Source organism: Apodemus sylvaticus, chromosome 4 (genome assembly GCF_947179515.1).
Source record: "Apodemus sylvaticus chromosome 4, mApoSyl1.1, whole genome shotgun sequence".
Lineage (NCBI taxonomy): Eukaryota > Metazoa > Chordata > Mammalia > Rodentia > Muridae > Apodemus > Apodemus sylvaticus.
The window spans coordinates 34,743,762-34,815,316 of record NC_067475.1 but is presented as its reverse complement, the minus strand read 5'-3'; the positions used below and the strand labels follow the sequence as shown (position 1 = coordinate 34,815,316).

Genomic DNA, 71,555 nt, shown 5'->3' with positions numbered 1-71,555 from the left:
GTAAAGAAAATGTCAATAAGACCAAGAGTGTCATATATTTATCAAATTCTCCAGAAAGCTTCCATGTGCTAAAATCCTGGGATGGTTCTGACCACTCTCCAAGGTCTTAGTTTCTGTTTTCTCCCTTCTCTCCTGACAGCTGATGGAGCTGACCACTCTACCTCATAAATGTGGTTTTGCTTCTCAAGCTCTCTCGGTGTCTCCTGTGCCAGGCTCTGCCTATCCCCAGGGTGGACCATTAATGTCCACGCTGGCCTTCTTACCATCTCTCCCAGCTCCTCCAGCACATCCTTCACACGTTGTCAGGTAGCTTCTTGTAAAAAAAGAAACCGCTACTTTGCTACTTAAAAGAAGCATGTGTTGCCTACCAAACGAATTCCAAACTTCTCAACTCCAATCAGCTGGGTTTAGCATGACCTGCCTGCCATTTGTGTGGATTCTGCCGTATTGAACTTGACCCGAATGCCTTGGAAATGTGTCCTTGATACGTGTTTTCAAGTAGGAGTAGGAGTAGTAATAGTAGTAGTATAAATAAATGGGCTTTAGCGTGATATTTCGTAAACTTTTAAAAAATTTATTTATTCATGAGTGCTCTGTCTGCATGTACGCCTGCGTGCCAGAGGAGGACATCAAATCCCTTTTATAGATGGTCATGAGCCACTTTGCAGCTGCTGGGAATTGAACTGGGGACCTCTGGAAGAACAGTTAGTACTCTTAACCACTGAGCCATCTCACCAGCCCCTAGCATGACATTTCTTACACCTGTCATTGTACCTTGCACATATTTACCCCACCCACCCCCCTTGCCCGTTTGCTTTCTATGGTTTGCTTCCAACTGTGTGACAGGATTTGACCCCACCTTCTTCTCCATCTACCCGCCTCCCAGGAGACAGCGCCTCCTGCTGGTGAAGCAGCATGCTACAGGTTCTCTTCAGTATCTCCAAGTCTGATAATCTGACCAGCTCTGAAGAAGCTCAGTGCAGGGCTGCGAGTAGATAAATGGGTGGAGTATCTTCCCTACATCTTAATCTCGTGAAACCAGCAGCTTTTCTCTCAGCCGTGTCATTGCCTCGAATAGGGGGAAATCTGTGGCCAAATATGACATATGTGTTCACTTTACAGTAATATGAGAAGAGCAGACAGCAGACCCCCGAGGGCTGACAGCAGACAGCCTCGATCTTGTCCCCTGTCCTTGCCACTAACTGTGTCACAGTCTGTGAGATGATCCGATTTTCTGCAGTGACCTTTAATTGCATCAATATCTATTTATTATATATTGTTAAATTTAGACATTTATTTGGTGGTGCTAAGGACTGAACCTAAGTATCAGGATTGCTAGGCAAGTATTGTGCCACTAAAGCTAAACCCTAACCCTAACCCTAACCCTAACCCTGACCCTGACCCTAACCCTAACCTAACCCTGGCCCTGGCCCTGGCCCTAACCCTAACCCTGACCCTGACCCTGACCCTGACCCTGACCCTGACCCTGACCCTAACTCTAACCCTAACCCTAACCCTAACCCTAACCCTGGCCCTGACCCTGACCCTGACCCTGACCCTGACCCTGACTCTAACCCTAACCCTAACCCTAACCCTAACCCTAACCCTAACCCTGGCCCTGGCCCTGGCCCCGACCCTGACACTGACCCTAAACCCTAACCTAACCCTAACCCTAGTCTCCCAAGTCTAGTTTTGTCAATGTCTAAATGGAACTAACACTACTTCTCTCTCAATTCATACAAAAACTACAAATAAGAGAGAAAATTCATGACACATTTAGACGTGCATTCAATTTTAGAATTACTTAGTATTTATTTCCCCCAAAAGCAAAGACTCTGTGGAATACATGTTCTCCAGGTATAAAAACCACAGTAAATACTTGTTGAATAAGTAAATAAATTCTAGAATTGCTGTAGTTACTCAAACTTAATATAGGTCTATCCTTCAATAAAACTCTTGGATTCTTTCCTTTGAAGCATAAATTCTGTACTCTACAACTGACATGTCACCAGTCTGGTTTCTCTCGTGCAGCATCCAAAGTCTACAAAGACCATGTGATTTGAAATAAAATATCTACAAGCCTTTCACTGTCCGTCCACTTGTATACTGCTCTGTGCTTAAACATTGAAAAACATGCTTTTGTATTTTTGTTTAATGGTATACATATGTAGTGAATATAATAGTAAACATAATGTAAGATATTATAAATATATATGTAAATATATAGTAAACAAAAATGTCTTCATATATGGTGAAAGCAGCTACTTTTTAAAAAGTAAATGAAAGGGAGGAAGAAGGAACTAAAATGTGTATCATGATAGATGTTATGAAAACGACACAGCCAAACTCATCCCTTTGTATGTTAACTTAAATCTAAAACATTAAAAAATTAATTGAAGGCCATCAATACTCTTGTGAAATTAAAAAATCCAGCGAAACACATAGAAAGCGAAGCATCCCTGAATGAACAGCTAAAAGAAGGATAAAATTAGAAAACGCAGACTTCCTGATTTTAACACTTGCTATAGAGGCTGGCCAGATGACCGAGGGGTGAGAGCCCTGGCTACTCCTTCAGATGTCCTGGGTCCGTCCCCAGCACGTGCCCACACGGCTGCTCAGTCTGCAACTCTGGTTGCAGAGGACCTGACATCCTTTTCTGGCCTCCTGGGGGCAACTGCATGCATTTGGTGCCCAGTCATACATGTGTGCAAAACATTCATACACATAAAATAATAAAATAAATAAAACTTACCACAAAGCCACCACAATCAAAAATTCATACTATACAAATGTTCAGACCAAGGAGAGGCTGCAGAGCAGGCCATCATATCTGTGGTTAAGCCATTTCAGCAAGCATGTTGCAAACACTTAGGGAGAGAAGAACAATTCTTTTTCTGTAAATGATGTTGGGGTAACTAGATGACCACAGGGTGAAAAAAATGTAGTTAGGCCTTTACCTTATGCAAAAGTTACCTCAAAATGATGCAGAGGCTCAAATGTAGGAACTAAAATTACAAAACTCTTAGATAAAAAAAAATACATAGGAGTGGAGCTTCATGACCTTGGAGAAAATCATTACATGTCAGGGACATCAAAAGCACGAGCAATAGTGGAAAAAGAAAATTTCAAAATACCATTAGCAGATGCTATCAACAGAATGGAGACTTATAAAATGGGAAAGATGTTTATAAGTCTCTGCTGAGGAGTCAATATCCATAATATATAAAGAGTAGCTACTATTCAATAATACACAAGAAACAATCTAATTTTACAATACTGGTTAAGTCTTTAAATAGACATGGAAGATACATAAATGAACAAGAACACACACAAAAAAGATCCTCATTGCCATTAACCATTACAGAAATCCAAACCCAAACCATGACAAGCTATCATCTCACACCTGTTAGGATATCCACCATGAGGAGAAAAATCACAAGTGTTGGGGAGGAATTGGAGAAGTTAGAACCCTTATGTTCCTTAAGAAAATTAAAAGTAGAATTATTATCTGATCTAACAACCCCACTTGTGAATATGCACCCCCAAAGAATTGGAAGCAGTGTCTCAAAGACAGTGCTGTATAATCATGCTCACAACAATGGTTGCAATTAGCCAAAAGGTGGAAGCAAAGTGTTAACCATGGATCAGCAGCAGATAGCAAAAATCTGTACATGCATACATACATACATACATACATGCATGCATGCACACATGCATACATACATGCATACATACAGTGAAAAGGAAGGACTCATGCTACAGCACTGGCAAGCATAGATGCCACATACTGAGTGAAAGAAAGAAATCCCAAAGGGACAGTGGCTGTCTAAGCCCACTTCTTTGAGGTTCTTTGAACAATCAGAATCATCAAGAAGTGGGACAGTGATGAGCAGGGCCTCAGAGAAGGAAAACGATGTCAGCATAAGTGGGAGCTGAGGTGCAGACAGAAGGGGCTCTGTGAGATGATGTTTACTAACATCAGACCCATGCACTTAACTTGGTCAGGATGACACATTGTAACTTGGTTAGGATAACTCATTGTAACTTGGTCAGGATGACTGACACATTGTAACTTGGTCAGGATGACACATTATAACTTGGTCAGGATGACACATTGTAACTTGGTCAGGATGACTCATTGTAACTTGGTCAGGATGACACATTGTAACTTGGTCAAGATGACACACTGTAACTTGGTCAGGATGATGTTCCCTAAGTGATCTTACTGTTTTTCTGTCACTCAGGAATGATCCAGAGAAAACACAACACAACCTTAGCAGTCTTTAGCTCTAAGCAGTGTTTGAGGATAACTTCCTTCTTTTTATTTATTCTATTATAGCTACTTTAAAAAAATATGGTCTCACTTTGTAGCACTGGTTGCCCTATGTTTTTCAGGCTGGCCTCAAACTCACAAATATCCTCCTGCCTCTGCCTCTCAAGTGCTTGGATTAAAGTCATACACCACTGTTCCTACCCTATAACTACATATTTTAAGCTTGTTGACAACTTCTGATTCCCATGTCCAGTCCAAACCCCTCTCTCTCTCTCTCTCTCTCTCTCTCTCTCTCTCTCAAACACCATAGATTTATTTTCTTTGGTATTTATATTAGCGATATATAAGTATTTTGTCTGCATATGTAGTTTACGTGTTTGTATATCAGAAGGTCCAAGAGCCCCTGGACTGGATGGTTGTAAGCCCCCATGTGGGTACTGAGAACTGAACTCAGCCTTCCAGAAGGGCAGCCAGTGCCTCTTAATCACCGAGCAGTCTCACCATCCCCAAGCATGACATCCTTAAAATGTTCACATTGGACTCCTTTGGAGGCCGCAGTCAATGACTCCATGCTTCCTGTTCATGGATGCAGCAGCTGCTGCTCTAAGGAGTAGATGCACACACCTGAAGGAGCACACCTTGTGCAAAGAGCTCGGCTGGAAATTCTTGCATGCTCTGCTGCTCCTTCTCAACAAACACATCTCAATGAACAATGGGTTCGCAGCAACCTTCTCCTTCACAGTTTGATACTTTGTTTCATGAATGTGCAGTTCCCATTAGAAAGACTTTTTCTTACCTGCTGTTATTGAGGAATAGCTGTGTTAAGACACTGTGGAACTTCTGCCACGTGTTGCATAATAGTTACACTTTTCCCCTCTTGTCTTTTACTCTGACTTCCAGTTTCACATACTGTAGCTACCTGGAAAGAGAACACACTGAATGATCCCAAATTTCTGAGAGGGAAATAAGTCAAAAAGGTCTTCAAGAGTCATAATGATCCTTGGGTTTTTGGGGGGTTTTTTGTTTGTTTTTGTTTTTTGTTTTGTTTTTTGTTTTTTTTAACTATAGAATTTTAAAACATTGTATTCTCAGACTGGAGAGATGACTGTGTGGTTAGGAGCACCTGCTGCTCTTTCAGAGTCTTTATGTTCAGTTCCCAGCGCCCACACAACAGCTCATAATCATCTATAACTGCAATAGCAGGGATCCAAAGGCCTTTTCTGAAATCCTTCAGTCCTAGGCACACGTGTGACTCACACGCATGTGTGCAGGCAAATATCTATACCCATAAAAATAAAATAAACAAGTCTAAACAAATTGAAAATATGGTATTCTTAGGAAAACAAAAACTATTATCATGAAAAGTTTGGCATAAAAGATGAAAATAAGAACTAATTATGATTCCACCAACGAATATGTCACAAATCTTCTATATCCTTCTCTCTCCGCATAGCTATAATAGTTACAGTGAGATTTTATAAAGTATACGTTTGATGTAATACTCCCTGGTTGAGGGTACCCAAGCAGTCTGATTTAAAACACTCTGGTGCATTTAGAAATGATGCGTTGCATTTGGCTGGGACTTCTTCTCATTTGTGTCTTTTTTGAGGACTTAGATGACTTTGGCATGCACCAACTTCTATCTCTCTTCAAATTATCTTTAAAACTTGTCATCTCTCCCCCGACACACACACACACACACACACACACACATACACACACACACACACACACACACACACACACACACACACACACACACACACACAAAACCTGGCTCCAGAACAGATCCTTTGCATCTTAATCCAGACCCTGCATGGCTGCTGGTGGCGGGGTGGATGTGAGTGCTAGGACCAGTATTAGAAGGGGAAAGCAGCCTCCCATCCTGGGAAATGCCGTCTGGAGGGCATGCCAGCTCTGATAGAGCAAATGCAGGCAACTGACAAAGCGGTGGCAAGTGGCTGGGCTTGCAGATGGAGTACACAACCTGAGGAGGAAGAACGGAGTGATGCCGGTATGGAGGAAGGCATAGCAATTGCTTCCGGTTCTTGAGCAAGCACTACTACTAAGATTGCCTGACTCATAAAATTAAGTTAGTATTGAACAAGATAAAGTGTGTGCAATGTGTAGGAGAAAGTCTGACCCACAGGACACAGTCAACACATATGTTTATGTCACAGTGGACGATGGGTTCTACTTACCGTGATCACAGCAATAATCATTCACAGTTTGATATTTTTTCCTCTGTTTCTCAAATTAAGCAGTCAACTGTGGTTCAACAATAGTCAATGGAAACTTCCAGAAAGAAGTGGCAAAGTATTTTAATGACATGCTGTCATGAGTAACGCAGTGAAATCTGTGCTTCTTTGTCCTGCTTGGGGACATTGAATCACTCCATTCACCAGTGGGCAGCGGTAGAGTAGGAAACCTGAATTCTACCTCTGCCCTCCACCGGTGCATGTATGAATGTTTGCAGACACGTGCACACAAGCATGTACACACTCACACATACGTGCACACATGTATGCATGCATGCACACACTCAAAGCATTAGTTGACTGATATTAGTAGGGGTATAGCATTAATTACAATTTTTGTAAATTTAACATTTATTAAACCCTTCTGAAAAGTTGGCTAGAACCTAGAGGTCTTATCAGACATAACACCAAACAAATCACAATGAACAGGAAGGTTTTTATATATTTATGGATATGAAAGAGTAAAATTGAGAGCTACAGTGTATCTTGGTAACTGCCAGCTCCAGCATCTGACTCAGAAAGTACATGGGGTTAGGGATGAAGAAACATTCTGGAGTAGAAAAAGCTCAAGACCCAAAGGAAATATTGTCTACAGAGACAAGGGAAAAGAGTAGGGGTAGATTGGGGAAGTGATGCTCGCATCAGTACCTAAAGTTGGTACTGAGAACAGCTGCCTGGGCCTAGCATGACGAATGCTCATATTATTGAGTGGAAATACATTGAGAGAGGCGCTCTCAGAAAGTTAGACCTGAGGTGCCCAGTCTCCTCCATAGACAGAGGCTGTCACCCACATAGCCCACAGTAAGAATGTCGAGGGTTTCCCTCATGGCTGCTGAGAGGCCCTGGCAAGCTACCCCCATGGCACTACATCCTCATGCCTACCTCTCTTGCCCACCAGGGAAGGAGACGGGATAGAAAACCTGGGCACAGAGGAATTCTTGAAATCACCAGCAACTCACATAGAACTAGTCATCAAGCCTGCGCATCACTACCCACCCACAGTGTCTCCTTTATAATTATTGGAGGACATGAGTCAAGGAAGAAAACGTCCCTTGATATGATTACCTTGGAAGATGACAACCTGCACTGTCTGAACTTTAAATACAGGCTATGTTAACGGAACAACACAAGGAAGAAAAAGAAACCATGCTAAATTTCTAAAATGGTGTGTGTGTGTGTGTGTGTGTATGTGTGTGTGTGTGTGTGTGTGAGAGAGAGAGAGAGAGAGAGAGAGAGAGAGAGAGAGAGAGGAAGAATGGTGAGCTGACAGGATTTTCTTGCAGTTTGACAGATGCTGGATGCTCATGTATCAATGGGTGCCTCTACAGTAAACAGACAAACTGGCTTAGGGGACATTCCAAGCAGGGCTTCCAAGGCACACTCTGAGATGCAAGATATGACAATTAAACAGAGACACAATATTAACACTCACAAATGAGTGTGTCCAGGTTACGGAGGTCTATAGGGACGAAGAGTCTGACTAGGCAGAGACTAGAACATTGTCTAGACAAATGACTAGATGAGTCTGTTGGCACACACAGCAGGCAAAGTTTCCATTTCTCCCCTTCTTCCCTTGTCTACAAACTAGTGCTAAGTAGACTTCAGTGAAAACTATGAAGGGATCGATGTGCAGACAGCCAGACAGCCAGACAGCCAGACAGCCAGACAGCCAGACAGCCAGACAGCCAGACACAAGAAACGTCAACTACAGATTGAAGGTTCCCAACTTGAGAATCTGAAATCCAAAAAGATCCAAAATTTTAAAGCTTTCTAAGTCCTGACATAATGTCACAAGTACAAAACTCCATACCTGACCTCATGGTATATACGGGTCTATAAAATTACCTTCGGGTTATGTGTACATACGGAAGAAATGTAAGTGGATTTTGTTAGTTGACCATCTTTGCCAAAAATATTTTATTCTGTATATGTAAGTCCAAACTGCAAAATACTTCAAGTACAAGTATGTCAAATCAGGGACATTCAGTGTGTGGCAGTGTTTTTCAGCTGCCCCTCCCCCGCCCTTCACAGCCCACATGGAGGTCAGAGGACATGTGACAATTGTATCTCTCCGATCCTATGCTGGACCCGGGGACTGAACCCAGGTCATCAGCCTTGATAGCAAGCACCTTTTCCCGCAGAGCCATATCTCCAGAACTAATCATAGCATGTATAATGAATGCTAAACTAAGAATGTAATCTAATGCTTTAGTGGTAAGGGTTTCACAGGTGTCATGTAAAATAGCAGCACGGGTATTATACTTTGGGGACAGTGCGACTCAGGTTTGCAGCTTCTACAGTCACGAATGCCCTCAAATGTTCAGGAACATTGAGGACAGAGTAAGGCACAAGGAGACATGTGTAGACTTAAATAGAAGCAACAAACAGACACAGAAAACTTTGAAATATTTTTTTAGCTATAAGGTCTCAGCCTGGCAAAGGTCAGTGTTTGTCGTTTTTAGGAGTGTTAACAGCACAACGTCTGTTTTTTTTTTTTTGTTGTTTTTTTTTTTTGTTTTGTTTTGTTTTGTTTTTTTCAAATGCCAAGAAGCAAGTGTTAGGAAGATGACATTGTGTTGTGACATAAAATTCACTCATCTGCTCTGGCCTTGGTGCTGGTACCAACTGTAAATACAACTTCAGAGCTTTTAATTTGTGGCTTTCTGGGCTAGAGTACTACTTTCAAATGTTGAAAATGTTTAATGAAAGGATCATTTTCCCTAAACATGAATTTACTTCTTTTAGGCGTGCTTTCTTTTTAACCAAATCTTTCCCATACCCAGAATTTCCACCCCTACTTCCCAAGTGCATGTAAAGTGACGTTCGTGCAGCTGTGTCCTGGAGAAATTACTGGCTCCATCATACAGGGGTGGCTTCTACGATGGCTTCCTCTGTGCTCCAACCCCAGTTTCAAACAAGTAATCCCCGCAATCCTTTAATGCCCTCATCAGACACTGATTTTGTGAGGAATAAGGTTAGCAGGTCTGGCAAGTTCTGTGACTAAGTACATTGCTATCAATCCTTATTTTTTTTTTAAAGCTTCATAATTTTCACTTCTTCACAACAACTGAAGCCTACTATTTTGTGGGTAGCCTTTCCTCTGCCCTCTTCTCCCCCTGTCCCTTCTGAGGAACTTCGAGAAGTGCAACCCCCTTTTAGGGATCCAGAGCTACTTAAAGGCAACAGAGACACAGGTGGCACCAGCAGAGTCCACCACAATCACCTTTGAGGAAACTCTGCCGCCCCCATCCTGCGAGCATCCGCACCTCAACTCCTACAAGTTCTCATTTGAAAGCTGATACTCACTTTTGCGACAGAGAAGCGGAGACGTAAGAGCAGCAGCCTGACTTGGGAGATCTTTAATTCCGGTACAGCCTCCCGGAAAACACAGCGTTTCGTTTCTGCTCAACAGCTTCTGTTACAGGAAACGGGAAATCCAAAAAAAAAAAAAAAAAAAAAAGCCCTTTCTTGCTCAGACGTGCTTGTGTAACGCCACCGAGAGACACACCCCGTTATGGACTGCGGCGGGGGAAAGGTATTCTGGGAGTTGTGTTACTGAGTCTGGCAAGGTCCACCAGGAAACCCCAGCTGGTTTCCAGTGCAGATAAACATGTAGATACTCTTGCCTCTGCTGACATCCAGTTCTTGTCTGCGCTCTAATACTGAGACCGACCACCGAAAGGAGACAAGGAGAGCTTGTCTTTTGATGACATCAGAACAGTGCCATCATGTTCCTGATTTCTCATTGGCGGATCTCTTCTTTCACTTTTGGATGACTCCATTCTGCCCTAGTCCAAATAAGGAGCTTCCCTGCACTTTCACAAGAAAAGGAACTTGTCTAAAGACTGGTTTGCCTTTCAACAGAACGAAGCAAATGAAATCTTAGACTCGAGCTTTGACAAAAAGCGTGTCAAAAGTACACGAAAAGACGTTCAAATGTTGATCAAAAAACTATTTTTATTGGAAAAGTTTCAAGAGGTTAACAATATTTTAACTTTCTCAAACATGTGCTGAAGACTTTTAGAAAGACTAGGAATGTCTTTTCTTTTCTTTTTAAGGTTTCTTTTTACTATTTTATGTGTATGAGTGTTTTGTCTTCATGTGTGTCTGTGCACCACATGTACTAGTGCTTGAGGAGGCGGTGAGCCTCCATGTGGGTGCTAGGAATCTAACCTGGGCCCTTTACAAAGGCAACAGCAGCAAGTGCTCTTAACCACTGAGCCAACGCTCCAGTGCAGGAATGGGTACATTAATACCAACAGGATGCGTTTGGATAAAGCCTTTAGCACACGACTCAGAGAACACAAATAGCTCCACACCTGGGCTACGAATGCATTAGCCAGTTGGGTAAATTCCAGTTCAGCTTCCCAACAAAGCAGAAGGAACGAACCAAACAGGCAAAAGCTAGATTGCCTAAAAACTAATTTACGATGGCGGTAATTCTTCATCTATGACTTTAGAAGTTGTTCAGCCAGCCAGAGTAATGGTGTGCTCTTTTAATCCCAGTAGTTAGGAGGTAGAGACAGGTAGATCTCTGTGAGTTTGAGGCCAGCCTGGTCTAATTAATGAGTTCCAGGACAGCTAGCACTACACAGAGAAACCCTGTCTTGAAAAAGAAAAAGCAAACAGGAAAAAAAAATGTTGTTCAAGTAAGAACATAGAATTGTTATAACAAAACTTTCCATTTACTTACATAACCAGCTTTTCATATGTGCACTTTCTTGGAATGTTGCCTCATTGTACCTATAGATAATGTGTATCTATTAACTAATTTCTAAATACCATAAGTCTCACTGAGAAACACACTTTGAAATAGCACTCTTATTTAATATTCATCAAATATGTAACTTTATATTTATCTCTTAAATCAATTACAAATTAAAAATACATGTATTGTAAACATTGTATATGTCAGTCTTTAGCATGTTTATTCAATAGTGTCTATAGCAAAGAAGAGAAATAATTTTAATACATACACTTTTATTATATACAAATGAGGAAAACTTAAAGATATAAGAGTGAGTTTTGTACTATAAGAAAAGTCTATGAAGGAAATGAAATGGAAACAAAAACTTAGAAGAAGAATATAAAATTTCCAATTGTTAAAAAAAATATTTCATGCTTTTATAGAGAGATGTCAAGGAAAGCCAAGTTATTTGGCATATAATTTTGCTTGGCCTTTAAAAGAATATGTGCTGGGCAGTGGTGGCACATGCCTTTAATCCCAGTACTTGGAAGGCAGAGGCAGGTGGATTTCTGAGTTTGAGGCCAGCCTGATCTACATAGTGAGTTCCAGGACAACCAGGGCTATGCAGAGAAACCCTGTCTCGAAAATCCAAAAAATAAAAAATTTAAAATATGCACGGGCCTTGTGGCACACACCATTAATCATAGCACTTGGGGGGGAGGGTCGGATGCAAGTGATTGTCTGTGAGTTCAAGGCCAGTCTGGCTTACAAAGTGAGTCCCAAAAGGCTACATAGTGAGATCTGGTTCCAAGAAGGGGAAGGAAGGAAGGAAGGAAGGAAGGAAGGAAGGAAAGAAGGAAGGAAGGAAGGAAGGAAGGAAGGAAGGAAGGAAGGAAGGAAGGAAGGAAGGAAGGAAGGAAGGAGAATATGTAGAGCTTTGTTTAGGAAAACCACACAGAGATCTTTTGTAATTATTCAAAGTTATAATAAAAAAATCAACTTCAATATACATGTGACTTTTTTTTTAAAGACTCCTGTTTGGAAGCAGGCAAGTAAAGGAAGTGTTAGAAATTATTTGAGTCTGATGGAAGAATAGGAAGAAGGATTTCAGGGAGGTGGGGGCAAAAGGGATAGGAATTCCACAGGAAAACCAACAGAGTCAACTAACCTGGACCCTTGAGGCTCTCAGAGTCTGAACCATCAACCAAAGAACACACACAGGCTGGACCTAGGCCTCCCCATTCATGTAGCAGATGTGCAGCTTGGTCTTCATGTGGGTCCTGTACAACTGGAGCAGGGCCAATCCCAAAAGCTGTTACCTGTACGTGGGATGTGTTCTTCTAGCTGGGCTGCCTTGTCTGACCTCCGTGGGAGTGGATGTTCCTAGCCTTGAAGAGACTTAAAGTGCTAGGCTGGTGGGGATACCCCGGGAAGCCCACCCACAGAGGACAAGGGGAGTGGGGAGGGGAAGAATTGTGGGAGGGGGTGACAATGAGCAGGATGTAAAGTGAATAAGTAAAAACATAAAGTTAAATTTTAAAAAAAGAAATTATTTGAGGAGAAGGAGTGATATTTTAGTGCCTAAAAGAAGGCAGTGGAAATATGAGAAGACATTGAGAAGAAAGCAGTGTGTGAGTCGTTTATCTTCATAGAGTCTGGACAATAGCCACGTCTGTCTGTGATAAGTGCTCCTGGCAAAATTCCCAGAGCCATAGAAACATGAGGATGTGATGTTTCATTTTCAATCACAACGTTGAGTCCCGGAAGGTTTCCCAAGATAACAGTCCCTTGTAGACATTTACAAGCAAAAGCTTCACTGACTGGAAATGTCGGAGGTGCACACTGTAAAGGCAGCTCACATGGCACACTTAGAAAAACTGCCGCCCTACCACATTTATTCTGATTATCTAGGTTTTATCATTTTGAATATAAAATGTGAAGCAAGCTTCTATCACTTATTCATTTGTGTAAACATGACAGAAGTGTCTGGCTTGTGCCAAGTGCTGCCTTGGTGCAGTGGGTACTGATAGTGCATACAAGCCACGCCCTCAAGCCCCTCCCCCCACGTGGCAGGCAGGCAGGGGGATGAAGAGGGGGCCCAGAGTTAGTTGGGCATGTGGGCAGGAGTCAGCACAGACAGTGGGTGCTCTGTGCTTCACTGACAGCATGCACTTCTGCCCACCACACGCTGGCAGGTCCTGGAAAACCTTAAGGGATATGATTTAAAAAAAAAAAAAAGCATACATTTTAGAAAGAAAACTTACAGTAGGAAGTTCAGATTGAGGAAAGTGGTCGGATTAGTAACAGAATTTCAAAGCGATGGCGGAGCTCAATTAGTCTTGATAACAGTGAAAATAAACAGGCCTGGGTGAGAGATACACAAAATGGGAATAAATGATTTAGAGGTGATTGAAATAAGCAAACTGTAGGTAGAGACAAGCAGAGGGCTGGGGTGGATGGAAGAGGACACTCAGTAATATAAATATACTAGACTTATGTCCCGACCCGCAGGACAGTCAACAGGGTCCCAGAACTACCTAAGAGAAAGGCGAGAGACAAGAGACATGAGACACGAGAAGACAAACAGCAAGTCAGTATTCTGATCAAGCTGTCAATTTTTATTTTTTACACAAGCCAATTTAAAGGGAAATGTATAGGTGTAGGGAGGGGTTAAGGGGGAACAATCTCAGAGGGCTGGCATCATTTCTAAGAAACAGTTTCTCAGAATTTCTGGGAAAGGCTAGTTATTGCTGCTGGAATCTTGGCATGATAAGAAGGGGGGTCATAAGGAGGTGAAGTGGAAAAGGGTTGCTATAGTAACCTATCCACAGATGAGCTTCAAAAGGAGGGGGTTTTGAGATCTACGTAAGAATGGCTCTGGCATGGAGATCTAAGTGAGAATGATTCCTTCTCCCTCTCTCCCCCTCCCCCTTCCCCTCCCTCTCTCCCCCTCCCCCTTCCCCTCCCTCTCTCCCCCTCCCTCTTTCCTCTCCCTCTCTCCCTTCCCCTCCCTCTGCCCCTCCCTCCTCTCTCTTTCAGGCTGGCCCCACACTGGGTCTGCTGCTCTCCTCAGCAGGCCTCTCTTTGGGTCTTTTAACACAACCCAGGCTTGCCCTTCACAGGTTCACACAACAGCCTCTCTGGGCTTCTGTTCACGACACCCAGACATACAGCTGGCCTCAGTGGCTTTCCTTAGTGGCAGAGGGAGATTGCATAACCCCTTTCTTATTATGTTCTTGACCCTAAAATCAGAACCACCTGGCTGAAGCTGCCACATAACTTAACCGTGGTAATGAAAAATTGTGTGCAACCCATACCATGGTGATTGACAACAATGATGGGAGTGAGAGGGGTGACAGATCCAGTGAGACAATATCAATGGAATAGGAGACAAACTTTTGACAAACTTTTACCTAATTTTTAAACAGGAGTGGAACTTGTATATTTCCCATTGTTGAAGGATTGATAGAAATGTGCTGAGTTGTGGGCTTTTGATATTATTTTCACATTAAACGCTAAGTCACTCAACATAATGATGGGAAACCCCTTCTTTTTGTATTAAGAACATTGATGATAGTGCTAAGCTTTGACTTAGTAAACAATTCAGGCTTAGCTCTTGGAGTCTCCACTTCCCTAAAGAGCTCAGCTCAATCTCCGAGTACTTCCTATGAACCCACCCCACCCAGAGCCTTTGGCTCAGTCAAGGGAGGCTAAGTGAGGGTAAAAGCCAGTTGAGGTCTTCAGTAAAGCCACTGGAAAGGAGAGTCTGGCAGCCATGAGCAGCTCCTAGTGCAAAGAGCCTCAGTCCTTGAGGTCATCTTGACAGAAAGATGGATTTGTAGGCTTGAGAAATGACTCACAACCAAAGGAAAAAGGAAAAAGAAAAAAAAGGAAAACCACAGAACAGAACTGGCACAGTAGCATTGGGTAGACCATGGCAGGAAGAACATGAATTTTAGACCAAGCTGGGCTATACAGGGAGAGGGGTTTTCTGTTTTTTTTTTTTTTCCTTTAAGGGAACTATAGAAGATAAAGAAGTAGAGAGGAGAAAGAAGGAGGAAAAAAGAAATAAAACATACATTCCAACAGTCATGCTCCTAGCATATTAAAATTTTATTTTGGGTGCTGGAGAGATGGCTCAGTGGTTAAGAACACTGGCTGTTCTTCTGAAGGTCCTGAGTTCAAATCCCAGCAACCACATGGTGGCTCACAACCATCTGTAATGAAATCTGATGCCATCTTCCAGGATGTCTGAAGATATCGACAGTGTACTTACATATATAATAAATAAATAAATCTTTAAAAAATTATTTTGGAGACTTTGATAAAGGTTGTTTGTTGTTGTTGACTTTGAATTTAAAAAAAAATGAAGCAAGATCTGAAGTAACTTTGTGAAATAATCTCATTTAAAACTGCTTTACATGATCTCATAGGAATGGACAGCAATCAGGCCCAGTTAGAAAACATGGCCTAATTTAGGAATGAGTGATTTCAGATCCTTTATTTCATGCATATCCTCTGGGGATCTTCAGAAGACTCAACAACATGAAATTATAGAAACAAGCAGGCACGTTTCTGTTTGTCTTTTGCCCAAGTCGAGGCGTTCTGGGCCTTCTGTCACTTGTTAAGAAGTGTAGCTAGCAGAGATCGCTGGATCGATACTGTAGCTATTTAAACCGAGATAAGCAAAGGCCAGGAGAGGCAGTTCCAGCCAAGTATCCGTCAGCCAAGGGCCCTGAGGCAGCAGGACTCTGAGGCGCACACTCCTGCCTGATTCTTGGTGGCCACAGGCTCATCTTCTGCTTCAAGATCCATTATTTTGAACTAGTTGTCAGGATTCGGCAACTGTGACTGAGATTAGAGTCTAATGTCGACCTACATGCTTACTTAAAGTCTCCTTCTGGATCAATCAAGCCCGACAGTTCTGGGGAACGAAGAGACTGCTGTCTAGCACCCTGGATTTTAACCTGCATCTTCTCTGTCAGTGTTACAAATAGTCCCTACTTGCATATTACTGGTATAAAGTAAAGGTCTCTGTGTTATTTCTTTGTGTTAATGCATTTTGGCCATCTTCACCGCTTTATTACTCCCTTACTCTTCATATTTTTGCCACGTGTTCTTCAACTTTGAAGATTAGAGTTCAGAATGATGGAGCAGGATCATGCTGCTAGTATTCACAGAACGCAGAAAGATCTTGACTTGGAAGCTAGCCTGAGCTACTTGACAAAACCTTGTCCAAAAATAAAACCGTAACAACAAAGAGATTCACGAGCAGAAACTCCAATGTTTACATTGTTTTATTGCATGGGTTTATTTGTCACACTCAATTAATTGGCAGCGTCTTATCTTCCACCTGCTTTGATACTGCTCAATCGAAAGAAGATACCGTGGCTGGCTGTCTCTTCTTCCAAGAAGGAACAATAAACATTGATCGTTAACCAACGAAATTGGATCCCTTACTGGAATCTGCCTCGCTAAACGCAGACGCAGACGTGCCAGGCCTTAGTTTCCCAGCAGAATTTAAAACAAACAAAAAACAGCCCGGCGGGCGGTGGTGGTGCACGCCTATAATCCCAGCACTCTGGGAGGCAAAGGCAGGTGGATTTCTGAGTCTCTGGATTTCTGAGGCCAGCCTGGTCTACAAAGTGAGTTCCAGGAAGGCCAGGGCTATACAGAGAAACCCTGTCTCAAAAAAAAAAAAAAAAAAATCCAAAAAAACAAACAAACAAGCACAAAAACAAAAAAACCCAAGCCCTCTAGTAGACTGGCAACAGTGCGGAAGCCACAAGAGTCTACATCATTTTATTGTCACAGAAGAAGACCTTCCTCCTCTGAAATTCAGGACAGAGTCCAGACAAATAAACGGTTTCCATAGAATGACTGTGAGAATTGATATGCAGGAACCCAGCAGGGAGAACAGCTAGGAGATCCTTGGCAACATCTCCAGCCACTCTGGCTGTCTTCCCTCTGCTCTCCAGCACTCTTCTCCCTACACAGAATCCCTCTCTACCTATCTCCACACCCGTCTCCTGTATTTCCATCCCAGCCTCCTTGAACTTCGGAAACTAGTGTCTGGGTATCAGCTGGGTTCTCTGAAAGACCCCCGCGCCCCCCCCCCACACGAGGCTGTTGCCCCTGTGGTGGTGACCCAGCACTAGGTGTTGGGCAAAGAACAGATGGTTAGCCCCGGAAGTGACAGGTGAGGAGGCTTCTGGATGCCTTGTGCGCAGGATGGCAACATCACGAGGCAAGTTCCAATCCTATTTGGCTATGGCTGTACTTTCTTTCATCCACTCCCTGCACCTCGGGTTGAGCATCTGCAGAGTAGCCACTGTCTCCTGAGGCCTGAGAGCAGGCGTGCATCCTTATGGTCCCCAAGGAGTCCAACTAACTCCCTGCTGGTCTGCCACCCCACAGCAGCTCTGAATCTGGAACCGACCCAGTTCCCTTCTTGTCAAAGCCCAGCTTCCCGGTCACATACTATCTAGAGCTGTCTCTTGTTGGAGAAGGTGCAGTCGCCCCCGGGTGCCCGGCGACTCAGATCGGGTCAATCAGGAGACCTCAGAAAGGCGACAGGGGGCAGGGCTTCGGGAAAGGGCCGGAGGGAGGCGGCTCTGCGGGGCTTTCCGCCCAGCGAGGGCTTTGCTGAGGTCACTCGCGCGAGGCCACTCTTGGCGCGCCTGTGGGAGGCTCGGTGGCGCGGGAGGACCGGCGACCTGCGGGTTCGGAGAGCTCGCACGGCGCTGACAGCCACGGTCCCCCACCGAGGCCGCGCCCGCCGCTTCCACCAGAAGGCTCCGCAAGGCTCACGGACCTCCAAGTCCCCAGGTACCTAATGGTCACTGTTTAGCTTGAAAGTGGTTACTGTGCTTCCTTCCGTCCTCCTTCTCTCTCTCTCTCTCTCTCTCTCTCTCTCTCTCTCTCTCTCTCTCTCTCTCTCTCTCTCTCTCTCTCTCTCTCTCTCTCTCTCTCTCTCTCCATGGTTTGGTTTACAGGGAGTCGTACACTATATACTAAGGAAATGTTGAAAAAAAAATAGTCAGCACGATCCCAGGTTTATGAAATACATGACCTTTATAAAGTAAGGGAGGAACCGAACAATATTGGGGGAAGGGTCTTTTCTTTCCTATTCTTGCAAACTTTTCATCTAACCGGAAACCAGAAGGATGCCGTCTGTGTATTCTGGCTCAGGAGCCGTCGTACTGGTTCCCCGCGGTCACACGCTGTTATTATTGAACTTGGGAGACTTTCCGGGTCCGGGCTGCACGAGGCTCTTCCAGACCCATCTCCCATCTGCAGCCCGGTCCCAGGAAAGCCCAAAGTCATCGTGATCCGGGATTTTCCAAATTTCCTGAGCATTCAGATCCGGTTGCAGCGAGAGGCTCCGCGGGGGGCGGGGGGGGGGGAGGAGGGGGCGAGGTGCGCCTCGAAGGGGAGTGGGGGTGGGGTGGGATTAGAACTGAAGGGTGGGCAGAGCGAGACCGAGAATCGCTGTCGCTGCAAAGCGCTGAGCTCTCCTGACTCTCCTCTCCGTACTTGGTTGCCCTCACTCTCTCTCTCTCTGAAAGACAGGGAACCCAAAAGACTGCTGACGCCTGCAGACCAGGTCTGGTCTGGCATAAAACCCGCGGACAGATGTCTTTCTTCTAAGTCACTCCATGGGGCCATGGCAACTGAGGGAGTTGGGCAAGAGGATAAATTTGTCTTCTGTTTCTTCCAAGTTTCTCTTCCCCTTCTACTAACTCGGTGTCGAGTGTTTGTCAAGGAGAGAAGTTTTATTGCAAAAATAGAAACTTCCTTCTTGCAATCACAATCTCTCTTAGAGGCTAAGAGCTGGAGCAGAGGGAGCTGAAGGTAACCGTTTTTAGAGGGGAACTTTGCCTAGCTCATCTGATTCGGAGGAACCTCCATTACAGCAGCACGGGTTTAAACAAAAATTCTCAAAGCGTGAGAAACCTTAAAGGCATACGTGACCCCGCCCCCACTCGGGGCGGGGTTTCTGGGGGGGGGGCGGAGGGAGCCGAGCAAACTTCGCTTGAAACCGTTTGAACACCTGGCTCATTTTAGTAAAAACATCCCTGTACGGCTTCCCCTCTATGGCATTTGCAATCAATCAGCCTTGTGCCAAAACAAAGCTCGGTAGCCCTTCACTAGTTTCCCTGTAGCCCTTCACTAGTTTCTTTGGACACAGGGTCCCGTGTTTGCAACTGGGGTGTCAATGTTGCTGTGTTCCTAACACACCTACACAGACCCCTCTATTTTCTTTTTTTATCCCCCAGGAGAAGAGACAAGGCTCCGGATTCCTGATCTAGCTTTGGCCACCGGAAGGCTCTCGGTGAGTGTGTGCATCTTGGACTCCAGCATGCAAAGGGTTAAGCCTGGAGTAGAGGGTGGAAGGTTTGGGGGTGGGGGTGGAAGAGCTCTGCCTTTGGCTCCTGTCTGTTAGCAGAACTTGTTTTTCATTTCATTTCTCTCCTGGTTGTACAATAGTTTCTTTGTTAACAGATTATTACTGTTGGCCAGATGTTCGTGTTTGACAACTTTGTGATGTCAGATAGCAGAGTAATATACTGTGTAACACACGCATTAACAATGATACTTTACTATCTCTAATTCTATTTTATTCCACACAAATAGGATGGTTTATGGGTTTTGTAAAGAAAAAAATTGTTAGATATTTAGTGTGCCTGGTGTCAAAATCCAAAGATTAACGGTGTGCCCTGAGATATCTCTCTTCTTCCCCGGTCCTTGGTCCCCTTCCCAAGACAAACATTGTTACTACTCTATAGTCTGTTGGCCTTCTGTGTATTTAAAAATAGCAGAGTTAAAAAACTTTTGTCCAGCCTCTACACACCAGAGGCTTAAAACCAAACCAAACAAACAAACAAAAATAACTACTACTCTTACATTTGTTATGTTGATTGTTCATTTCTGTCTTTTCTACTGAATACCGGAGTTCCAAGGGTCAAGCTACTCTGTAGAAGGTCCTTGTGCCTCTGGAAATTAATGAACAGTGGTTTATTAGCCTTCTTCACTCTCCGACCGACCAGCAGAGTTGCCAATGCACGGCAGCCTGCACTCCCGTGCAGGAGTAAGGGCGATCAGCTTTTGCGGTAAGCCACCGCTTTGGTTCACATCCTCTTATGAGGCAGCTGAACTTCCCTCCTGAACAACGGTGTGGTATCCAGGTTCATAGCTCGCTGGCTGCAGCGTGTGCTTCTGAGCCCCTCTTCCCTTAACTCCTATAGTTTGCAAAGTGTAACAGTGACCCCTGGAAGGGAGGCGGTTTGTGGAGTCCTAAGAGAAGGTGGGTCTCTTCTCTTGGGTCTGGACTTTGGCACCTTGTTTTGGAGCGGAACCCACTCTTTAAAATTCTACACAACTCCATCTCTCTCACCTGTAAAGGGGTAGGTAGTTCATGGAGCTCTTTTGAAGATAAGCTGAGATCGTGTGCCGAGCACATGAAAGGCGTGCTGTAAGCAGAAACCTTTCTAAAGTCACAAGCTTGTCACCATGTCATCCTCCTGAGAAGTGAACGCATTTCTCAGCCTAGAATGGAGTAACACATAGCATAGCCTCAGGAATCGCAGGGACTCACCTCTGCCACTCTGACACTAAGCAGTGGTTCTTTAAGGGGCTGCTGTTCTGGCCAGGGAGGTGACCGCAATGAAGGAAGGCGAAACTATGCAGTGGCTTTTGAGTCGTTTGCTTGGCAATAAGCATCTGCATAGCTTCCACACATATGCTTGTGTTGACATGGTTATTAGAGAACAGAACTGGAAACTCGCGGGTTCTGTAGAGCATCCAAAACAATACTTAGCTGTCAACCAAAACACCATATTTGGAAAAACTCTTTTAATATAGTTCTTATGGAACTGTCAAAACCCAAGGATGAGCTGGCGCTGAACCATTTCCTAGACAAAATGGAGGTGGTTCCTGCTCTTCAGTTTTAAGCTCTTTGCTTCTTATTTAAAAAGTGTGTGTGTGTGTGTGTGTGTGTGTGTGTGTGTGTGCTCACACACGTGTATGCATGCAGAGGTCACAGACTAGGGTAAGGTGTCATTTCTTAGTCATCTACTACTCTCTTTGGGACAAGGCCTCTCACTGGCCTACATTTTGCAAAGCAGGCTAGGCTAGCTGGCCTGTGAGCCCCCAGGGACCTGCATGTCACTCCCTTTCCAGCCCTGGGATTTCAGGTATGCGGCATGCTCCTCTGTTTTATGTGGATCCTGGGGATCTAGGCCCAGGCCTCCCACTGGCAAGGCAAATGCTTTACCAACAGAGCCATCTTCCAAGTCCATCCTTTTATTCTGATGTTTTCACTTGCACATGTAATGCAGTTTTGTTGTACACATCTTTTAAACAAACAGGGAAAATAGATGGAAAGTGGATGTTACCCAATATTCACAACACGAATTCTTTTTATCAATTGCTAATTGTATCATTGCATAACAGCGTAATTATTCTCATTCAAGCTGTCTGCTTCGTGAATACTGAGACTCGATTATCATAATGAAAGTGTATTCAAATGACAGCATGAACTGGTTTAATCAGTTCCACCCATTGCATGGTAGTTAATGCTCGCTGGATTTTGTTTCAATTATTTTTTACCATGTTTGGCCCAAGACTTTGAGTATTACTTTTGCTGTTTTTTTTTTGTACCCTGGAGGATCTCTTACCTTGCTAGGCAGTTCAGTATGCTGCAATAAAGTCCAAGAGATAGGGATGCAAAATTAAAATTAAACATTAATGTCTAAGTTAATGAAAGACATTTTGCTTGGCTGTCTGTGGGATAAAGACATACAGCTTGGTTTTAGCACCACAGCTTTGTCAAAGAGAGAAAAATATCTGAAAAGCAGACAGCCCTGGTCCCGGGGGAAGAATAAAGTGGCCTAGATATTGAGACTTGGTCGTAGTTAATTTCTGTTGCTAGGATGTGACACCATGACCTAGGCTTCCATATACAGGAGAGAGTTTATCTGGAGATTGCAGTCTCAGAGGGCTAGAGTTCATGCCCTCACGGTGAGGACCATGGTAGCAGGTAAGGAGGCGTGGCAAGGCACCTCACATTGAAACACAACTGCCAGGCAGCAAGAATTAACTGGGAACAGAGTAAACTTTTGAAACCTCAAAACCCTCCATCTCTAGCTCTCCTCTAACAAGGGCACACCCACAATCAGTTCTATACATTTTCACCAACTGGAGACCAGATATTGAAACATTTGAGTCTATGGGGCCATTCCCATTCGAATCACCATAGACCCTGTCAAGAAAAACAACACAGGAAGAGGCAGGGATAGAAGGGTCATGAAAGCAGTCCCGGTTTTTGTTTTCAAATTATGATAGTTTTGATACCAGTGTCTAAGATAGATGGTAGTTTCATACTAACCTCTTTGTGCTTTGTTATAAACAACGACAACAAAAACAGTACAACTATAAATGTCATTTAATTATAAAACCTTATAGATGGGGGCTGGAGAGATGGCTCAGTGGTTAAGACCACTGGTTACTTTTCCAGAGGACCTGGGCTCAATTCTCAGCACCAACATGATAACTTACAACTGTCTATAACTCCAGTTTCAGGGGATCCTTATCTGCAGGCAAAACATCAATGCACATAAGCTAAAAATAACTTAACTTAAAAAATACTTATTAAAGATTATGCTTCCCAAGCTCCAAATCAACAGCATCAGAAAAAAACCAACTGTACAAGTGAGGGTCATTCAGAGGCCTCAGTGAACAGTCGGCAGCTATTGAGAGTAGTGCCTTCACCACACTCGGTGGAAGGAGTCGTGTGACTGTGGCAAAAAGCCACCAATAGGTATTGAGCAATGCAGGGACAGAACAAAATATAGTGTGTTTCTATTTGTATGAGAGACATTACTCTCTGTAGAGAAAGGTGTGCTTGTGTGTGTGTGCTCACATAATTATGCTTGTGTGGAGAATCTGTTTCTAAAGTTAAAGGCAGCTTTATAGTAGTTGATTCTAGAACAGAAAGATAAAAGATTGGGATTGGGAGACTTGTTTCTAAAAGCTTTTTGGTTTTTGTCCTTTTAAGTGATGTGTGCACGTGGTTTTAAAACTGTTAATTTTTTTTAATGGTAGTCCTGTATCAAAAAATTTAGGAAATGAAATGTTCTTTTCTGTTGTACTCCTGTAACCAGCATCCCTTCCGCTTGCACTATAGGCCCGGTGTATAGGGAGGTCTTGGTGGGGACCTCAGGCCTTGGGCTCCAAGGATGCCAGTAGGAGCCAGATGGAAGTGTTGTGCTTAATGCCTCCTTTCCAAGCCATTTACAAAAGACCAAGGACACAAGTAACTCCGGTACCAGTGAAGGCTATGGTACTGAGTGGCCTTACCGGAGTTGTTAAAAATGTAATGTCAAAGCTAAACTACTAGAAATTCAAGACTTAATTTAATGATATAATGTGGTGAAGTAGCAATTACTTATTTACAATTTTAACCTTTTAGAATTTTTTCTTTATTTTTTGTGTATGGATGTTTTGCTTGTGTGTTTATATGTCTGTGTACCATGTATATGCAGTACTCAAGGAGACCAGAAGAGGGCATCACATTCCCTGGAATTGGAATTACAGAAGGTTGTGAGCCACCATGTAGGTGCTGGGAATCTCACCAGGCTCTTCCTCTGGAAGAGCAACCTCTTAATAGCTGCTCCATCTCTCCAGCCCTCTGCCAATAACCTTTAAGTTTCTTATCTTAAAAAGAGTTCACAATTAATACTAATCGTGTTAGCATTAATAGCCTGTAGGTTTTATTTGTGTATAGCTCCTCTGAGAATATTAAAACCAAAACCAGTTTGTTTTTAATAGTCTCACTAGGTAGCCCAGGCTGGACTTGAATTAATAATCTTTCTGCCTTAACCTTCTCACTATGACATGCCTGATTTTACTTTTTAATGACAATCATCATATTTTTTGGTTTGCATCACTAAACAAATGCATTGTAAGCATTCTCATAACCGTTCACATTATAAGAACGGGCAAAGGAGAAATGAAACAAAGCAAGAGGAAGGGGCTAGTATTGTTCTTAGTGTAGGATCCCCAACCGCATTTTGAGCATACTCTTAGAGGGCAGGCAGTACGGGCTGAACTAACCCGATGCTTTGACTGTCACAGGCTGGGGAGCATCATGTCCACCTTTGAAGACGCTGATACGGAAGAGACCGTCACTTGTCTCCAGATGACCATTTACCATCCTGGCCAGCTGCAAAGTGGGATATTTAAATCAATAAGGTTTTGCAACAAAGAGAAATTTCCTTCTATCGAAGTGGTGAAATTTGGACGGAATTCAAACATGTGCCAGTATACGTTTCAGGACAAACAGGTTTCCCGAGTTCAGTTTGTTTTACAGCCGTTTAAACAGTTCAACAGCTCGGTTCTCTCCTTTGAAATAAAAAACATGAGCAAGAAGACCAGTTTGATGGTGGATAACCAGGAACTCCGCTACCTCAATAAAATGGACCTGCCTTACAAGTGCATGCTCAGGTTTGGAGAGTATCAGTTCCTGTTGGAGAAGGAAGACGGAGAGTCGGTGGAATCTTTTGAGACTCAATTTATCTTTTCTTCAAGACCACTCTTACAAGAAAACAATTGGCCAACCCAAAATCCCATACCGGAGGATGGGGTGTTTTCTTCCTATTTCACCCACAGATGTTTTCCTTCAGAAATGGATGAAAATGAGCTGTGAAGAGGGAGAGGGTCCAACCGGAGACACATGAGGGATGAGGACATGTGGCTAGACAGACACTCGAGACATCCAAGCTTGTGAGCTTAGTGCAGCACGGATGTCCGCATGCTGACTTTTGTTTTGGTCATAGCATTTGGAAGTCTCTAGACTGTGTTAGTCATCAACTTAGTCAACTGTTTGAGTTTCGGCTCTACAAAGAATTAAGTGTACATCTGTAAGGGTTGGTGCGGAAGACATGTCGTCTGTGTAATCATGACGTCATCCCCATGCTTTGTCTTGGTAGCAGCCATCTCTTGGCCTGGTCGCATCATTTCATTGCAGCCTTTGTTTATCATCGAGTTTAGAGCTCGGGCAGATGGTTCTCTGGTGTCTGCGGCGTGTTCCTGCTTGTAGAGCCAGAATCCTGGAATGTGCTCTAGAGTGCTGAGTCACAGTGCCACCATTATGGAAAGACTTGAGAAAGAGCCCCTTGGTCTTCTTTCTGTGGAACTGTGACGTTTATTTCTATGCTTTCCCATACGTAGGCCCTGCAACTAGCATTTAAAGAACACTGAGATTAAATTTGCTTTCTTTCAAAATTGAAAGCGTATTCTATGTAGTTACCAGTTTAAAAATGGCAGAAATCGAACCGTTTAACAGCTTCTTTGCATATGATTAAGTCGGAGCTCTGTCCCTCAGTTGCCGCTTTGAAACTTCTTAAAGGAAAAATCTGTTCTTCAGCTGCTCTGTAGAAGTCAGTACATGTGAATATTTATAATAAACGCTTAAAGATTTCTAAACTTTTAGTTTCGCATGAAGTTGTATTTATTTAAAAGATTCCCATTCACTTCATTTTAGCTAGATTAAGATGAATGTTAGTGAACATTATGTAAAAGAAAATGGCAGCCATCAAGTTAAGGTAAACTCTAGCATTACCAGTAAGTAAGGCTCCCTGTATAACATCCTCTGTAAGTGAAATTTCGTGCTGTAACAGGTACAGGATTTTGGGTGGGGGGAGGGGTCAGGTGGAGGAAAGCTAGCCACATACCTATTTTATTTTTGTTATTTCAATAATAGCTTGCTTTGAAGCTCAGGCTGGCTTTGAACTTGTGATCCTCACGCATCAGCCCCCTGAATGCTAGTTTTAATGTAACTAAATTTCTGAATTTGAAGCGATTTCCAATAAACTGTTTAGCCTGGTACGTTATGAAGGTTATCTGCAGTATGCCTCTTGCTGCAGATCTCCAGCCAGTCACCCCTCGCCTGTAAAATAAGACATCAGCTGCTGCCCCAGTCCAAGGATTGTGGCATAGGAACCACTTCATGTCTACGTGCTAAGTGCCCAGGTGACTATTTCATTTCTTGCCTGATTCTCCGGCTGACTCCTGTGGTAAGCTGTTGTGTGTAGTTTTTCGCTACCCTCTCTGTGCTCTGGGAATCAGACTGCACTACCAGCCCCACTCCCAACTTCCCTTGAATCCATGGATAAAAGACACACACACACAGTTGTTCATTTTCAACTTGCCTTCTTGGCACAGTTGCTGGGTGCTACTCTCTCCGGCCCGGAAAACTGTGCCCTCTTCTTTACTCTTAGCTCTGCTCCTCCCACCTGCCCTAACTTTAGTCAGTCAGTTGAATCTAGTCCCTGCTAAACATCTCTGATCACCGGCCGGCCTCTGAGTGGCCACTTCTCCTGAGACCTTACATGGTTGCCTGGTTCTCTTCTCCAAAGCATAGCAAACTCCCCTCTCTCTTTCCTTGCATCTCCCTTTTCCTCCAAGGAACCGGAAGTCCCGCCTGTGTCTTCCGCCCGGCAGGTGTCCAAGCGTCCATGGGCTACCCTACAGAACCTGTGGGTATGCCATGGCATAGCAAGGACAACTGAATGCCCTGGATAGAATTAAGGTTGCTCATTTGATGATCTCAAGATAAAGAGATCATTCTGGATTATCCCAGACTCAGGTAATAACAGGGTCCTTAAAAGTAGGAGGGGAAGAAAACATTGTTACCAGGAGGTTGCAGTGTGACTGGGACTTGGCAGACTGGCATCGGCTTTGCATTGGAGGAAGGAAGTCTTGAACCAAGGAATGCTGTAACATCTTGGGGACAGAAAACGTGCATAGACATGTACATGCTGGAAATGCCCTAGAAGCCTCAGTGAGAATCTAAACCCCAGGGACTTTAGCCCAGTGACACCTGTCATTGACTTCCACCCTAAGTTTCTATATCTTTGTTGCAAATTACAGCAATTCGTTACAGTTGCAAAGAGAAAACAAACAGACTCCCTCTTATGTAGGGTTGTTGTCTTAGTTATTCTATCACTGTGGAGAGACATCAGGATCAAGGCTACTTATAAATGGAAACATTTAATTGGAGAACTTGCGCACAGTTTAAGAGGGTGAATCCATGACCATCGTTGTGGGGGACAAGCAAGCAGGCATGGCACTGGAGCAGCAGCTGGGAGTTCACATCCTGACCCAAAGGTTGAAAGGGGAGAGAAGGAGACTGGGACTGGCTTGGGCTTTTGAAACCTCAAAGCCCCTCTCTCATCCCCCACCACCACCCAGTGATGTATCTCCTTCAACAAGACAACACCTCCTAATCCTTCCTAAACAGTCCACCAACTGGGAACCAGACACTCAGATATATGCACCTGTGAGGGCCCTTCTCATTCGACCCCCCTAACCAATGCACTGTCATTTCTTGCCACTGTCAATCAACGGTCTCCGTGACACTACCTTCCTTTAGGGTTATAACTTCTCTTCTGATGCTAATGTGCAAACTAGAACACGTGACTTGTTAGAAGTGCTTGCAGGGTCAACCATCTGGGGCAAAGGCTGCCCAGGAGTGCAAGAGGTGTATGAGAGTGTTCTGATTACAACTAACAAAACCTCTTCTGAGCTATACAAGCACAGAGGGGGTTATTAACGGGGAGCTCAAGTGTCTCATAGAACAATAGGAAGGAACACTGCAGGCTCGCAGTGAGATTGCATCGACCAGGCTCATTCCTAGATGTGTGGTGGCACCATTCTCCACCCACACGACTGCACGTGGCCACCAGGAACTCCCAAGGTTTCCGTGCATTAATCACTCAGAGAAGCCGACCTTCCTCATTCAGATCTTGGAAAGAGTAAGCTTGAATAAGATGCCCAGGCCTCCTCCAACCGACTCTCTGAAGGTAGCACCATCACGTTGTGAGACAACTACCCCAACCCTGTGCCAGAAGTGCAGTGACCACAGAGAGCGGGTAGAGGGGTTGAAGCATTTTCTAACAGTTAAAAATAAATCTCCATAGCAGAGTAGAAACAAGAACAAAAGAAAAGTGGTGTTTGATGCCAATACTGTGTAGCTAAGTGAAAATTTCAACACAGGTCTTAGGGGGCTCTGCCTCTGGGAGTGGGTACCAAGCTTTGAAAGCAGCAAGTCAACTTGTTACATGCTGTTGTTAACAGTCATATAACTTCTATAACCACTTTCTAAAAAAAATCCTATTTCTAAAACAATGCCTAGCTGAGAGGTAGAAGCTCTAATGAGTGTTTGTTTCAGTGGGTGTAGGATGGGGTGTGTTCCCCACAAGCTGCACTTTACAAAGGTAATTTACATGTGTAGATATTATCTACCTGATACAGAAAACTGGCCATAACCTTACTGTCAGGAGCTGCTGCTGATAACTTTGAGTAGCAGCTGCTTCTACGTTATCTAAAAGTCCCATTGTTTGTAGAAGTATTCATCTACTTCTGCGCTTGTTACTTGGGAATGTAATAGGTGTGGACTGTGATTGGGACCACGGTCTCCATCGCAAGTGGTGACTAAGGAGAGAGTTGTGCAAAGCGTGGTTGGGATTCAGCGAGCTTCTAGCTGGTCCAAGTTGCTCCAGAATCCAGTTACTCATTGCTCTGCTCTTCTGTCTACAGGAAAATATTAATCTGCCTGCAACTCACCTGTCAAGTACTGGGTTTAAGATCAGGGGCTGTGGGATTTACAAATGGCAAAGGTAGGTCAGTTCTGTTGCTGCTTTCATTTTCTTCTTGACGGAAAGCCACCTAGGAACTGGAGGTGAGTATTCTAGCCTTTCTAGCTAGCATCACTGTTGTCACTGCTCCAAAGACAGAGATCATGGTAACACAGAAAACTTCTGAGGTCTCCCAGTTCTAAGCTGTGACAACAGAACACATCTTGGGCCTGTTTATGATGCCTGCCTCTCAGATTCCTTCCCCAAGGAAGACAACATTTATCCCTCCTCCTGAAGCCCAACCACAAAGCAAGGCGTGATTCCATCAGAGCTCATTCTGGGAGGCCCTGAGCTTGTCATTCGATAGGACAGTGGGTGAGAGGCTGCAGGCAGAAGCATGGGTGGCCTTGAAGGAGTCGCACTGAGAGGAAGGTCTGCTCAGCCCAGCATGGATTCTATTTCCATAATTCTTTTTTTTTTTTTTTTTTTGATTTGGTTTTTCCGAGACAGGGTTTCTCTGTATAGCCCTGGCTGTCCTGGAACTCACTCTGTAGACCAGGCTGGCCTCGAACTCAGAAATCCGCCTGCCTCTGCCTCCCAGAGTGCTGGGATTACAGGCGTGTGCCATCACTGCCCGGCCCTATTTCCATAATTCTATGGACTACCCTGTGGCCATGTAGATGGACCACCTGCCCCTGTCATTCTCCATGTATATAGTCTAACTCTCCCTGAAGCCAAGGGCACTAAGGGCATTGCAGACAACTGGTTAGGAGGAAGGTTCCAAGACTGAAGGAACAAGACTGAAGGTTCACTGAAGGAAGTCCTTGTCAACAAGTCGAGCTGGGATGATCTTTTGTAGGAGGGCACAGATAATATGATGATGAGTTTGACTCAGAAGTGCTCACACACGTATATATACACACCTTTACATAAATGCATACATACTTATATACACACACCTATACATAAATTCACACACACACACATCTATACAGCTCTCTTTCACTCTCTCTTTTTGTTTTTTGTTTTTGTTTTGAGACAGGGTTTCTCTGTATAGCCCTGGCTGTCCTGGAACTCACTCTCTAGACCAGGCTGGCCTCGAACTCAGAAATCCTCCTGCCTGTGCCTCTCAAGTACTGGGATTAAAGGTGTGTGCCACCACTGCCCATTTCTCTCTCTCTCTCTCTCTCTCTCTTTCTCTCTCTCTCTCTCACATACACACACACACACACACACACACACACACACACACACACAGACACACAGACACACAGACACACACACACAAACACACACATTGTAATTCAAATGGGATGGAAAAGTTTTATTCTGGAGCCAAGAATGAGTGACAGTAGCCTGAAAACACAGATTTAGGTCATCCCAAATTCCATGCATCAACCTGGAAGCAGTCTCATGAAGTTTTTGTAGAAATAGAACAAGAAAAGTCATAGTACATGCTTTCAATGCACTGATGTAAACATTAAGTGGGCCACTATAGCACTGTGGAAAACCCTGGCTGTAAGCTTCAGTTGTGGTTCGACGACTTTCAACCTTTTGGTTGGTGAGAAATTAGGGTGTTGTTAATAGACTCCAAAAGGTGTTATCTATAGTCTGGATGTTAGATTCTAACGTATGGGGAGCAAAGAATCACTATGTAGTGAGCTCAAAAATAGCCTAAGATAAATAGGAATTAGTTTCTGGACCTACAACATTCTAAATTCTAGAGTCATGGAAGTTTTTATAGGCAGTTTCTACCCAGGAATTACCCACAGAGGACAGCCCTGTACAAAAACATCACTGCGCTATTTTAAAACCAGTTTTAAATCCCCACTAAGTGAATGAACCAAAACCAAGCCCAAGCTTCCCAACCCTCACACGCGCGCGGTGCTGACCCAGTTTCCAGATGAAGCCTGCTGCTCAATGTAGGCTATAAATCACACTGCCATGGGGAGCTTCATTTCCCGTGGATCCTGATGCTTTATTTTTGTTTTCCTTTTTTGAAACCAAGGATTAAGGTAGTGCCTCCCACACGACCTCTGTGAAGCTCAGCTGGGGTGTGGCGTGCAGTCCCTCCCTCTTCACCATGTTCCGTGTTATGCAAGGAGCAGCACCGAGCCAACTGGGCCTGGTATCTAATGTTCTCTGTGTTGAAACAGCTCTCGCCTCCATGGAGCTAAAAGGGAGGAAGAGGTAAGTTTATCCCTGAGCCAAATTTGAGTAACCATAGGCCAGGATTGCCCCCAGAGATGTTTCATAGATATGGGTACATGAGATTTTTATCAAAGAACAAAAAATTGGTGGGGCTAGTAGGTAGGTGGCGGGAGTGTGTAGGGGGTGTGGGGTGAGGGGATGTGGGGGTGAGGTTATATATAGTCTTACCTTCTGGACTGGTTATAGTCTTCTTCTGCTAAGAATATATTTCAAAGGTTCTGATGGCCCTAAGGGTAGGGGAGGCAGAACTGTGGGCTGCGGAGGCTTTCAAAGGGACTACAGAGAATACAAGATAATTTAGCTCTGCAACATTCTCACTCCCCCAGTCATTAAGTTCTAATCAGCCAGCCAGGCTTGTAGAATCCTCAGAGCTGGGTGGCTTGGACGTTACTATGTCTAGGCGTCATGGAAAGGGTCTTCAAATAAAGGTGTAATTTTAGCAAAGCTCATAGCAATAATTTTCAAACTCCATCTCATCTCCCCTTTAAGGTTTGTTTACGGATGTTAAGTATCATTTTGGTGAAGCGGTTTCTTTCCCAGAATTTCTTAGAACTGGAGTTGCAGACAAGTGGGAGGAGCTGCCCTGTGGGTGCTGGGAATTGAATCTGGGTTCTCTGGAAAAGCAGCAGGTGTCTTAACCACTGAGCCATCTCTCCAGTCCTCAATATGGTATCTTGTTAGATGTTTGTTAATAAACTATGATTTTGGAGTATCTATAAAGTAAAAAACAAAGTCTGTCCTCTCCTGGAATACATTTATCCAATTTCTGGAAAAAAAAATAAAACAAAGGTACAATTACAAATTGTATCATGTGAGAGGTGAACTGCAGAATCTTCAGTAAGATCCCTTACATAACCCCTCATCCCCTCCGGCTAGCCCACCTCTCCGAGAGGAAAACTTTGTAACGATCTAGAGTCTTCTTTCTTCCCCATGGCCCCTTCATTTGTCTAACACACACCATCCACATCAGTCATCAGTTCTGCAGTTCCCTAAGGTCGCCCGTTCGCTTTACAAAGCATCTGGTACTGGTAACCCTCCTCTCAAACCCTGAATCTGCATTTCTAGGTGCCTTTTTATCACCTACCCCCCCCCCCCACACACACACACCAAGAGAAGCTGGGCTGGCTTCTCTGTCTATACTTCCCTGGGGGAACTCATCTACTATGACTTAAAATACCACCGACTTTTACCAACTTTTACTGTTATAGTTAGTGTCAACTTGACAGGGTCTAGAATCACCAAGGAGACAGGCCCTGGGGCACGCCCATGAGGGATCATCTAGATAGGGGAGGGAATCCACATGGTAGCATTTGAGGAGATGGGGTCTTGGCCTGCATAGAGAGGACAAAGTTACCTGAGGACGGGCTGTCATCAGTGTCTGCCTCCTGACTGTGGGCATGACGTATCTCTCATCCATCTGCCTCAAACCTCTGTAGCCAAGATGTCCTTGCTATGGATTACATACTTGACTATGAGTCAGAATAAACCCTTTTGTCCTCAAGTTGCTTTTGTCAGGGTATTTAACGGCAGCAATGAGATAAGAGGCAAGAATATATCTACCAAGAATCCTCAAACTTACAGCCAGCCACACCTCTTCCTTGAAAGGCAGACATATGCAAACACCTCTTGATACTCCCATGGAAATACTTTCCCAACAAAATGTTTGCTTCACCGAATCTGTTCATCCTGCTGTTCTGATTAAGTCAGTCAGAAGCAAAATGTTATTGTCAGGTAGAGCTGCAGCTGCTAGGCTTGGCTGTCAGATAACCACAGGCTTATCCAGAAGCTAAACAAAGCCCAGACATTTATTATTTGCAGAGCAAAGCAATTGGAGCTTGGAGTCATTCTCCGGGATGCTCTTAAGATGTCACTGAACCAAGGAGGCCAAATGACAGGTGACAGAAGCAGAATCGTAGTGTGTGTGTGCTGTTGAGGCCACTGCGAATGATGACCACGAAGACACGGGTTGTCTCTGTATCTGAATGGGGGGATGTCAGCTCTCGGTCTCACTGGAGTGATGGAATCGGATGAAGATTGCCTCTTGGCAGGGGGCAGGTGATGGTCTGACAGCTCCTCTAAGGACTGACCGACCACTTCCCCACATCCCGGGACAGACCCCAAGGCTTCCTGCCAAGGTCTGCGTCAGTGTTGAGTCCTGCCAGTGTGGAATGGACACGTGGGGGTGGATTACCTCATTCAGGCCTTGCTCTGATCCCTATATTCACATCCACAGGAAACCCTTGTGATTCTCCCTCCAAGCTGGCTCTGACTCTCCAGCTATTGTAACTTAAGCTCCACCCCACCCTCGGAGGGGAGGCAGTAAGTGTGGGCCCTGTTTAACGGCTAGGCCAGTGTTCAGAAATACAAACCTGATCAGTATTTGGCTTAAGCTTCCAACAGACCGTCAGGAGCATTCTGTTACACATTAAAAAACTTTTTCTTTTGCTCTTCACCACGGCCTGTAAAGCGTCCACGAATCACACCTAACACCATCTCCCACAAGGTTTCCCGTCACCCATGATGCTTCAGGCCCTCAGTCTTTTTCTTCTCGAAACATTTCTTTTCCTGCCTCAAGAACTTAGTTCATCTTCTTCTCATTGCCTATAACATGGCCTACTAGGCTCTCCCACCTGCTCCACTGACACCCAGACAAGAAGCCTCCTGACCTGTGCAAAGTTCACTCAGACTTGGTACCTGGCCCTATCACTCTGCGTAACTGGCCTAGCTGGCCAGTGCTTTCTTTTAAACGTGTTTATGTTTGTGGTGGCTTGAATGAGAGTGGCCTGCAGGCTCATGTGCGTGCGGATCTGGCCCCCAGCTGGTAGAACTGTCTGGAAGCACTGGGCTGTGCAGCCTTGGAAATGAATGAGATGTAAGTTCTCGGTGGTACGCGAACCCCCTGCCTTGGCCATAGTGTCTCTTCACAGAAATAGAAAATGGAGTGGGGACTGCTCCGGCCGGCCTGACCACTCTGCTTTTAGGAGGAACGTGGATTAAGAAAGGGAATGCTGTTGAGCCGGGCCATTTAAGTGGGAGCTTGAAAGACAGAGTAGTGCTGAGTGCACTGGGGCTGCGGAGGCTCCAGCTCAGGAAGCACCGGAGGCCAACAGATTAGCAGCTGGGTTAGAGACAGCTCTCGGGATATTCTGGCAAAGAATGTGGCCACTTTTTGCCCTTGTTCCAGACTAATTGTTGCTGCTTATGGCCGAAGAGTTCCAGAATAATTTCATTTCAAGACAGCCTAATAAAGGCTTGCTGTGTGGTTCACCGTGATCCCCCTTATGCAGGTCTCAGTGACAAAGATCCAAGCAAGACCAAAGGGCACAAAGGCCACCCAGAATGCACACACAGCTGGAGGGAGAAAGAGCGGTCAGGTCTCACGGCTGGGACAAAAGGCTGAGGTGACATTAACATCCCAGAGCAGGCACGAGCTGTCAGGTTCTCCCAGCATCCCGGTCCCTCCCTGCTACAGAGAGCTGCTGGCAAACCGCATCCCCTACCCTACTTAAAGCATCTTTTTATTATGTCTTCTTATCTTCATAGCTGATTTAAGAAAATAATTAATTAGAGTCATACCACCTGCACTATGATGAAGCAATGATGAGCAAACATCATTAAATGTAAAAATGTTTATTCACAATCTTTTAGAGGTTACCATTCCTTCAGAAAATTCTTTATGAACAAAAAGCCAAGAAAATTACAACAGTAGCTTATGCCAAACCAAAAATATACATCTGATGTAATATAAACCTTAAAAAGCATCAACACAGGCAATGTGAATATAGATACCTTTAAATTATTTCCATGACACACCTACAATTTAAATTTTAAGATAGATATAAATAATAGCATGACCTAATGCATATTTACATATCAAAGTATATTTATTTGTATGAGATTTAAAAATGACAAAATTACAGATGTCATCGTATAGCAGTTCAAATATTGAAAGGGCCACATAGGTTTTCACGGACAGCGAGAACTTTACTATTTCTACCCGGATCTTCCTGTACCGTTGAAAGCATGCACCATCGCTGCTCTAAAGAGAAACACCGCAAGGGAGACAGAATACAGTGTGCTTGCCAAAGTGATGCTCAGGCCTCAGCCAAATCAAGGAATACAGCTAGGACTCATTGCCCAGCCCTGGCCTGCTCTAAGATTCAGACACGGGTCGTCGATATGCCAGCCTGTTAGTTCCATCCACAAAGTGCCTTGTACTACAAGGCAAAGGAAAGGGCAGTATAATCAATGGGACCTTTCACATCAGAAAGGATTATATGTACTTTGAAATACCCGTATTTTAGTATTTTCTTAAATCATTCACAGAAAATGTTCTGTGTAAAAATCTTCCAAAGATCATTCACTGGAAACAGAGAATTTTTAAAAAATGAAAGTGAAAACTTAAAATCACAATTCAAGGCCAATATAATGGTATGTAAGAGGAAGTAAAAAAATTAAATATATATTTTTATGTATTAGTTTTAATTATGAGCAACTCAAAGCGTCCAACCTCTGGAAGCATCTTTAATCCTGTCATCTCTTACTTAGATAAGTGGAGCAGGACTTGGATCCATCGATCTCCCATTACTGCTGCGTCCTGGACATGGCAAGTAAAGCCGCACAGGGGCGCTGCGGGAGGGACTGCCTCCCGGGAAGCCGCTGTCCCTCTGCATGCTGCCTGCGCGTGTGCTGAGGATTAACACAAAGTACTTTCAGATTGAGTTTGATAATAGGATAGGCTTAGTAAAGCAATCAGAGTAAAACTAATACAGACTTAAGATGCAGAACTCGGCCAGGTGAACAGAAAGGCATGAGTGTTTGATATGTCAGAATCACTGAGTCAGTCCTGGGATGCAGAAGGCAGATGCTAAGGTCACACCTGACTGAAGCACTCAGCTGTCCCTCCACTCTTGCTCCTTCTAGGAAAACAAGCATTTGCCACGTGGTTTGCCACGCCTTAACAAAAAGCCTTGGCATGCCACCTGTACATTCTAGTTGATTTTTAACATTTGGTAAGTAAGGTCACAGTTTCTTCCTATCGGATCTGCTGGTCTGTTTCAGACTGCTTGATGGCAGAATCCGACAGGTCTAACACAGGGTTCACAAACCCGGCGTACTCAGAGTTGCCGTTGTCATCCATCTCAGCACTGACAAAGTCGTTCTCCCACTCCAGCCCGTTGGAGTCGTCCGAGGCGGACGTGGGGTTGCTGCCCTTCTTGCTGCTGGACTTGAGCGCTGCCCGCAGGATGTCCTCCTCTGTCTTGGATCGCTCTCTCATGGGCAGCATCCTATTCATTCCTAGCATTTCAACAACATTGAAAAAATCCCAGTCAGAATAAAGAGCTGTGGTAGAAGACTCGTCAGCTAAGCCAGGGGTTCTGATGTACACCAAGGGTCCCAGCACTCAGGCGGCTGAGGTACTGGGCTCTGAGTTTGAGGCCAGCCTGGTCTACAAAGAGAGTTCCAGGACATCTAAGGCTACCCAGAGAAACCCCACCTGGAAAAACAAACAACAACAACAACAACAACAACAACTTGCCAGCTTAATAATATGATTGTTCTTGTTAGACTCTAAGGCTTGGTTTGTGAATTAACCTACAGAGCCAGTCCTGCAGAAGACCTCCACATATCAGGCCTTTTGAAAAACAAACAAACAAACAAACAAAACCTTGCCACACTCATCTCCTGATAAGAAAAATATTCTGAAGGGCCACAAATCAAACACAACAGGGACCAGAGGTCACTGCTCCAGGTCTCATATGGCCACTTGGTATCTTTGCCAAGGTCCTTTCCCAGCAGATGACGGCTGCATTTCCTGGAGAACAGCAAAGACAGCAGTACAGAGATGACGTAGGCCTTCGGAGGACCCGGCCGCACTGCACTTTCAGTACATTAGCCAGCCTGTGAGGCTAAGACTGCACCATCATCTGCTCCATTTAGAGTGCAAGAAACTGCAGCAGAGAGATGCAGGTCCATCAGGGCACAGATCTACGAAGCACAGCCTGACACCCCAGGGTTCCTGCAGCCTGGCCAGTCTCACGCTCAGCTATGCTCTATCCAAGGCAGAATTTTAATTTACCCAGTCTGGCCCCAAAGTCTGTATTCTTGTGATAGCTGGTTCTCAACTACAATGGAGTGCAGACGGTTCACAGTTCTACATTTAATACTCAGTATAAACTGTTAGTAACATACTCCTGAAAACATTACAAAGACTCAACTCAATAAAGTAAGTCATACTAGATGAGGGCACTATAAAAATATGAGCTAGGCTGGGAAATGGATGGCTCAGTTGGTAAACTGCTTGTCACACCCAGGAAAACCTCAGCAGCCATGCAGAGGCCTAGTGTGGTTGCAGCTATACTCTGAGTTGAAGAGGCAGAGATGGGCTCGGGCTCCAATGGCCAGCCTAGTAAGCAGCGAGTCCGGTTCCCAGAGACACAGACAGACAGCTCTAGAGCACTCGAGACTGACCCTGCCTTAATATGCACACACATACATCTATACCACAGAGAAACTGTGTAGGCTGAGAAATCCATATGCCTACGCATTTTAGAACGGTGGACCTGTTTCTTTGGACGGAAATTTCTCTAAAGAGAGCTACAATTGTCTACCAACCAAAAAGAAGGTTTTCAGTGGCTTCTTTCCTCCATCCATTCTGGTTGAACAATTCTGCTAATGAGCTGAGTGATGGCGGGGACAGTCTTACCTGTGGATACCCGACAGAGTAAGTACGAATGACCTGGAGACTGGGATCCAGCCCTATACTAAGGTAAGTGCAGGGCTGGGGAAGGGGACACCAGGAAGATTTAACAAGCAGATGTAGCCAGTCAGAAAGCTATTCAAATTCCCTGTCCGTCTTTTAATTGACAAAACAAATTAGCATGATTAAAGGATATCTAAGATCTATTTCACCACAATATCCTATGATTTGCTTAAAGCATACTGGTTCTCTTTAAGTTCTGTGCTCTAATTCTTACATTGTGCATTTTTAACATGGAATTGTGTTGGAAACAAGTCAATATTTCTTCTACAATTCTGAGCATGTGTGTGTGCCATCCTTGTGCTGGGTGTTTTATATAGCTAGCGCCAACCATTTTCATTTTCCCCAAACAGTTTTTTTATTGTTTCTTTTTGTGTGCTGCAGATCAACCTAGGTCTCTGCACATGGTAGGCAAACACTCTACCTTTAAGCTACATTACCTTCCCTAGCCTAATACTTTAGAGTTAATAATACATTAGCATTTATTTTATATAACATGAAAAATTACATTTATTCTTCCTCCTTGGGGATGAACAACCACTGAGAGATTAAGTGTATATGTAAGTACTACAGCCTGGAAGCCCAACCAGATAAAATTCAAACTTACACCTAAACAACAACTTCTGTTCTATAAAAACCCTCAAGAATTAAATTGTTCATTTATAGTGAATCATATATTAGCTAACTTGACTTTAAACTGCTCAGAAGGAAGCAATAACCTTCAAGTAGAAAACCTCATGAGTTAGGTTAGAAAACATTTTTTTAAAATTATCATTTGCTCTCTTAATCTCAAAGAACATAAAAATTTAAGTACTTTTCTAAATAACTGATTATGAGATTCTAAGTGTTAATTTATTTTAAGTCATGGCTAGTATGATGCTGAGCTGGTGAAGATGCTACTGCCAAGGAGGATGGCTTGGGTTTAATCCCCACACAGTGGGAGGAGAGAACCAACGCTCTCAGAGTTGTTCTCTGACCTCCACGCCTGTGGTGTGAATGTCATAAGTGTGTGTATACACACATGTGCTCTCTCTCTCTCTCTCTCTCTCTCTCTCTCTCTCTCTCTCTCTCTCTCTCATCCTAAATATAAGAAGCAATAACTGTTAGCCAGGTGTTGAAGCTCATGCCTTTAACCCCAGTACCCAGGAGACAGAGGTAGGTGGGTCTATGTGAGTTTGAGGCTAGCCTGGTCTACAGAGCAAGTTCCTGGACACCAAAGACCAGAAAAAAAAAGTCTTATTATGACTTTTCACAGGCTTGTAAATACTCAATTTAAATACCATGAAACACAAGGCCGAAGATATTTTGACTAACACAGGAATGTGACTCTCCAGGGAAACTGAGGCAGCATACCTTCTTCGTCTTCCCATTCCAGGTCTAAGGAGGTGCTGTCGTCATTCCCACTTGTTGATTTGGTTTTGGTCATTAGGTCACAGCTGCTTTCAGTATTTGGTGTCAGCACTGTGGCATCAGATGAGAGTCCTGGAACACACATCAAGTGAACTGAAATGTCACACAACTCTGACCACAATAGTCATTTTCTTTTTTTCTTTTTTAGGGAACAACTGTCTCTCTAAATCTTAACATTCTTCCAAATTTCCAAAAACATAGTTCTTAATGTGGTGAAAAGTGAACTGAAAATGTTCATAGAATATTTTAAGGACTTACTACTACTTCGAAAAACTTCGTACTGTGACTTTATATTTCTTAAGGAAGATTCAAAGTCGTCTTCTGGTCCTGCACTGTAATAAAAGTGAATTTTAAAAATGCATTAGTAATAGATTCAAAAGAATGAGTATCTGTCAGTGGTGGAATTTCTGGATTGAAGTGTATTCTCCAAAACTGTAACTGTAGTACAATCAGAATATTCTGGTGAAATGGGTCATAATCTATGTAATGCTATCATGAAACTGCAGACTGACAAGCTGTGAAGGCCAGCCCTCAGAGCGAACTGTACAGTAGCCCTACACCAACAAGCATGAGCATGTTCTTCATTAAGGAGGATGAACAGCTAAGGCTGCTGCCAACCTTCCTGCAGGAACCTAGTTACCACATCCCCTTCTACAATGATGATGCTATCACTCTTACAAAGGCATCAGTCAGTTTGAATAAATGACCACTTATACATTCATACACATGTATTATACATACACATATGTGTGTATATGTATATATACATGTATGTTTGTATGTATGTATGTATGTATGTATGTATGTATGTATGTAAAATTTTGTAAGCCACATACATACATGGGAACCCAGGGCCTTGAGCATGTGAATATATTCACAAACATCTGTGGCAAACAGAGTCTGTTTGGAAACAACCCTTTCTGCTACAATGAGAGGAAATGCACGGTGCTCTTTACCTTTGATAGTCTCCACTGCTAGGATGATAGCGCTGAGCAACTCTCTGCTTTTCTTGCTTTGGAAACACAATGCAATACAAAATCATTTTGATGTTAAGTTATTCTCTTATAAAATACCCATGCAATGCCAACATCCTTCTTTGCCTAGTTTCTAAAAACAAAAGGTTAGTATTATTCCACTGAAATAATTTTCCTTCATCATTACTTCATCATCTACATCCTCCTATTTAAGGACAGGATTTTCCTCAGCTTAGCAGTATGTGATGTTTTAGTGCTGAGAACATCCAGATTGTGAAGTGGGTGTACACGGATGTGTACTGGTGCCCTAACATTCTCATAATCCTAAGAACTCCCTGACAAGAAGGTAAGCCAACGGTTAGGTCACACTGCAGTCCTCTTGGCTGGAGTAAGGAGCAGAAGCTGATCTCACTCAGGTACTTTAATGGCAATGGTTTGTTTTTGGGACTCAGCACAGGATTCTACAAGCCGTCCAAGTTGTGCTTTGAAGGTGGCTGGGTATTCCTGGCATGAGTGTTAATTTCTGCTTCTCCTCATGTTGATTACAGATGGCCATTGTCCTGTCTTAGCAGACCCAGCTATGAAAAGCAATGAACCAGCGCCTGTCTGTATCACTGGGTCCACGTATGAGAGCAAACGATGCATTCCCAGAGCAAACACTGGGTCATGGCAACAGGGACACAGAGAACCTAGATTACCCAAATGGACACACCAAATGGGGCGCTTTAATCCAGTGGTTCTCAACCTTAAGGCTGTGACCCTTTATACTGTTCCTCATGTTGTGGTGACCCCAATCATAAAATTATTTTTGTTGCTACTTCTTAACTGTAATTTTGCTACTATTATGAATCGTAATGTCTGATAGGCAAGGTATCTGATATGTGACCCCTGTGAAAGGGCCATTTGATCACCAAAGAGATCTTGGCCCACAGGCTGAGAACCACTGTTTTAACCAAAGACATGGTAGAGAGAATTTATTATTGTAAAAAAGAATGCCTATATTAAGAACAACAATTAGTTTCATAGAAAGTGACAGTCAACTATAAAGTTTTCCACTACTTAGGGTGTACTATAAAAAGGCACTTCCCCATGAAACCCACCCCCTCAGAAAGAGAGAGAAAGACAATAGTTCATATGGAAATCACAAAGACAGAATTTTTTTCAGGTCATCTGAATTTGGAGTTTTGGGCTGGCAATCCACACAGTGAATTATGACTATGCGCCGCTGCGCCTGAACTCTGGCTCTCCGGGGTCTCAGCAGCAAGATCTGCCCTTCATCTTTCTCATCTGTAAAGTCAGGGTTCCAAATGCCACCTTCTCCTAAGACTGCTGTAAATTTTAAACTAAGACCCTTCCCAGTAATGTTTCTGACACTTAGTTCTATAAAACTGTTCTGACTCTGTTCCTTAGCTGTTACGTATGTGAAAATGCCATATTCCCATGTCATGGTAGGAGATGGTCAACTGTCTTCCCTGATATATACTAAAGATTTCTCAACAAACACTTAATGTCTTAAACACTAAGAAACTGAAAATTATACAATACCCCTAGTAAGCCATGAAGCACATCACTTGTCTTATATTAAAAGTTCTTATTCTTACCATTTAAGAAACTGTTTTTAAAAGTCTTCATGAACATACATTAAAATACTTGAGAAATTATATTAAAGGCTAATTTCTAAATATTTGTCCTCTACACACAGTACTTTCCCCAAAAGAATTTGAACTTAGAACACTAGAATTCATCCTTAGGCTAAACAAGAATCAGCTCCTGCTAACCTAAAGCTACACTTACATAGTATCAAGCACATGTTTATGTTACTTCTAGAAGATAAAGATCGATTAATTTGCCTTTGGGATTCCAAAGAATATATGCATAAGTACGTCCTCTACTAAACATGGAGCCGTTGATTCTAGGAGAGAAGTCCCAACTTGGAATCGTCAGAGGAAACAAGGAGAGAAGGAACCCTGGTGTGCGCTGGGGTCCGTCCCCCTCACCTCCAGGAGCTTTCGCTGCCTTGCTGCCCTGGCTGCTTCACGCTGGGCAGCGTATAAAGCTTCTTCTTCTAGTCTTAACTTCTCCTCTTGTAAGGCTAACTGTACATGAACAAAACAATAAGGATTAACAGAAACCAGAACCTGTCTAGCTGCTCTAAAACCAGCTACTCTGATTATAAAACAAAACATAAATCATTGAAAATAACTGATATCTATGACACATATCAAAACTGGTATGTCTGTAGCTGCTCGTTTTAAATTCCTTTATAAAATATCCCAGATGTAGATATTACTGGATTCTGTAGAAAACGCGCTGACTTTCATTTTCAGGAATCATTTTCGTACTTGTCACCCGAAAATAATGGCTTTGGCCCTCACAAATCAAAAGGCCTAGAATCCAAGGTCAATCACATCTCTGCTTTTCCCAGATTCTTGTCTTTCCACTTAATTGATAGCTATACACATTTCTCAATTTTATGAGCATTCATTATTCAAAAACTATTCTCTAGTTTACATTCTTACCATTCATAATAGCATACACAGAACCCTAGTGATAAGTTACTGCATTGTAAACCTAAGCTAACCTTAGATTAAAACTGCATTTTAAATCAAGTACTAACTTCTTTTTTTCTTTAGATCACTATTAGCTATAATGTATAGATTAAATGAATATATTTGAAAATCGCAAATGTTAGTATACATACTGTATTTTGTTTTTACTTTAAAAAAATCCTTTCTGGTACTGTAGACATATAGCACCTTTATTTTGAATTATGGTCTCACTATATAGTTTGGGCTGTCCTTAACTTGGTATGTTCCCCAGGCTAGACTAAAACTCACATGCTCCTGCCTACACCTATCAAGTGCTAGGAATTATAGGCACATACCACCATGCCCAGCTCAAAAGACTGCTTTTAAATGTAGAGCGAAATACAACTGATTGTCTTTAATTTAGTAATAGTGAAGCCATGACTACAGACCACGCCCATAAATTTATGTAGAATTATAACTGGGCAAGGTTCCTGGTTCACTCAGAACAAATAAACCCAAGACACATTAAAACTTAAACATGGTTCATGGTGAAACACAGCAGTTGATTTAAGCTGACCCAGAAAAGGATCTGCTCTTGCTTGGCATGTCTGCTAGTAAACCGAGAACTGTATCTAAAGAGTACTCTACAATTGTCATGTGACATCACATGAGCTCTTACTCGAAATCAAACTACTTATAGTAAGCTGAAATACGTCTTCAACCTTTAAATGAGTTTTCTCTGCATGATGTAAACAGGTCAGGGACAGTCAGCCACAGCTGAGCACCCCGCCAACAGGGTTCACAACATGTGTTTCAGCAGCGGGGCAGGCCACTTACCTCCCTCTGGATTTTCCTATCCACATCTTTCTGCTTTTCAGCAATAGAATCATAATGCCTCTCTTGTAAGTCAACAATTTCTTCCTCAGTAAGTGGCCTAGAGAACACAGGGAGGGGGGGAACAGGAAAAAAAAACAAAACAAAAGCCCTCCTGATGAACCTGAGTCCAAATAAAACATTTCAAAAGCCAGGGGAATACTAAAATTTTACTGCCAAAAAAAATGTTAAAGCAACAGAATATAGCTTCAATGTCCCGTGGCACTGTAACAACACTAGCCTTCGTCAGTTTACGGTGCTGAGCTGTCCTCACCTGGGGCGGAACCTCAGTATGCCCCGCTCTCTTCTCTCAGTCAGAGCCTAGGCCTTCCAATCATCCTGGGCTCCCCAGCCCTTCAACCTTCCCCATACTATCCAATAAAGACAGCAATCTCCTGGCTTCCACTCAGGAGATGACGCTCTCATATCAGGTCTGAATTCTCTTCTCTCCACACCCTCTCACATTCCTACCATTACACCAGTCACTCTGGGCCCTGAGTCTTCTATTAGTCCCTTCTGCTGTGGGCTGCTAGAAAAAAATGCAGCAACAATTTGGCCCTCAGCCTCCAGCAACAGTCTCTGAACAGGTGACCACCTACACTAACCACTCTGAAACTTTAAGTTTCTTATTTAAGCTTCTCTTCTTAAGGGCATCTTCATCTCACTTCAGTGCTTATATTAATCGTATTCTTGCTTCCCTTCCTAAAGGTGACCTACCTGAGGTCATCACTATCCTCATGATCCTTCAAGTCCATGACCTGCACCTCCAGTACTTATAACATGCAGCTCCTCCATGTAAAGTGCAGGTGGAGATGACACAGGAGGGAAATGAGACGGACAGGGATTAAGACAGGCATGCAGTAGAGCTGTGACTTGAACGCAGGTGATCCAGCACCAGTCTACCTAGTGTGCTTCCAGTCTGTGCCCTTGTTTCAACTCAATCCTCAGGGCCCTGCAGACATTAGCTGCCGTCACTCCAGTAACTGGTGACCACATGCTGCTAAACACAGCCAACAATCTGGGTCCTTCTTACCTCAGATTCACGAGCAGTCTGAGCATCCTCCCCTCTAGCCTGGCCTGTGTCTGGCCCATCTCATTTCTCCTTTGCCTTCCTAAGTTCTCTGGTTCCTCGCCTCTATCATTTACCCACCATTCTCAAAGTCCTCTTTTTACTGTGTGCCTATTTGATTCGCATGGGCCTTCCTTCCCCTTGCTCCAAGAACCTGACTGTATCCGGCCTCAATCTAGGTGTGTGACCTGAGCTGCTCTGAGGTGGGGACTGACCCTGGGACTTGGTGCATGCTAGGTAAGTGCCCACACTGAGCTAGTTACATCTGGGCACGGTGATATAGGCGAATACTGCCAGCATTCAGAAAGATCAAAAGCTCCCGACCGGGCTAAAGTACATAGGAACTCTTGAGGCCAGGCTGATATTGAGAACCTAGAACTTATTAAGCACTTATTTAAGTGCTTACTTGGGGCATGCCTTTAATCCCAGCACTTGGGAGGCAGAGGCAGGCGAATTTCCGAGTTCAAGGCCAGCCTGGTCTACAGAGTGAGTTCCAGGACAGCCAGGGCTACAAAGAAAAACCCTGTCTCGAAAAAACAAAAACAAAAACAAAAACAAAAAAATCATACAATATATTTTAATCATATTCTTTTCCCTCTCTCATTGCCTTCCAGATTTTCCACATTCAATTTAATGTCCTTTCTCTTCTCCCCTACTTAAAAAAATAAAGAAAACCAATAAACAAAACAAAACAAAAAAGAAAACCAGTAAGAAAAAAAAGTCAAAAGAAAAAGCTAACAAAAGAAGCAGAGGTGTTTTGCGTTGGCCAACTACTCCTGGGCTTGGGGCCTGTCCTGGAGTGTGATTGGTGTACAGCCAACAGCAATGGTCCACTGCAGAAAGCTGACTCTCGCCTTCCTAGCAGGTATCAACTCCGAACAGCTTCTTGGTCAGGGGTGGAACTCTGTATCCACTTTGGCTTTTCAGGGATGGGTTTGGTCTGGTTTGAACCTTTGCAGACACCCTAGACTTTTACTGTCTTCATAACCTCCGCTGAAAGCAAGGCCTTATTTCTGTCATTATCTGTGGTCTCCCAGAACTATGGAGTGTGCCTATCATGCGCCTACTTCACCTGATTCTGCGGCCCCAGTGCTGCCATTACAGATCTGCAATATCACACCAAGATTACGCTTGATTTTCAAGCCTAATATCTAACATACTGCCTGGCACATGGACAGCTGCCCAGTAAAGGCTTGCTAAACTAAAAAAATGCAAGGACAAAATACTAAAAGGAGGAAACAATTCCACTGCCACTAGGAACTTATCTTTTACAATTTTATGTGTATGGGCGTTCCGCCTCCATGTATGTCTGTGCACCACTTGCACACACCTAGTGCCTGGGAGGCCAGAGGAAGTATTAGAGTCCCTGGAAGTGGAGTTACATGTGGTTGTAAACACCATGAGGTTGCTGAAAACCAAATCTGGGTCCTCTGGAGCTTCAGCCCAGGTACTTTCTTTAGAGCCCAAGGGAAGATGCTTCTTTTCAAGCAGTTTATGCAATTTTAATAGCGCATAAAAAGGTTATATAAATATATTATATTAAGAAGGGTCTAGTTTCTGCTGAAGCTGTAAATTGTTTTTATTTGAAGAATGTTTTAGAATGTCAAAAAGAAAAAGGGGATAAAATAAATATAAAAAGAAATAGTTATTAATGTTAAGTGGCTTTAAGAAAATTAAATGATTTTGAACCTAGGCTCAAAAGAAAAAAATTTGAGAAATTAATATACATCTTTTTTAATTCAAAATACTGTCTGGGGAAATGTATTATTTGTCTTACTTTTATGTAAAGAGAAAAAATTGTTTCTGAAACATAAGTGTTCAGTGTCTTGAAGACTCTGGAATTTGGCCCTGAAGAGCCACATCTGTTGTTTCAAAGTTCTGATCCATCCTGTGGCGAAATGCTTTAAGCAAGAAGGTAACAACTCAAACGCTTCAGGAAGTCTCTGAAACTGACTTCGAGTTCACCAGGCCCCTCCCTGCCAGAGTCCTTCTCAGATAAGTCTTGCTGCAAAGAAGACTGAGACCTACAGGAGGGTCGGCCACCTGCGGCACCTGAAGAGGACAAGACCCAACCCTCTGATCTACCTGCGGCTGCGCAGGGCTCCAGGCTCCCAGCTTTGTGGGCTGTCTGTCACCTGTGCGAGGGTGGCTCTGCTGAGGCAGCTGTCCGAGTCATTTCTGCTCCTGTAGGTAACCCCTCACCCATAATCCTAACAAAAACTTATTGATTAACCCCAACAAAACTTATTGACTGTGGTGGCATCACACTTCGGTCTGTCATGGGAGTGAGCGGATGTGTGTGCTGCATCTCCCCAGCAAGTTTTGTCACACAACACTTACACACTTTGCTGTCTTGATAAACCTTACCTGTGGCTGCTTCCTGGGCTCTCCCCCTGCACAAAAAATAAACAAGTAAAAGAATTTTCACCAGGTGAACTCACTATTTAAGGCAAGCCAAAGCAATTTTCATTTAATCAAAAATACTTTTTACTTACCTAATTCTGTCACAGTAAGCAAATATCATTATTAAAAGGATTTGAGACAAACAAAATAAAATTCACTATTTTTCAAAGGCAAAAAGCTCCATTATAGAACAAACATTTGTTAGCTATTAATTTTTTTTAACAGATGTATGCTATGTAGCAAATGAACTCTCAGGATATGCTAGACAACACACTCACTGTGTCTTCCACATTTGTGGCTGATCTCCATTACTCAGGCTTCAAAGCTTTAAAAAGCACTTGTTGAAGGGTTTTCGTAACCCTCCCCTGGAAGTCAGTACCTTTAGACTTTCTAGCCACTTGAAGGCACACACAATAGCATGTAACTGAAGAGTTGGCCAAGGATGTGTGTTCCTAGCTAAGGTCCAACAGGCATCACTGTGCCCTGTTACATGCTCACACTGAAGGAGTGGCCTTTGACATTACAGCTTGTGTTTTGTGGTTTCAGTCTTTAAAATTAATCCTGAGCCACAGAGATTCTGCCTCCAGATAAAACAAAACACCCCAAATACGGCATGTAACTCCTTTCTGGTGTTCTTAAGCACAGGAAGGTGTGCTGTGTTTTGTACAGAGATGATGTGAGGTATATAAGTTTCAATAAAGCATGTTGACAGTGAGCTCAAAGTTAGCAAGTCGGCAGTCTATGCTAAGGACAGTTTTCTAGAGAAAAATATCAAATAAGCCTATGAATTATCAGACTATGAAGATGCTGTGACCAGAGGTTTCAGAGATCAATATCTTAGTTTTGCTAGGAGGAAGGATTGCTCACAGCATTCGTGGGGATTCAGAAACATTAGAATCACAGTATGAATTAGGGCTAGTGAGATAGCTCAATGCGTATGACCAGTATGGCTACTGCAAGAAGATGCGAGTTTAGTTCCCAGCACCCACATCATGTGGCTCCCAGCCGCAGAGCATCTGATCTGATCTACTGCCTTCCTCTGCTCTGTGAGAGCGAGCGCTGCACGCACAGCACATGCTCAGTAAGTATACGCAGTGAATAAAACTAAGAAATACATCTAAAAAGAAGAAAAAGAAACGAACTGCTTCAGTTTCTTTTATAAAATAATAAAATTCAGTAGTTGTTGCCCTGGTTTCTCCAAAGCAAGCCATAATTATTTTAAGACTAATTTGGGCTTTGAGTATTTCTTACACATTTAAACTACACATATCTGTCAGCTAAGATATATCACTAAGTTGGCAGTAGGAATCAAACTGTAAATGGCCCACATTCATGTCAGAAGTAGCGTCACAGAACAGGATGGTGTGTAAACTAACCATCGCAAGCAAGGCAGAGCAGAGGCACGGCAATGTAAGGGCTACTAGCCAAAGCCGGAAGTCAACCACTGCGAGAGAGCACCTCAGGGAAACATGAGCCTTGGCCACTGAGACAATGCTGCCAGGGCAAAGGGTGCCGCTGAGAAGGGAAGGAAGAAGGTTCCACTGAGGCCAGTGCTGCTTCCCTAGGAAACCAACGGCTACACAGGTCTCTGAACTGTCCTCCTCGATGGTGCGTATGCCTTGCTTTTAGGTCTTTTTGTTACAGAATGGATGAGAAGTGAAAAGCAAGACAAAAAGTGGTCCAACGAATGCAACAACTGACAAGAACAAGAGCGGAGTCAGATACTTACCTCATCACTCTCCACAAGATTCTCAAACTGAAAGGACAAAAGGACAGCATTAGGAGGGATGCTTTTCTACTAACACATTGCACAAGAAATATCATTCTTTTTTAGCCTTAAAAACAATACAACTTTATATGCATGAGACCTAAGAAGTTCAATGTCCTTTATAATTAGTACATTTGATACATTTTAGTCAGCAAAATGGCCAACCCAAGGGTTGTTTTTCTGTCTATCAGACTCCACATACCAAGCCACGCCTAATGGTTCAGACCTGTAATCTCAGCTACCCTGAAGATGCAAAGCTTAAGGCCAGCCAGACGATGACAGAGTGAGTTCAAGGTCAGCCGAGACACTGTCTTAAAAATAAGTCAAGCAAGCTGGAAGAGGATGTCAGTCAGAGTCTAACTTACTGTTCAGGAGGCATGCCTCCCAAAGCAATCAACAATATGCAAATGCATAGTGATTTTCTCATATTTGGTTCATACTAAATGTAGGTCTAAATCTTTCTCCATTATCTTAAAAAAATAAATAAAAACAAGGAGCTGGGAGGACGGCTCTGAAGTTCAGAACACCTGCAACTCTTGGAGATGCCCCGGGTTTGGTTCCCAGCACCTGTATGGGGCTCACAAAAGTCTGTGAGTTGCTAGGAATCTGTCGCCCTTTCCTGGCCTCTGTGGGCACTGCATACACAGTGCACAGAGCAGGCAAACTCTCATATGCATGAAATAAATCATAAGAAGAAAGAGGAAGGACTCTGGGTTTTCTGGATCCCATCCACTGCTCAAGGACTCACCTCTATGGTCAAGTGTTCTCCTCTTGGGCATGTTCTAAAATATTTTGATCTAGGAAGAAAAACATAAGATGCCAAAAATCACAACTAAGTCTACAATTGAATTAAAATTATGGCATAAATGTATTCTTACAACATACAACTATAACTTCTCTAATATAGAGCACCTTGTATTTCTAAAAATCAAACCAGATTTACCTAAGACTTTTACCTTCTATATATGTAAATATATAGAAGTTTAGATTTTTAAACTTCATCTTAAGTTTAGCTAACTAATCAATCTTTTTATTGGCACTAATGTTTACTTAGACTGTAATAATAATTTACATAAGTATCACATAGAACAAAATACAGTGAGTTTAATTTTTAGCTTACTCTATTATATCAAGTAAAATACCTTGTTAAAATGGAGGTAAATATAATCAAATTTCTTGCACTGTATGAAAATATCAATGAAATCCATTATTATTTATAACTAACAGTCAAAAAACCAGAAATCTCTTTAAAGGCACACAAAAGGCCATACTAAATGATATACAATGACTATGTCCCTTGGGTTTTAAACATACGTAAAATATCACAACTCTGAAAGGATAAAACAGGCCGCTGTGTGAAGAAGAGCAGCTACGGCAGCTCCTGCCGGTAACACCACTGCCTAAAATGCTGAGACAGGAGGCTTGCTGGGAGTCTAAATCTGGCTTTGGCTCCATCGCCTGGCCTCTAGCTAATGGGCCATGTATTGTATAGAAGGCTTTATGTTCCGTTCTTATGCCTTCACAGACAAACAAAAGAAAGAGCTCATAAATGCCCACTGTAATTTTTCTAAGGGGTGGGGCAGGGCAAACTTTTCCTTTTTCTTTGGTCATTCATCTAAAACTTAAATACAATTAAATGAGCACCTTCCTTACCACATCTACACCAACAATATAATATGCTCTACTGCAATACCATGTTCATCTCAGACACGGTCAATTCAAATTCTATTGCTAAGAGTACTGAGACTCACACTCATGTGCAGTTCCCACTACAGGTGCCAAAATGAATAAAGGGAAGAGTCCCGCATGGGAACTGCTTCCTCTTTCAGTTCCTGGTGTGTCAGATATACTAGGCAGAAAAGGCCTGTCTGAATAATGAGATCTCTGGAGTCAGGTCAGGTCTGATGCTTTGTACATGTGCATGGAGGGGGCTTAAAGAGTCAGTAAGAGAATGATGCACGCATTATCACAACTAACAAAAACAGCAAAGAAATTATAGTTGATATTTTTTTCTGTGACAGTGTTTAGCTGATGGATGTGACAATTGATCTTCACTGTCAATAGACTGAGTTTAGAAGTACTTGTGATCTGTGACAGCATTTCCATAAAGAATTAATGGAAGGAAACCTAGTTTTACCTTTATTTTCTGTTACTGTGATAAAACACCCACACGAAAGCCACTTCAAGGAGAAAGTTTGCTCTGTTTCAGGTCACAGTCCATCACTGTGGAGGAGCCAGGTGGCAGGAACTTGTGGCAGCTAGTCACAGCACACCAGTGAAAGCAGACAGCAGTGAGTTCACTGGTGCATGGTAGTGCTTCTTCCCTCTCCTTCTCCTTCCCAGGGCCCAGCCATGAAATGCAGGTGCCCACAGGCAGGGCAGGTCTTTACACAATTAACACCACCTCTCACAAGCATACTCACAGACTAACCTAGACAACTTTTGGGAACTCCCTTCCCAGGGGATTCTAGATTGGGCCAGACCGAGTAAAGGACCCGTCCCAGGCACCAGCGTCCTGAACAAAACAAAGGGGAGAAGGAAGAGCAGCAGAGAGCCAGGCTGCCAGCCATGAGTTAGAGTGCGCCAAGGGCAGCCCTTCTGCTTTAATCTATATATGGTGGGCAGTTTGATCAAACAAACATACCAATGTAATATACTGTTTTGTGCCACACAGGGTCTCTACTCTTCAGTTTTTCAAGCAAAACCAGAAACAAGCTGGATATTCTAGGATTGTGTTCTGACAGGATTTGGGCTTCTGGTATTCAACTGTTTCTCTACATATAACCATTACCCCTTGCTTGAACAGTCTCATTAAACTCTCCTTGTTTAGGCCTGCTGAGTGGTGTACGTAAATGAGATGAAGTTCAGCAATACTAAGATAATATAGGACATCCCAAACAGTCAAAACCAGGGAAGTTACCACCGCACCCCACTTATAAGTCAAATGTCTCTGGCCTTTGTAGCCACAGCTGGTTACAGTGAGAACAATCATCTTGCCTGCCTGACTGGACAAACTATACATCCCTAGACTTCATTTGATTTGTTCAGAGTTCGCTGGAAACCAAACATAGATAATATCTTCCTGAGATCTGTAGGGCTTCACTTAAAAAAAAAAATCAGACTGAAATCTTATTCACAAAGAATATTTATTGACTCCTACAGTAATAAGAGCATATTGATTGGTTAAAGTAAATATGGAATTTGGCAAACTCAGGCATCTTTATTTTTTTAAAAAGTGAAGCTTTACTATGGGGTTTTTCTAAAAACAAGTAGACATCAGAGTATATATATATCTTAAAATGAATTATGGATGTCTTTATTTATTTAAACACTGCTGGCGCCTCCTAGACACTCAACAGACATGTGCGGTATTAAATTCGATCAGTTCTATTTTGCGAACAATGACCCATATAAAATCTATAGCTGTTCTCCAAGTTTTCCAAATGGAACATGGTTAGAAAGGCAAATGTTTTAAAGAACTATTTCAAGGATGTCTCCTTAGTATACAGGCAGTGTGTCAGTTCACAGAAGTGCCCATCGGTAAACACTCCATCACTTAAGCACAGGAAGCACACCAAGATTCAAATCTTTCATACTATGACTGCTAAAAATCTGACAAATTTAGGACATATATTTTTAGTATTTCCTATAAAAAGCTATCGTGACTTTTTAAAAACCTTTCTATTGAGTCTCTGAATTTCACACCCTGCACCTCTCCCCACTCCAGCTATGTGTGACATGAGCCAAGATAAGAGAGAGTGAGGTGTTAACAAGGTAAGGAACAGTCATGTTTACCAATAACACAGACTAGGCTGATAAGAATCAGACTGAGCTGATTCTCTTATGTCTCAGAAATGTCCTTTCCTCAATACTTCTATGGCTCCTGTTACCCTAGAAAGATCTCATATGTCCAGTGTGACAACCACTAGCACTTAAAATGCAACCAGTCTGAATTTGGAGGGCTATGAAATGTCAAACTGAACTGGATTCTAAAGACAGAACAAAAAAAAGTAACTGAAATATCTCCTCCCATAACTAAACTCTTCAGCATATTTGCAAGACTAGATGTGACAAATGTTCAGATCTTCCTTGATTTGTCCTCTATGTTTAATCCATCAATTCTACACTGAAAACACTGCCACCCATCCAGTACTGAGTGTTCAGCTTTGAGTCTAAACATGCTCATTTTATATGGAATGCCATCCCCATAAGTGATTTTATATGCAAGATGTGGCTACATTTCCCATGCCATTTTCAACAAACACTGGTAGTAAATAGCTGATGACATCCAAAGAAAGCCTGGTCTAATGCTCTGAATCATATTACTGTCTACAGACAGCCATCCTACTGGTTAGAACTACTACTGTTAGCACATAAGTGGGTAAATCTGACCAGATTTACGCACATAAGTGGGTAAATCTGACCAGATTTACAGAAGTCCCTGAATTGACTTAAGACAAAAAGTACAAGTCAGAATGGAAACTGATATTTTTCTATCATGCTTATAAGGGGAGCCCTTGTTCTCTGCCTGTATGTTTGTAGAATTCAAGAACAGATACTCAAATTCTTTTGGAAGAGGTAGTGTTTCTTTGATAATTTTTTCAAACAGTAGGATTAAGAGAAAGTAAAGACACACACAGTTAAGAAAGAAGCTACTCACCTTCAAGTTAATTTCATTTATGATAATAATACACCAGAACCATTAGACATCTCCCAAGTTCAGAGATTCTTGGAGGTATGAGTTTGTAAGCAAACAACAAGAGAAGACAGCAACAGTGTTAGGAGGCACCCAGGTCCCACCCACAGCAAAAAACAACAGAACAATGACTTCTTACTCCTGACCAGACACTGCTGCCCACCTTGGGTAGTTAACCAGGGAAAGAAAAAAGAGGGGAAGGGGGCTGGAGGAGGGAGGAGTCTCTGAACTAGACAAAATACAGAAAATGACAAATGCTTTCTCAGTCCCTCTAACTACTACAGTGAAGCAGTCATTCTTCCAGCTAGACAGGAGGAAGTTCCCTTGTTAATGAAGACAATGGTGCTCTATCATCTCCGGCAGTCTAGCTTTGTACCAACACTTCAGTTTTATTACTGTCCCTTATGGCCTAAGACAAAGTCAATACCTGGTTCACAATGTGTGGAATTGCCCTGTTAGGTTGAACTCTGGTACAGCGTCCATTTCTACTGTACCTTATTTGTGGTTATGGGGTGAACATGAGGTAGCGTCCTCCCGTGACCACAGTAGTGTTCTCCATTCATCTGAGGTTTATAAAGAGCCACGGCAGTTTTAACATCTATTACTTATTCCTAGTTTCTTATATTTCCAATGCTATCACAAAGGGAATCAAAAAATATATACACATTCTATTTGCTACAGGCACATAGGGTTAAAATGAAGTTCTTGTACAAATAGCCAACATTTAACATCAATAAATTGGAAAAAAGCACCTTGGCAGTACTTAGAAAGTGGAGCACTGAAAATCCCTTATTGGTAAAAGTATAAACTGGCATAAACTTGGAAAACTTTAATATATTTTAGTACTGATGAAGATGTGTATAAGTTATGAACCTGTAATTTCCATTCCCGGGAATCTCTTGTACAGGTGTAGAAAGAGATATTATTAGAATGCCTATTAATGGTAACAGAAGAAAGAAAGAAAGAAAGAAAGAAAGAAAGAAAGAAAGAAAGAAAGAAAGAAACAAACAAACAAACAAAGAACATAACCTCCCTTGAAGTAACAGAAATGCCCATCAATAAAGTAATAGATAAATTATGGTATATTAATACAATATAATGCACACAGGAAACAAAAAGAGTGGGCAATCAAGTATGAAAATGGGAGTTTTGGACCAACTGTTCAAAAATCCCTGACAGAAAAAAACAAAAGCATATTGACTAATATTTACTGTATTTAACGTAATTACTGAGGAACACAAATACAATTCTTGCCTTAAATCTAGCTGGGTACACTAGCATAAAAGCATAAAAAGCTTGTTCAAGTGCCAGGAACCACAGAGGGGAGCTTCGAGGGGAGGATGTAGAGTGGACGCATGCATAATGCATGTAATCAACCTGAGGCTATGGATAAAGCCAAGAGAGCCTGGATTAGGGTGCGGTCCAAAAGCTGCAGATAAACAAATACTTAGCAGATAAAAAAGAATCTGATCTAGGAGAAGGATTAGACAATGAGATGTCGGGAAGCAGGGTCAGAACTGAAAGGTGCTACAGCGTGAGAGTGGGCACCACACAATGTAAACACAGTAAGTCAAAGATGCAAGGGTCAAAAATAGGGACGAGAGAAGCTAGAGGAGGCCTCAGGAAACACAGCAGGGTCACACAGATGAGTTGTGATGAAAATTAAGGTCACATCAGATGTACTTTTCACTTTCACCAACTCAGGCATTCGCTCTAGGAAAAAGGGAGGGGAAAAGTAACAGGAGAAACCTAACACTGTGTTAACTCAAGGCACCCAGCACAAGGTGTAACAACAGTGGCTAACTAGAAAAAACACAAGTGTGTTTCCCTCCTTAGCTAGGAACTCTCCAAAGCCCAGAGTCATCCTGGATGATTTATAGACAATCCCTGTATCCTCCAGGGTTGTCTCAGCATGAGACAGATTCCTACGTATTTACTATACTACTAAAATGTGAATGTGGTTCAACAAGTTGGGGGGGGGGGAGTGGTGGAGAAGCAGAGAAGAGGCTGTGGTTGGTGCATGGAACATTAACAAAAGAATTTAGAGTAAGAAGAGGAGATGCGGACAAACTTACTACCTTGTTATCAAGATAGATACTAAGATAAATTTAAATCTTGTTGATACAACCCCTAAAGAATAGAAGTAGTCATTAATAGTCTCCCAACCAAAAAAAGCCCAGGACCAGATGGGTTTAGTAGAGAATTTTATCACACCTTCAAAGAAGACCTAAAACCAATACTCTTCAAACTATTCCACAAAATAGAAACAGAAGGAACACTACCTAATTTGTACTATGAAGCCACAATTATACTTACACCTGAACCACACAAAGACCGAACAAAGAAAGAGAACTTCCCTTATGAACATTGATGCAAAAATATTCAATATAATCCTTGCTAACTAAATCCAAGAACATATCAAAACAATCATTCACAAAGATCAAGTAGGCTTCATCCCAGGGATGCAGGGATGGTTCAATATGCGGAAATCCATCAACGTAATCCACTATATAAATAAACTCAAAGAAAAAAACCACATGACCATTTCATTAGATGCTGAAAAAGCATTTGACAAAATTCAGCATCCCTTCATGTTAAAAGTCTTGGAAAGATCAGGAATTCAAGGCCCATACCTAAACATAGTTAAAGCAATATACAGCAAACTAGTAGCCAATATCAAACTAAATGGAGAGAAACTTGAAGCAATCCCTCTAAAAGCAGGGACTAGACAAGGCTGCCCACTCTCCCTATCTATTCAATATAGTACTTGAAGTTCTAGCCAGAGCAATTAGATAACAAAAGGAGGTCAAAGGTATAGAATTGGAAAGGAAGTAATCAAAATATCACTATTTGCAGATGATATGATAGTATACTTAAATGACCCTAAAAATTCCACCAGAGAACTCCTAAACCTGATAAACAACTTCAGCAAAGTGGCTGGATATAAAATTAACTCAAACAAATCAGTAGCCTTCCTCTACTTAAAGGATAAACAGGCTGAGAAAGAAATTAGGGAAACAATACCCTTCACAATAGTCACAAATAATATACCTCGGTGTGACTCTAATCAAGCAAGTGAAAGGTCTGTATGACAAGAACTTCAAATCTCTGAAGAAAGAAATCGAAGATCTCAGAAGATGGAAAGATCTCCCATGCTCATGCATTGGCAGGATTGATAAAGCAATCTACAGATTCAATGCAATCCCTATCAAAATTCCAAATCAATTCTTCATAGAATTAGAAAGAGCAATTTGCAAATTCATTTGGAGTAACACCAAAAAAAACAAACCCAAAAACAAAACAAACAAACAAACAAAAAACCTAGGATTGCTAAAACTATTCTCAACAATAAAAGAACTTCTGGCAGAATCACCATCCCTGACCTCAAGCTGTATTACAGAGCAATAATGTATTAGTTCAGAGAGAGGCAGGAAGATCAATGGAAAGGAATTGAAATGAACCCACACACCTACGATCACTTGATATTTAACAAAGGAGCTAAAATCACCCAATGGAAAAAAGACAGCATTTTAACAAATGCTGCTGGTTCAACTGGAGGTCAGCATGTAGAAAAATGAAAGTCGGCCCTTTCTCATCTCCTTGTACAAAGCTCAAATCCAAGTGGATCAAGGACCTCCACATAAAGCAGATACACTGAAACTCATAGAAAAGAGAGTGGGGAAGAGCCTTGAGAACATGGGCACGGGGGAAAATTTCCTGAACAGAACAACAATGGCTTATGCTCTAAGATCAAGAACCGACAAATGGGACCTCATAAAATTGCAAAGCTTCTGTAAGGCAAAGGACACTGTCAACAGGACAAAATGGCAACCAACAGATTGGGAAAAGATCTTTACCAATCCTATATCCAGTAGAGGGTTAATATTCAATATATACAAAGAACTCAAAAAGTTAGACTCCAGAGAATCAAATAACCCTATTAAAATGGGGTACATAGATAAAGAATTTTCAACTGAGGAATATTGAATGGCCAAGAAGCACCTAAAGAAATGTTCAGTATCTTTAGTTATCAGGGAAATGACAATCAAAACAACCCTGAGCTCCCATATCACACCAGTCAGAATGGCTGAGACCAAAAACTCAGGTGACAGCAGATGCTGGGGAGGATGTGGAGAAAGAGGAATACTCCTCCATTGCTGGTGGGATTGCAAGCTGGTACAACCACTCTGGAAATCAATTTGGTGGCTCCTCAAAAAATTGGACATAGTTATACCCGAGGACCCAGCTATACCACTCTTGAGCATATACCCAGAAGATGCTCCAACATGTAATAAGGACACATGTTCCACTATGTTCCACTATCCTTATTTATAATAGCCAAAAGCTGGAAACAACCCAGATGTCCTTCAACAGAGGAGTATCTACAGAAAATGTGGTATATTTACACAATGGAATACTACTCAGCTATTAAAAACGATGAATTCATGAAATTCTTAGGCAAACAGATAGAACTAGAAAATATCATCCTAAGTGAGGTAACCCAATCACAGAAGAACACACATGGTATGTACTCACTGATAATGAATATTAGCCCTGAAGCTCAGAACACCCAAGACACAATTCACAGACCACATGAAGTTCAAGAATAAGGAAGACCAAAGTGGGGGTACTCAAAATACTCACAGGAGTAACTATGGAGAGAAAGTGTAGAGCAGAGACTGAAGGAGAGGCCATCCAAAGACTGTCCCACCTGGGGATTCATCTCATATACAATCAGCAAACCCTGACACTATTGTGGATGCCAAGACTGCTTGCTGAAAGGAGCCTGTTATGTCTGTCTCCTGAGAGGCCCTGCCAGAGCCTGACAAATACAGAGGTGGATGCTCGAAGACAACCATTGGACTGAACGGGAGGTCCTGTTTGGAGGAGCTAGAGAAAGGACTGAAGGAGCTGAAGGGGTTTGCAACCTCATAGGAAGAACAATAATATCAACCAGCCAGAGCCCCCAGTGCACCCAGGGACTAAGCCATCAACCAAGGGGTACACATGGCTCCAGCTGCACTTGTAGAAAAGGATTGCCGTGTCAGGCATCAATGGGAAGAGAGGTCCTGGGTCCTATGAAGGACTGATAGATGCTCCAGTGTAGGGGAATGGAGGGCGGGAGGTAGGAGTGGAGTGGGTGGAGGAATACCCTCATAGAAGCAGGGGGAGGGAGGATGGGATAGGGGTTTTGGGGAAGGGGGAAATTGGGAAAGGGGATAACATTTGAAATGTAAATAAAGAAAATATCCAATTAAAAAACATAAAAATAGAACACAAATATCCATTTTACACATTTTCAACAACATGAAATGTTAATTGATTAACATTTAAATATTTGCCAAAAAAATCTTGACAGAAAAATGTAGTTTTCAGCCCACTATGAAACTCAAAACTACATTAGGATTGTTCTTTTTCAAAACGTTTTATATCATACCTAGTGAAATACAGTAAGACAATCTTTCATATTTTCTTGGAAATTATAAATAAGTGACGAGGAACCAAGGTAAATGGTTCCAAAATCTACAAAAAATTAAAAGCCTCCCAAGACATCTTCCCACTTCCAAACAGAAGATAGGTCAGACTATATAATCATATGCCTGGCAAAAGTGATCAGGAAGGACGGCAGGGCAGTTCTCCACCTGATATCAAACATTTCAGTGGAAAGTTACCCACCTGAATCTCAAGGGATAAGATGATGTCAGCACAGTACGTCACGCGTGTGGGAACAGGTCCAGTCCTCTCCCTCACTGTCTAAGCTGCCACCTTAGCTATCTTGTGCCCAGATCCTAGAACCCAAACCACTGGCTTTTCTCGGTCACAAGTGCACATAGCAGACTGTGGAGCCAATCCCTCGTCACACAGGTCATTTTATATCTACACTGCAGCTACTGGATGGTAAATGATGTTTTTCTACTGGTTAGGTATCTCTGCAGGCCGGTATAGAACTGGTAATCATAAAGTAAAAATATCTACTACTGACAGTGCCTTCTGAATGATGGGCTTTTTAGACTGCATATTCAGAAAGTTATTTTACGCCTTGCAAGAAGAGTGGAGACATATCTTCCCTCTGTCAAAGCAAAGACAGAAAAGGCAGGCTAAACAAGCAAGCAAACAAACACAGCCACTGCCTTTTGAGAGGAGCCTGCTCTAGTGCAGACTAGAAACAAAGAGGGAGGAGCTCAGGCCTGAGCTCCCACTCACCTCTCATGTGTGCAGCACCTGACACCACCCATCACCTCCTGGAGGAGAGAGACATGGGACCTCTTTTCTTTCTTTCTTTCTTTCTTTCTTTTTTTTTTTAAAAGATTTGTTTATTATATGTAAGTACACTGTAGCTGTCTTCAGACACTGTTTCTTCTCTCTAAAAGGGGGGGAGGGCTTGCTTATTTATTTATTGTATGTAAGTATACTGTAGCTGTCTTCAGACACCCCAGAAGAGGGTGTCAGATCTCATTACAGATGGTTGTGAGCTACCATGTGGTTGCTGGGATTTGAACTCAGGACTTTTGGAAGAGCAGGCAGTGCTCTTAACCGCTGAGCCATCTCTCCAGCCCGGGACCTCTTTTCTTAGGTGAACTGAGTCTTCTCTTTTTCTTCCTTCCCTAAGTTACTGAACAATCGGCAAAGCAATGTATTAATATTTAGAAATGAAAGTTAATAAAAATTAATCTTACAATCCAATGGAGTAGATGCAAAGGTTGTTTAATCTCTGGAGAGGAAGAGTCAGCCCAGTCCCAAATCTGGGAAAGGGTAGTTCAGAAATATCAGAGACCAAGAGCCAGGCCTGGGAAACAGTATTAAGACCTAACAGACTTAAGAAACTCTAGTCACAGAATCAACAAATCCTTGCATCTCTATGTCCTAGGAACTTAATTAAATGGGCACTCAACAGAAGCTGGAACCAGCACGGACAGGGACCGAGGAGTGCACTCGGAAGCTAAGTAGGGAGGTGGAGCTCAGGAGAGCAGACTGTCCGGCAGCACGGTCAGCTCTTATTTCCGGAGGGCTGGTGATACTTCAGGAAAAGTGTGGAAAGCAATTCTTGAATTGCCAGGGGAAAAGGTGAGAAAGTAGGTGTTACTGAAGTGAAAGACAAGGAAGAAATAAGATTCAGGGAGGAACATAGCAGAGACAAGAGAAGAAAAAACAGGAAGAAATACATAATGCATAATCTGGAAAGACACAGGTATCTAGAAGGATACATATTTTGGCCTTTATCCTAGAGATATCCTAGGGTTGGCACTAAAGTGAGGACTCTACAGGCCAATCTGAGGTAGGAAATTCCTCAATCGAGACTCCCTCTTTTCAGGTGTCCTGTTGACAAAACACACTAACCAGCACAGATGTGGAGGTGGTGAAGACACAAGAGGTAACACTGAGAGGTCTGAGATCGTGGATTTGGAGGGAAGGACAATGGCCCTCCTGCCCACAGCTAAGGTGACTACAAATTGACCTTCTATGAAGAAGGTAGGAAACAAAAGTAAAAATGATTAGGAAGTAGTCACTGAAAACAGAGGAAGTGAAGAAAGGGCTGTGAGAAGAAAAGGTAAATGCAGCACTGAATGATGGACTTAAAGTTACATAGTGTGTTGGATGGCTTCAGAACTCACCAGGAGAGGACTAAACTCAACAAGACACAGGGAGTAGATAAGGCCATGTGTTTCACAGCATCACCTGAAAGTACACTTGGGGGTGGGGGCTGGGAAACTTTCATTCATATACATATATGAATGAGAAAAATAAAAGATCAGAAAGAAAAAAGTCCTTGGAGGCTCTAAGCTGTAACATGGAACAGATAGGATTTTTATATCCATTTAAACATCCACTACTGAGGAAAGTAACTTGTGAAATTTCAGAAGCATCTTTCTTTCATCTGTGTTTTCCAAAGCCAATAAACATGCATATAATAAAACAAATCCTTAGTATGGACACCATAGATTCCTGTATCTTAGCAACACCTATTATGGCAAAACATTACACAGAAAGCAAACGGTGAGACAATACTGTTCCTCAATAGGGATAACCCAGGTCAGCTGGCATACAGGATGCTAAGAGTGGTTAATAAGAGAACCAAGGCTGGCACCACACGGTCAATACTATTTTCAAATGAAGAATGGTATTTTATTAAAAAGTTATAATATGAAGATTTGTGAATATGTTGTATTGAAACTAGACTATCTTTAATGTTCTTTTAATTAAGTTTTTTCCCAATCTATTTGTACTAATGTGTTTTTGCTGAAAACAAAAAGCAAAATTACAGCTATCCAAACACAGAAATGCACATGATACAAATGGACATATGTGGAACATGAATTCCATACAGCTCACAGGTTGCCATAGGAGAAAAACAAGGCTCAGAAATCTAGCTATAGGAAACAGAAAGTAGCAGAAGGCATTCAACAAGGAAACAGGATGGTACAGTGTAGTTCTAGAAAGCCCAGCTCCTATGACATGCACAGCCTCCCGAGGCTTGTTAAATGAGTCAGGGTCCAGTAGCTGAGCCATTCATAATGTCTTCACCAAGAGAATCCAGGACACAAAGGTAACTGGATGCTTATCTACAGAAGAAAGAGTTGCAGGCTCTTACCAGTTAAAGATAAGGGCTCTGGTTGCAGAGGGACTTTGACTGCAATCCCAGCTCTGTTATCTCAGGCAAGTTAAACTTTCAAGCTTTGGTTTTTGGTCTACAACACATGTACAAGTTGAACACCATTAATCTAAAAGTTCAAAATCCAAAAAGCCTCATGCTCTGAAAGCTGTTGTGAGCAGACATGAGGCCACAATGTGGGAATTTCATACTTGACTTCACAGGACAGGAAGACACTCAGATTGCAGGAGAGTTTGAGGCCAGCCTGGATAAAACTGTGAGATGCTTATGCTACCTAAAGCAAACAGTGAAAAGCCATAGGCAGACTAAAATACTCTATAAAATCACTTTCAAGTAAACGTGTATGAAATACAAATTAGTTTTATCCTTTAACTTGGGTCTATGTCTAAGAGTGTTATCTATCAAAATACTCCAAAATTCTATTTAAAATAAGAAACTGGTTTCATGCATTTTGGATAGAGAACTAAATTTTCAATAGCACTTATTATTTGACAGTGGTGTGCAAAAGAATAAATGAGTTAATATAGTATTTAGAATACTGCCCAGCATACAGGAAGTAGGTAAATACTGACAAGCACTAAAGTCATTTTCCCTAAGAAAGGAAAAGCACATCACTGTAAGCTATTACCTAGAAGCAAGTCTGCTGCTAGAATCCAAGGGGCTGATACCTGCCAAACAGAGCACTCCAAACATAATCACACCTGCGAGTGACACTACAACTCACCTGAAGCAAGGATGGGCAATAGTACAGCAATCTATAGATGGGAACTTAAACACAACATGAATACGATTCCTGAGAACCCACCTAAGAACAAATAACTTGCAGGGCTGGGCATGTAGCTCAGTTGGAGAGTGCTTCCTTAAAATGTATGATACCTTAGATTTGAGCCCCAGCACCACATAAGCCAGGTAGGGTAGCACACACAGAGTTCTAGTACTGTCCAGAGAAAACAACTGGCCAGCACATGGGGTTCTCCAGAACATGCTGGAAGAGGAACTCTGGAAAAGAAGAATACTGACCCATCGGCATGTCAGTACTTTGTTTCTTGGTAGTAAGGTCTCCAAGATGCCTTAGCACTTATATTGATATTTGGACTGGTCAGCAGTTATCCTAGCACATTAGAGTACACTCTAGTATATTTGGTATTTATAGTGCTGAGATTATATAGCATAGAGCAAGTGATCTCATTTTGAGAGACTCCTGGGAAATCTGCAAGGCTAAGAAATCAGGCCTCAAATCACAAAGCACCCCTGGTGGAGTCCTGACTAAATGAGCCTAACAGAGCGCAGGATGTCCTATTTCTTTCTAGACATGATAAGTACAGTGATGGGAAATCAACACATGCTTTTGTGATTACCCATTTTTTTTCACTTATACACATTAACGGCCCACGTGCATACCTAAAGGAACACAACAGTAACTAAATGGAAAGGCAGTTTAATACCACTATGCAAGTAACTACGTGCTTCCAGGGAGCTGCAAGAATTGTTAAGACTAATATTAAACAGTAAGTTTATGGGAAGACTCAAGCAAGGGAACTGTAGAAGCCTATGCTTACAGATGACAAGGCACAGGACTGATACTGATCATATATGGTCTTAGACACCAGCATCCACAGTCCCTAGGACTTACTCAAGGTGTCAGCCAAAAACAAACTACAGATTCATGATCACGTATTACAACATTATCTACAATGTTCACGACTCACATGATTTCATCCTGCTATCCTACCCTACGCTGCCAAGCCTGTGCTCAACCAGTCGAACCACGATTCTAATGAATAGTGTGCAATTAAAATATCATTTATAAAGTCACTGTTAAAAAAATACCCAAGGTTCTTACAGAACCCAGGTAATGTACTCCAAAGTCAAATACAAAAACACTGTCTACCACAGAATTCAAAACACTCCTTCCCAGAGTTTGACTGTTCGACCTTCCAAGGATGATAACAAAGCCAAAGATGGCATAACAGCCGGTTCTTCCATGAGCCCATTTCCACAGCTTCACAAACGAGTTCACTCACACAATACTTCGAATAACATGATTTTTAAGATCACAATGCAAAACAGCTGTCACAACCCTGTGAAAGTAACAGCGTAGAAATCAGGGAAATCAAAATACTAAACTAAGCAGCAATCTTTTAAGTCCCTCCACTCCCACTCTAGGGATGCATAGTCTAACACCTTAGCTACTTTGACACACTGCTTGATTAGTGAATCATTTTATAATGTAGCCATGACTCAAAGATTCGAATTACAAAGCACTTGGTTCCAGTTTGTGTATGCCGAAAGCTTCCTGATACAAAGCTATTGGCTGAAAATTTGGCACCATGCTTAAGAAAGTACAAAACAGATATGCTTTTTAGATTGGCTGACTTAGAATTTTCGATTCTAGGTTTAACTTCCTGGGAAATACTTAGGAATAATAAAATCAACATCAATGCTATGTGCCTCATGTTTTTTTCCTTCATTATTCTAGGAAATAAAGGTATAACAGTAATCTCACAATTTTGCTATTGGATAGAAAAATCTTAAGCATATTCCACTTTCTCACAAGTGATATTCTGGTTAGATTACCAAGCATAAGAGTAGGGATCAAAGCATGGTATTCCTTTCCAAAACTCTTAGTATGAAAAGATTCACAATCGCTTAAATGGTCAGTGTGCACTGTGATCCTGCAGCTCTTTACCTAACAGAGTTCACCAGAGCCTGGAGCAGAAGTGGCTTCTATTTAAAATGCACCTGAGGCATCAACCTTGGGGGACAGTCAAGGCCCAAAAGGAAGACCAAACACAGAGAGAGAAGCTTTGGCATTAAGTCAAAGCAGGGTGTGTCTAGGTGGCAGTGCCGGGTGCTTACAGGAGACAAGACCTCCCGAGATAAGTCCTCAGGGACGGGGAGCCTGCACGGGGGCGGCGGGCACCACCACCGCCGATCCCCGGCCGGGCATCCCGGGCCTGCGCTGTCGCTTACCCTCCGCCCGCTCGCTGCAGCCGACCCGCTTCCCGGCGGAGCAGCCCGAAGCACTGCGTCCAGCAGCAGTTCCCCATCGCATGCCTCCCGGAGCCGCCGCTCCTCCTCCAGCCCCGAGCGCGAGCCCAGGTGGAGCAGCTGCATCCGCGCCGGCCGGAGCTCGGCAGAAGGCGATGTAGGGAACAAAGGCCGCCGCTAGGGCCGCGGGCTCCGGGCTACCGCGGCGCGAGGGACGAGCGCAGGGCCGTGGGGTCCCGGGTCGCCAGCCGTCCGCATGGCCTGCTTGCCACCCGCACCCGCCCGCGTCCGTCACCGCCCCGGCAGCCGCGGGAGGCCCGCGCCGCCACGCCTCCTGCCGCTCCCGTGCTCCCATTGGTTACGTTTCTGGCGGCTCCGCTTCCGGCGGCTGGCGTGTGCGTCATTTCCGGTAGCTTCCGGTTTGGCTGTCTCTGCCTGGCAGGAGGCGCTGTTCTTGGTTGTAGGCGCTGTGTGTTGAACCCTGATCCGAGATGGTGAATTGCCCTCTCTCTGCCATTTCTGGCGTCTCCATCACTCGCTGTCAAGCAGTGGGGATCATACAGGGAGCCTCGAACGCAAGCTTAGCCTTCGAACTTTGTACCTAAAGCGCACGAACCTCTCCCCTGCAGCAGCGGGTCGAAAGTCACCCAGCGAGTGCGTTCCAGTACTGCACCAGAGCTAGAGCTAGAGGCGAGGGACTCGTTGCCATTACTTAGAATACACCCAGAGTTTTTTTGTATTTTGGTTTTTTTTTTTTTTTTTAAATTCTTCAAATATTCTCGTTTGCGGGGCAGCGTATCCTTGTTATACTGCCAGCGTACTGGAGAGACACTGTGTACTACTAGCCGGATTTTCTTTTATTAAAAACGAAAATTTCTAGCTTGGGGATGTAGCTAGGTTGGTAGAACTGCGGCGGAAAGTCTGCAGTCACAGCACTTGAGAGATGGAAACATAGTCATAAATTCAAGGTCAACCTCATACACTTTAAATTGGAGGTTGCATGACACTCTTTTTTTTTTTTTTAAATTAAAAGCTAAAGTAATTTCAGGTGGAGAAGATGAGAACCAGGGGAAATCAGCAAAAGGTCTTGGGTACAGAAGAACAAGGCTGGGGTAAAAGATCCATGTCCTCAAATGCTCCTCTAAAACCCTGTTTCAGACACTGGGTAACTTTAAAAGCAGAAGGCAGAAGTATGTCTGGGAGTTGGAGGCCAGCCTGATCTACAGAGCTAAGTTCCTGGCCAGCCATGTCTATGTAATGAAACCCCATCTCCATCCCAATTGGATATAAGGCATAGTTTCCTAAATGCCTAATTCTGTGGATAACACGCTTCACTGATAACCAGATATTACTATTTTATGATAAGTATACTGTAGTTGTCTTCAGACACACCAGAAGAGGGTATCAGATCTCATTACAGATGGTTGTGAGCCACCATGTGGTTGCTGGGATTTGAACTCAGAACCTTCGGAAGAACAGTCAGTGCTCTTTTGTTTGTTTGTTTTGTTTTTCGAGACAGGGTTTCTCTGTGTGGTCCTGGCTGTTCTGGAACTCACTCTGTAGACCAGGCTGGCCTCGAACTCAGAAATCCGCCTGGCTCTGCCTCTCACGTGCTGGGATTACAGGCGTGCGCCACCACGCCCAGCCAAATATTACTATTTTAACCCGCTTTAATGTGAGTGAAATCGTTACATTGAAAAAATAGTACTGCTAGTAAAACATTCTTTGAACTACTCATTGTGTTGGTTCTTACCGTCAAGGCCAACCATGGCGATTTCAGTCTTTGACTCTCTGGTGCTCAAGTACACAAGCTGGCAGCTCTCGGATGCAGTGGCATGGCTTAATGCTTTCCTCAACTGTCACTGCATTTCCCTTTTCTCTTCCAGTACCTGAAATCAATAGCAATAATGTACTCTTGGAAATGGAACTGTAAGTGCTTAAGGAAGCTGGTACGCACACCCTATAGGTTATTACCCATAGTGTCGATGAACATAACGAGCAAACGAGTGCAGAAAACTATGCTAAACTAAAAAGACAGTTTGTATTCCGTTACTGTAGTTACAGGAAATTTTTAAAAAGACAAAGTGATACAAATGACAAGCACAGCAAGGGGCTCCCAGGGGCAGGTGATAAGAAGTGGATCAATACAAGAGGATTGTACAATGTATTCATTGGCTCTATGAATATCAGCATACCCTTGTTTGTGGTACTGCCCAGTGGTTTTTGTTAGACACTGCTATTGAGGGGAAGTAACTTAAGATATAATGGTGACAATAATAAATAATACTCTATATTCCTTTAAAAGTGTGTGTGTGTGTGTGTGTGTGTGTGTGTGTGCCAGCCACATGTATACACATGCCCTTGGAGGCCAGAAAAAAGGCATTGGATCAATATAAGTTGGAATTGCAGGTGGTTATAAGTCACTAGATGTAGGTACTAGGAACCCAGCTCAGGTCCCCTGACCCATCTCTCCAGTCCCTCTGTATTATTTCTTGAAACTTCATGTGACACCGTGATAATTGCTCATTTAAGCTTAAGACATAGGCTGAACAAGATAATGCAGGCTTTTAACACCAGCAGTCAGGAGGCAGAACCAGGTAAACCTCTGTGGTTTTTTTAGGCCTGTCCGGTATATAGAGTGGAATTCCCGGCCATCCAGAGTTACACTGCCTCAAAAACAACAACAAAGCTTAAGGAGTTACAGCTGCAGACCTGACAGGGCACTTCTCATAGGTACTCCTAGAAACCTCTGTGAAAAGCAAATTCTAATATTGGTTAAATCAGGTCTTAGGATGATTATGGCATCATTAGGATGTGAATGGTCTATAAAATCAATGTAGATGAATAAAACTTTAAACAACAAACCTCACTAAGCAAATCTAAGCAACTTACAATAATAAGTCATTCGCTTGTCAACTGAAATGGTTTGTAACTGAAATACCCCATTATGTGCAAGGCCGTAGTAAACTGGCACTCTCTTGAACCTCAGACAATAAAAGTTGTTATGGAAAAATCACATAAATATGAAAAATATTTATCAGTAATCACCAAATAAATAGTGTGAGGGATAGTAAGTTAGCTGGTACATGCATATTATGCAGTCATCAGAAATATTTTTGAAACTATTAATAGAGAAATGACTAATATGTGAAAAATGCTAGTTGTTTGTTTTCTGAGGTAGGGTCGTGTCATGCAGCGTAAGCTGAGTTCAGCCTGGAGACTGTTTCTGTCCTACTGCTGAGTGAGTAGTAACGTGGTGTGTGCCACCAAGCTGAGGGGGTCAAACTTTCTGAAGAAATATGTGAGACGAAGTTCTGAAGCTGTTCATGCAGTTAGTTAACTATTGTTGGTTAAAAACCGATAGAAAGAAAACCTGTAGCCTTAAGGGGTATTTATGCAACAGGTGACTGTGAAGGAAACCTAGCTCTAGTGACATAGGCTTGGGTTCCTATTAAGGTGTAATCTGTTTCCTTCAAGTTTGGGCAGAAGATGAAGTTAGTAACAACCGTAGCCAAGAATATCCCAAGATACATGTGTGGAATTTATCATAGCTAGAGAATGTATTTATATGAAATGAAATGATATGAAAATCAACCAAGTAGAATATTCAGCTTATCACACATAGATCAGCTCTAATAAAGGACTTTTGATGTCAGCTTTCTAGAGAGTCCTGCCCTTGCCTTCCAGGTGTAAGGGGCTTCTCTTCCTCACCCCTTTCAAAATTCTCTTTGGTAGTATTTTGTACAGAGCCATATTGGGGCAGTCTTGCACTTGGTCAGAGTTTGACTTTGGTCAAGGTTAACTTCTCCCAGTTAGCCAGGATCCTGCTCCACCTAGGGTGGAGTGCACGTAGTAAAGGTCAAGTTCATTGTTCCTCCAGGTATAGGAATTCCTGAATTAAACAGGTGACCCACCCAGCTGCCGGAGCAGTCAAGACGAAGACCTCCAAGAGAAGCTAGACAACTTCCACCGGAACTCAGCCTGGAGTCTGGGGGGAGGGTTTGCCCAAACTGTTAAAAGGTCCGGCGCCATTAAAGTTGAGGGCTTTGATCAGTGAACATTGACTTGGCCGTACTTTCTTTTCACCGCTCTTCCCTATGACCCCAAAATTCTCTCAACAGGTAACCTGGTTTACATGTAGCTGCTGGCGGCTACATAGTGGCGCCTGAACGTGGGAAGACCTGGCACGAGAGAATTTCTTGAGGTAGCCCTATCCAGCGAAGCTTCGCAGAAAAAGGTGAAAATTAATGGTGTCCGCACGGTAAACAACATAGAGGGCAAAACTAGCGCTAGTGAATTCGTGTCTATGGTTGTGAGTGCAAGAAATGGATACAGTTTTTCAAGCATACTGCGTGGACCCAGCGCAGGACTGCTTGGGTTGATAAGATAGGGAAATATGGGGAAGGAATTTGGTAGGCATTTGCCCAAAGCTCGTAAGAGCTGATTTCGGCGAAAAGAAAGGGGTTTTTAAAAATAGGCATATGTCCACAGCTTCTAAGAGCTGTTTAAAGAGGAAAATGGATACAATTGCTTAACAAGCACGCTTAACTTTCTGTGTATCTTTCCGTGTTTGTCCCGGTGCACCGACTGTCTATGTGTATGTTTATGTCCTCTCTGTGTCTTTGTGTGAATGACTGTTTCATGTTAAAAAGAAAAAATTGGTAAAGATTACATCTGCTGGTAACCTTTTGAGCTAGCCACAGTTTGTGTGGGGATTGATTCAAAGCCACGCTGCAGCAGCGTAGCTCACTCACCCAAGACAGAAACATGGCTGGGGAAAAAGCCGCTCTTAAAAGCCCAGAAACCTCGAGATTTGGGAAGACTTTGGTTTGGCTTGTGAAATTCATGTAGTCGCTTTATACTTGTTTTTAATTGGTTTTAATGATATAAGGCTTTACATTTCTTGACTAAAGAGTTATAAATTAATTGGTTATTATGTAAAAGGTATAGTGTTATTAAGAAAAGGTTAGTTTAAAACTGGTGATTCAGTGTTAGAGCTATCTTAACTAACTACACGTGGCCTAACGCCACTCATGCTTTGTTCTTGTTTATAATTAGATTTAAAGGTATATTTTACATGTCTTGACTATAGAGTATTGGCTTAAGTCACTGCACATGATTTAAAAGGTATAATGTTATTAACAAAAGTTAGGTTAAGGCTGGTAGTTTAGGGTAGTCGCCATTTTGAACACGTGGCATGACGATTAAGGCTGGTAGTTTAGGGTAGTCGCCATTTTGAACACCACGTGGCATGACGCAATCCAGGAAATACAGGCCTTTGGGACGCTCCTAAATTGGCATGGTGTTTCATGTGAATCTTGGCCTAGAGATTAGACTTAATGAAGATTAAGATCTAAAATATTGTCTCTTTAATAAGTTACACTGTTATACACTTGAACATAAGAACTGGCATACAAACCTTGTGCTGTAAATATGTGTTTGCCATTAATTTTAAAGAAAATAGATTGTTTAAAATTGAGATTTGCTTCCAAAATTACAATTGTGCTCTAATATTACAACAAAACATTGAGTTACAATAAAAATCAGTGTGTCATTGGCTACAGTTTTCAGTTTGCAGGCTCGTAATTGTTAACATTTTGTAATTAAGATAATTTTGAGAGTGATACAGCTATGAGTTTTAGAGGCCCATTGCCTCTTTTCCACAAGTTTATAGGCTACAATGGTAAGAGCAAAATTTAACCCTCCAAGATTAAAAAGGAGATCTCTGTAGAAATGTATTTGATATCAAGTAGGTTCCTTTGACCATGAAATTACAGGTTTCTTTTGTTTAATCTTAGTTAAAAGGCTCAGGTCTAGTCCTTGCCAAGGACTAAAGGTAGATCCTAGGGCAGATAAAAAAAAAATGTGTTTTGTCTCTGTTTCAATACTAGAAGTTAAGATCTTAAAATTTTCAGTGTATAATGTTCATAAAATGTTTGTTACAGGCCCTTGCTCCTATAGACTTTTAGAATTTTTAGGTAAATGGCTTTCAGAAGTTGTTAGGATATATTAATTGGCTTTATCTTATATTTACCTCATTTTAAGCTTGCCACAGAAGGTCTTAAACCTCTGTTTTCAAGGTAGGAAACGTTTGTTCCTTGCTTTAAGCAACAATCAAATTTATTATTAATGGTTGATCTATTACATGGCAAGCATTTTTAGACAAAATTAATAATTGTTATCCAAAAGATAATTTATACTCTCAGATCACATGTTTATTCCTTTAAGTTTCTCCCTGCTTCAACACAGATACCTGAATTGGGTGCTATAGCAGCTATTTTTAAGATGTTAAAGGTCAAGCTTTTAATAATAGTAGATATACATAGCTCATGGTCTATAATTGCTTAAAATTGGTCCATTTTTAATACTGCTAATTCTTAATATTTACAGTTTATACAAATGTG

General features: G+C 42.6%; 3 protein-coding genes across 9 annotated transcripts in view; 1 reads left to right on the top strand and 2 right to left on the bottom strand.

Annotated features, from left to right (window-relative positions):
* The window catches only part of Alpk1 (alpha kinase 1), a 103,590-nt gene extending 93,371 nt beyond the window's left edge, over window positions 1-10,219 (bottom strand). For all 3 annotated transcript variants that reach the window (XM_052179268.1, XM_052179267.1, XM_052179271.1), the window contains exons 1-2: window positions 9,838-10,219; window positions 5,070-5,192 (exon numbers count right to left, since the gene is read on the bottom strand). The gene's annotated coding sequence lies outside the window, so the exon portion shown is untranslated. The remainder of the gene's footprint in view (window positions 1-5,069; window positions 5,193-9,837) is intronic.
* Window positions 10,220-17,855: 7,636 nt separating this feature from the next.
* On the top strand, window positions 17,856-25,711 carry Tifa (TRAF interacting protein with forkhead associated domain). Of its 3 annotated transcripts, none has more exons than XM_052179276.1 (3): window positions 17,856-18,046; window positions 19,498-19,553; window positions 24,356-25,711. In XM_052179276.1, exon 3 carries the CDS (start codon window positions 24,369-24,371, stop codon window positions 24,924-24,926), a length of 558 nt encoding a protein of 185 aa, XP_052035236.1. In that variant the 5' UTR covers window positions 17,856-18,046; window positions 19,498-19,553; window positions 24,356-24,368; the 3' UTR covers window positions 24,927-25,711. The 3 variants fall into 3 exon arrangements, with proteins under 3 accessions (XP_052035236.1, XP_052035237.1, XP_052035235.1); XM_052179277.1 differs by lacking the exon at window positions 17,856-18,046 and adding an exon at window positions 18,977-19,072; XM_052179275.1 differs by lacking the exons at window positions 17,856-18,046; window positions 19,498-19,553 and adding an exon at window positions 20,164-20,331.
* Window positions 25,712-34,682: 8,971 nt separating this feature from the next.
* Window positions 34,683-65,464, bottom strand: Ap1ar (adaptor related protein complex 1 associated regulatory protein). Of its 3 annotated transcripts, XM_052179274.1 has the most exons (11): window positions 65,134-65,215; window positions 62,885-62,915; window positions 49,602-49,650; window positions 48,815-48,841; window positions 47,050-47,075; window positions 43,578-43,674; window positions 42,210-42,308; window positions 40,195-40,250; window positions 39,497-39,570; window positions 39,182-39,310; window positions 34,683-36,366 (listed from the first exon to the last, which is right to left on the bottom strand). In XM_052179274.1, the coding sequence occupies exons 1-11, from the start codon at window positions 65,213-65,215 to the stop codon at window positions 36,104-36,106; spliced, it is 933 nt and encodes a 310-aa protein (XP_052035234.1). In that variant the 3' UTR covers window positions 34,683-36,103. The 3 variants fall into 3 exon arrangements, with proteins under 3 accessions (XP_052035234.1, XP_052035232.1, XP_052035233.1); XM_052179272.1 differs by lacking the exon at window positions 62,885-62,915 and having other exon boundaries at window positions 65,134-65,464; XM_052179273.1 differs by lacking the exons at window positions 48,815-48,841; window positions 49,602-49,650; window positions 62,885-62,915; window positions 65,134-65,215 and adding an exon at window positions 44,331-44,402 and having other exon boundaries at window positions 47,050-47,074.
* Between the last annotated feature and the right edge of the window lie 6,091 nt (window positions 65,465-71,555).

Excerpts from the sequence above, each read along its gene's own strand:
- Ap1ar (XM_052179274.1), bottom strand. The coding sequence starts at position 65,215 with ATGCGATGGGGAACTGCTGCTGGACGCAGTGCTTCGGGCTGCTCCGCC. Across the intron at positions 48,842-49,601 it reads GAGAACACTTGACCATAGAG|TTTGAGAATCTTGTGGAGAG; the intron begins GTGAGTCCTTGA and ends TTGTCCTTTCAG. Across the intron at positions 36,367-39,181 it reads GGAATGGGAAGACGAAGAAG|GAATGAATAGGATGCTGCCC; the intron begins GTATGCTGCCTC and ends TTGAAATGCTAG.
- Tifa (XM_052179275.1), top strand. The coding sequence starts at position 20,225 with ATGAACAGTGGTTTATTAGCCTTCTTCACTCTCCGACCGACCAGCAGA. Across the intron at positions 20,332-24,355 it reads AAGGGCGATCAGCTTTTGCG|GCTGGGGAGCATCATGTCCA; the intron begins GTAAGCCACCGC and ends TGACTGTCACAG.